We start from the raw sequence: 72,089 nt of genomic DNA on the forward strand, positions 1-72,089 counted from the left end.
TTTAGGTTTCTTTTAAAACTTAATTTTCATAAGACTGATATCCAAGATCTATAAAGAACTTCTCAAACTCAAAACACACAAAACAGGTAATCATGTCAAAAATAGGCAGAAGACATGAACAGACACTTCTCCAATGAAGACATACAAATAGCTATCAGATACGTGAAAAACTGTTCATCATCACTACCCATCGGGGAGATCCAAATTAAAACCACATTGAGATACCACCTTACACCAGTCAGAATGGCCAAAATTAGCAAGACAGGAAACAACGTGTGCTGGAGAGGATGTGGAGAAAGGGGGACCCTCTTACACTGTTGGTGGAATGCAAGTTGGTGCAGCCACTTTGGAGAACGTGTGGAGACTCCTTAAGAAATTAAAAATAGAGCTTCCCTATGACCCTGCAATTGCACTACTGGGTGTTTACCCCAAAGATACAGATGTAGTGAGAAGAAGGGCCATCTGTACCCCAATGTTCATAGCAGCAATGGCCCCGGTCGTCAAATTGTGGAAAGAACCAAGATGCCCTTCAACGGATGAGTGGATAAGGAAGATGTGGTCCATATACACTATGGAGTATTATGCCTCCATCGGAAAGCATGAATACCCAACTTTTGTAGCAACATGGATGGGACTGGAAGAGATGATGCTGAGTGAAATAAGTCAAGCAGAGAGAGTCAATTATCATATGGTTTCACTTATTTGTGGAGCATAACAAATAACATGGAGGACATGGGGAGATGGAGAGGAGAAGGGAGTTGAGGGAAATTGGAAGGGGAGATGAACCATGAGAGACTATGGACTCTGAAAAACAATCTGAGGGTGTTTTTTTTTTAATATTTTATTTATTCATTTGACAGAGAGAGACCACAAGCAGGCAGAGCAACAGACAGAGAGAGAGAGGGAAGCAGGCTCCTCGCTGAGCAGGGAGCCCGATGTGGGGCTCAATCCCAGGACCCTGGGATCATAACCCGAGCCGAAGGCGGAGGCTTAACCCACTGAGCCACCCAGGCGCCCCCAATCTGAGGGTTTTGAAGGGGTGGGGGGGGTGGGAGGTTGGGGGAGCCAGGTGGTGGGTATTATGGAGGGCATGTATTGCATGAAGCACTGGGTGTGGTGCGTAAACAATGAATTCTGTCACTCTGAAAAGAAATTAAATAAAAAAAAATGTAAAACAAAACCTTAATTTTCAAAGCAAAAAGTTTGTGTATTTCAAAAGCTACCAGAATATTATCTTGAGTAGATTATGAAGATTTTTATGAGTATTAAGGACAGCCTCTTTTTTATGTTTATTTGAAATTTTGTGCAATGAGCACATTCTTAAATTTTCTGAAAATCGTAAGTGAATACTTATAAGAGAATACTTGTTTTTGCCAATTGTTAAACTGAATTGAGGCAAGTATACCTTGATTAACCTCTGTGTAACAGTTTCTTTTAGTTGTCAGGTCAGCTATTTTTCACATTAATGACATTTTAATTCAAATGAAATTTGAATTGAATACACTACTGAAAATATATTGTACATTATGGAGAGAAAAAAGAGTCTTTCTCTGATATTCTCTTAATATTTTCTCCAGGCAAAAGGAGAACATTTTTTTTTTTTAAGATTTTATTTATTTGACAGACAGAGATCACAAGTAGGCAGAGAAGCAGGCAGAGAGAGAGGAGGAAGCAGGCTCCCTGATGAGCAGAGAACCCGATGCGGGGCTCCATCCCAGGACCCTGAGATCATGACCTGAGCCAAAGGCAGAGGCTTTAACCCACTGAGCCACTCAGGCGCCCCATAAAGGGAGAACCTTTTTAATCACTCTTCTCTCTCTTTCTCATTCTCTTCCTCCCTCACCTACCATAATCATGCTTCAGAGAGTTTCCTGAGACATTTCTTTAAATGAAATTGCAAAAATTGTATTTTAGGATTAGGTAAGAAAATGCTGATCTTTTGTTATGTACATAGGTATAACTGGCAGTATTTTAATGGTTCTATGTTTTTCCTAAAGATTTAAATATTTTATTTCCCAGGAATTATATAGAAGTTTATTTATTTATTCTAAAAGTAAAGACTTTATCTAAATAAAAAGTCATAATTCAAGTGAGCCTATGAATTACTGTAACTGAAAAATTTTAAAAATCTGTCAAGCAATGTAATATCCCCATTATTCAAGGGGAAGATTTAGTTGCTGAAGCAACTAAAATATTTTCAAATATAGTTTTTGTTTTTAAGTATCATATTTGATGTTCTGTTTTAAGACAATAGCCACACATAAACTCTCAGTGAAGCAAATTTACCTTTAGGTTTCTTTAGGAAATCTATGTAAAATGGGACAGCTATTTAATTTTTTAAATTTTTTAAAAAATTTTTTGGGAGGGCGGGACAGCTATTTTATAGACATTTGACATTCTCCATCCATTGGTAAATCCACATTAGTAAAGTATACTTGAAGAAATTGAAAACTCTTGTTTATAAACCTAAACTCTAGTCAACCATGTAAATTTAAATTATGTGTAGAATACTAAATATTAATAAGAAATATTTACCAAAAAATCATGTAAAATATAAATGTCCATTGTCCAGAAAATCAGTATTTTTTTCAGATGGTGCCAGATAACTAAAATACCTCTATGTTTTTGAGGTATACTTTCTAATGTTTGCAAGTTCATCTCATTTTTATGGAATTTGGTGACATGAGTAGACTTTTCAATGCCCCATTGAGCTACATGAAGAAGAACTCTAGTTGTTAGCTTCTAACCAAAGCCTTCTCAAACTTGATGGACCTGCATTAATTTCTGGAGTGTCCCCTTACATATGAGGATATCTTATTTGGCTGACTAGAATTTTATACCTCAGTTCAATCTGAAAATAGACATAGACTTAGCCAACTTATAACATTTGTTTAATTTAAAAAATTACTCTGGGACTCTTGTGGTTTTACAGTAAATGAAATGTTGAAAATGTAGTAACATGTAAGACAAGGTGACTTAAAGTTTAGTCATTTGCTGACAAGTTGTCAGTAAGTTTCATGTGTGCTTCCCTTCCCCAGAATTATGTGTGATTTACAATTCATAAAAATTGTTTTAAGGGGAAATAAGAACGCCTACGATGTGATCTCCATGTCTCTCTGTGATAGTTATAGGAGTACTGTACATTTTATTTACTAGGCCTGTATAGTAAGAAGGTACTTAGAAATCTCATCTCTCCTTGAAGCTGAAGGAATAATGTATGTGCATAAAACAGTATTTACTACAGTGGTAGGAGGTATATAAATATTACTGCTAGGATGGCTGATTAAGTTGTCTCAGTGCACTTTCTCGCTTCTATGTATTTGTGTTTGTTGCTATTTTTTACTTGCTTTATTTTGGCTTTTGAGTCCATCTACTTCAGAGGCTTTCCATAATATGACCACTGTGAACTCAAGGTTACCTTAGTGATATGAAAGAGTTAATGTGATTGCTTCCATGTTTAAATTGCTTCCAGAAAATAACCTCAGCTTTGGAGAGACTAGACCCAGCTTTGGAGACACCAGAACCCATCAGAAACAGGGTAAAGTTTTGAAGTCTTAAAAAGTAATGGGCAATTGGATATGACCTTGATAAAAATGAACAAGGAAGATTTTCCAATTCCAGTTCCCCTCCCAGTGTCCTATTACTCTAGTTTGAAATGATAACTATTACAGAACTCATTCACCATGAATGAAAGAATTATCCCCTATTAAAATGTAAATGCCCCGGAAAAGACAGTACAAGAATCAATCAATCATTTATACCTTAATAAGAAGTAGTCACTCAAACTCTCCCAACATCATAGTTATCTGAAATTGAACATTGATAGGATGGAGGTGAGACATAGGCACTTTAGGAATCAGGAGTAGGGAGGAAGGAAAAATAAAAGGAAAACAAAAGAGTGCTGAGAATAACGACACTATTTACAATGTTACAAATAGTTCAAATCACCAGTGAAAATTATTGGAGGTAGTGTGCTGAGCTCACAAAGAGAGGGTTATTGTAAAGCCCTCCAGTGACACACGAGTATAATGGGCATTATTCTCACTGTTCTCTTCCTTTCCTAGAAGATTACCATTCATGAAGAGTGCTGATATATCACCCCAATGTGTGTGTGTGTTTTTTTTTAAGATTTTATTTATTTGAGAGAGAGAGCATGGGGGGGACAGAGGGAGAGGGAGATGCAGGCTCCCCGCTGAGCTGGAAGCTCAATGCAGGACTCCATCCCAGGACCAGGGGATCATAATCTGAGCCGAAGGCAGCTGCTTAACAGACTGAGCCACCAAGGTGCCCCATCACCCCAATATGGATAAGGATTTGTATTGTCAGTCAGTTTGGGTGTAATTGATTTAAGAACACAAATATAAATACATGTATTCTGCAATTATCAGAATAACACAGGAGACAATAAATTAAAATGGTTTCACTTTTAAAAATTGTCCTGTATATGAGTTACATAGAAAGATTTTTTTAGGGTCACCTGGGTGCCTCAGTGGTTAAGCATCTGCCTTCAGCTCAGGTCATGATCCCAGGGTCCTGGAATTGAGTCCTCAGCAGGAAGCCTGCTTCTCCTTCTCTGACTCCTCTGCTTGTATTCTCTCTCTCACTCTCTCTCTCTGTCAAATAAATAAATAAAATCATCAAAAACAAAAAGAAGAAAGGTATTTTACATAATGTAAAATGTTTATGCTTAACAAGTATCTATTCTAAACATAACTTTTTGGAAAAAACTTTGATTTAGTTAGGCAAAATACCTTCCAATTCTTTTGCACTGATACTCTTTCTCGTGCAAATAGAATAAGATAATGTGCTTTGTACAGCAATTGATATAGTTCACTAATCTATCATTGTCATCTTCATTACCAGCTTTGGATATGAGCATGCGTGTGTGTGTGTGTATTTGCCCAGTTAAACATGAGAGTCACACATGGGCAAATAAGTGGTTTTCTGACTTCATAGATAATCCTTCAAGTTCCTTTAAGGAGAATTATCTCTCCTCTTTCATGATAATTGGTTGAAAGACAGACAAAGATGATTATATTTTATTAACTATATATATATGATACATATATCAAATAGTATACATTGTATATATTATATTATTATATCTGAATTTGTATAATATTTTACTTGAACACATATATTATTGAATTGACCCTAGCTATAATAAATTATAAAATGAGTATGTGTTTTATGAGAATAGTTTAGTTGCCAAGAAATCTTTCTTACGTTTGAGTCTTCAGTAACATGATTTAATATTATAATAATAAAGTTCATAATAAAATTCATCTAATGATTTAATTTGAGGGAATTCAATTTGTTTTCATTCACAAACAGTTTAAAAAATTTATAACTAGTATGACTATCAGGACCACAATGTATAATATTTGGCTTCTGTACCTGAACATTAAGGAGTAAGATCTTATATCTGTTATTAAGGCTATTTTCAAATATGTTCTTAGATTAAATATGGCCGTTTATTAACTCAACTATGCAATATTCTTTTTTTTTAAGATTTTATTTATTTATTTGACAGAGAGAAAACACAAGTAGAAAGTCAGGCAGAGAGTGGGGGGGAAGAAGGCTCCCCACTGAGCAGAGAGCCAGACGTAGGGCTCAATCCCAGGACCCTGAGACCATGACCCAAGTCAAAGGCAGAGGCTCAACCCACTGAGCCACCCAGGTGCCCCTCAACTATGCAATATTCTTAAAGATATTTTATGTTATGATATTCTGTCTAGTTATTTATTTCCATTTTATATTACATTTACATTTCATTTTCTTTTTGACTTTTTATTTTATTGTTTATTTACTTAGCTTATTTTTAGGGTAAAAGTATAAGAAATAGTATAAAATAAATATATTATAGAGCTTGTGGACAAATTAATTACATTTATCTGTTGGTGAAATATCACTTATTATCCTCATGTTACATTTTTCAATAAGCAAGTAAATTAAAAAAAATTATTGGTTAGCCTTACAATGCCAGACCCAATTTAAACTGAGAAAATAGAAAAAGAATATGCTAACTTTAAGTTCATATTCTTTTGTTTCTATTTAAATTTGTCATCTATTGTTTTACTTATTTATTCAAGAACACAAACAATAGCATGAATTTACACTTTTTATTAAAGACAATATTTCATTCAACTGTGAATCTGGAGGATTTCACTATAAAAAGTTCTTGCTATTGTAATTTGGAGCTTTAATCTTCAGCAAAAATTGTAATTTTATTCATTGCTAAAAAGAAAAAAATCAAAAGAAAACCTAAAGACAAATCATAACTGTCCGAATTTTACAGCATTTTTCTCTTTTCAACAGTCAGCATCAAAACTGTAAAGTAAATTGCTTTTGAATACTTCTGTACCAGATGTCAGCCATCTTGCTTATCACTGAACAAGCCACATTTGAACTAAACAGCTCACTATCGCATTGAGGGATGTGGTTGCTGATTGAACACAGGTGTAATGGTTGATATACTGTCACACAGTCTGACGTTAACCTAAGATCTCTGTTGAAATAGTTATTACTGATGGCACGAAATGTAATTGCTAATTTTCTGCCTGAGTGGTTACATATTTTCTCTAAATCTTAAGAGTTATTCATCCTTTTCCCACTGCCCATTCCTCAGAGTTTAAGGCAGACGTGTCAGTGGTCCACGGACCAGTAATTGAACCTGTCACTTGCAATCTACTGATTTCATTCTTCAGAAATGTGACTACTGCTTTATTCACTCCCCTGCTTATTTTTCTCTAGGTATCAAATGTCTTATTTGAACCTAAGCTAACCAATATTCATTGTTTACCTTTAAGAGCCTCTTTGGTCACTGAGCAAAGGAATTGTGGGTGATTCAAATCTGATTGCTTTTTAGTATTTCTGGTTTTAGATGCCTGGCTTTCAAATGAATTGGTTCTTTATAAGCCTTATTATAATAAATCAATCAACTGTATTGTAGGCATAGAAATTTGGAGGTATAGTAGAGAAATGGGTGGGAAACTGGGATAGATTTGCCAATCCTGTCTGAATGAATAGCTTCTCAGAATGACTTAGCATAACTCAGGCTGCTGATACACCTTTTCCAAAATTTTACTGGGTACTAGCGCTTAGTGCCTGCCGATCAACCAGTGCCTAGTGGTTTTGACAATAAATATGCTGTAATAAATACAGTTCCAATAAATTTCCCATTTTTATTTTGTTTCTACTAAATTCAGTTAGGTCATGGTCCACAGTAAAATAAAAGGGGGGATGATATATGTCAAATTTATGCTTAAAGAATTTTACATAAAGATTATTTGATGCCACAAAGGAGAAATGGCATGTCTTGAATTATAATCCATTTTAGCTTTTCAAAGTTGCGCATTTATTAGATACCTAAGTTAAAAACTATAATTAATTTGCATAGACTTGAGTTTTCCTTGTATTTGACTTATAAATCATTTTAACCTGGCCTCCAAATGTCCATTTTCAGGTTTTACAAACAAAGGATGCACAGTGGATGGGTAAACGTTGAAAAAGAATGGGGATCAAGGAACTGTGTCTGAGGGATGGAAGTTGGTTAAAATTGAAATGAAGAAGTCAAAATCATGAACATTTGGAAAAGGTGAGTCACAGAAAAAGCTGTAGGAATAGGGATGAAATACATTTTGGGGGGAAAATGCTATCCTGACCCAATTTTTTGACCCTGGCTAGAGCCTGGTAAGTTCCCCCCCCCCTTTTTTAAGATTTTATTTGTTTATATGACAGAGAGAGATCACAAGTAGGCAGAGAGTCAGGCAGAGAGAGGGGAGGGGGGAAGCAGGCTTCCTGCTGAGCAGAGAGCCCGATGTGGGTGGGACCAGATCCCAGGACCCTGAGATCATGACCTGAGCCGAAGGCAGAGGCTTAACCCACTGTGCCACCCAGTTGCTCCTAAGTTCCCTTTCTTGAGCAACTAAGTCCACACCCCAGCATCTTCCCTTATCAGACTCATACTCCGGAACCACTATGTCTCAACCATAATCACCCTAAAGGCCAAGTATCAAACAAGGAGGGAAAGCCCCTTCTGAATCCCCATTCAAACTAGCCATTTCACAGGGAGCTTGCCAAAACCCACGAATCCCACCCAATTTGCCATACATACACTGCTCTCTACAGCACCAGCTTGCTGTTACTCTGTCCTTAGGTGCAACCCTTTGTGTGGTTCTGCCTGGCAGCCATCTGTATTTTGGAGCTTTACCTTTCATCTATCTGAATGTCATTGTGTTGTGTCCTGTCATCAAAAGAATCTTTAAATCTTATAAACTGAGATATGGGAGATAGTAGATATTAAAGGTCAAGATGTCAAGAATCCATCAGTTAAAACAAGAGCAAAGGAAAATAGTTTCCAAAGTTTGATTTCAAGTGAAAGGTTATGGACTTAGGTGGATCATGCCATGAGGTCTTATACCTGTGCCCAGTAAAGTAACTCATGATTCTCACCACCAAAAATTTTTCTATCTCAATTTAGGAACTGCCACTATAATCTACTCATTTGCTAAAGGCAAAAAATAGGCATTGTTTCTTTTTCTTAAAACATACTTGATATACAATAAATGGGCCTATGTAAGTGTACATTTGACAGGTTTTCACATATGATTGTACCTTCAAAATCATCATCCTAACCAAGATAATAAACACATACATCACTCAGAAGTCTCCTCGCTGCCTGCCCTTCAGAATCTTTCTCTCCCGCCCCTTCCTCACCAGCTCTCTCAACTCTCATCCCTGTTTCAGGGCAATCACTGATCTGCTCCGTCACTACAAACTGCTTTGCATTTTCTAGAATTTTATGTAGATGTAATCATATAGTATAAACTCTTACATGTCAGACTCCTTTCACACAGCATTATTTAAAAATTCATCTACACTGCACACCTCAGTGGTTCATATTTTGCTTTAATAAGTCTTTGTACAGTATGTGAACATAGCACAATTTGTTTATCCATTCACCTGTTGATGAATATTTGAGATGTTTAAAGTTTTGGATTATTACAAAAAAAAAGAAGTTGCTGTGAACACTTGTGTATACATCTTTGTATGAACATATACTTTCATTCTTTCATTTTCTTGGGTAAATATCTGAGAGTGAGAAAGTTGGATCATATGGGAGCTGCATTTTTTTTTTAAACTTTTAAGAAACTGTTTTCAGTTTCAGTTTCAAACTTTTCCAGAGTGGTTCTAACATTTTATGTTCTCAACAGCAATCCTATGAAAGATCTTGTTCCTCCACATAATCACCAGCACTAGATATGGTCAGGCTTTTTAATATAAGCCAATTTATAAGTTTATAGTGATACATCATCCTGGTTTTATTTCATATTTTTCTAATGACTAATGATGTATACCATTTTTATGTACAGATTTGAGATCCATACATATGTTTTGCTAAAGTTATTAAATTAATTAACAAGTGAATTAAATTTGTCTAGTTTTGTTGAGTTGCTTGTTTTCTTATTGAATTTTGATTGTTATAAGTATTTCAATGTGAATTCCTCAAACATATCATTTACAAGTGGTTTGTCTTTCATTTTTTTAAGAATGTCTGTTGAAAAGCAGACAGATTAAATATTAATAAAATCTGAGGCAATATTCTTGATTACTCTGAGAGTTCTCCTTCCAAATTTATCTTAAAAATGTCCACTCTTTACATTGGCTGAGTACCATCCTTCTCCTAGCAGCTCTCATCTCTTTTCTTTATAATCACAATAATCTCTTAAGTCTGTACTTCTAAGTTGTATCCCCCTCTTTATCCAACATCTTTAAAAACACTGTACAGATATTGACATTTTCCTGATTAAAACTTTTCAGTAGTTTCCCATTGGGTTCATTAAACCAACTTGTCTTTTTATGTAGCCTAGAATGAATATCCTTCATGGTCTGGCCCATGTGTGATTCTCATATCTCATTTTGTAGGACGTTCTCTATTGATCATTATATTTCATCAATATCATCTTCCTTGCTATTCATCTTACAAGTAATTTTCTACATTAGAGTCTTTCCCTTATACTTTTCTTTGCCTGGATTTTTTGATTGGTCTGCTATCACTGACTATAGAATGAAAGCTTTCCAGGTAGCATGGCTTATGTTTAAATTCAATGCCTTTTTATTCCCCTCTTCCTAAACTCAGGAATGGGATAAAGTGAGCATTCATAAATAGTTGTTGAATAAATCTACAAATGAGTAAGTGCATTTTGATAATTCTATATACCATTAATCCTGACTCGATTTTAATATAATTTAATTTTCTATTATCAGTGATCACCTTAGAGGATGAGGTTATCATTACCACCAGTAATGGGTACTTCTGTAATAGATGAGACTGTGAGCAATATCACCGTTTAAACTAGCAAAGATTGATATGAATACAAAAGTCAAGACACATAAAGATCAGCAATAATGCAACTAAAATATGAATCAGATTCTGATCCAAAATTTCTTCACTTCATGATTTAGAGATCTCCTAAGACTAAACACTGACCTAAGCAAAAGATGAGTAAGCTGGTTAGTGTTCCTGGAGCAAACAGAAACATGAAAGGATCAAATAAGAAGTCAGGAATGATTGTTGAAGGAACGTCCTAACTTCTAGTTTATTCCGGAATGGTGTTCATGTAGCTAATATTTGGGGAGATTATAATCCCGAGTCTAAATTTTCTGATAGGTGCTTATCATTTCCTATCCTTGACTATCCAGTTGAGAAAAGCCAAGTATCAAGATCTGAAAGACCCTCCTCTATACCTTCTACTATGTTTTATTCATTCTTGGTTTTTAATGAGATAGGCCACTAACTGAAGACACATTAAAGAAATACCCTTTTGCTGTGTAATAGAGGTCCTCAAGATGTTTTTTCCTTATAATTTTTTCAGAATGCTAATTAAGCTACAAAGTGAATATTTCTCTAAAACTGTATCTTTGCTAACTTTGCATCACACACTCTTAGTATTTATTACGTGATTAGAGCATCCTCAGGTGTCCAAGGTGATGCTATTCCAGGACAAAGCATGGTGCTGGTAGGACCTCATGAGATCTTTTTCCCATTCTCATAAAATGTATCAATGACAGTAATGATCTGCTTACATTATTTTGGAGCCCTGATTTGAATTACTATTCTGACTAAACTATTTAAAGCAATAGTAAATATTCTAATTAGGTTAAATTTGTTTTATTAAAATGATAGGAGTTTCTAGAATATTCTGAGGCACCTTGTTTGTTCTGAGCACCCTTACATATATTTGTTTGTAGCAGTACCATATCTTATATGATTTCAAAACTCGTACGAAGGGAAAGAAGAAAAAAATCAGTATTGTTTATTATTATAAATTATTATTTTCCCGATCACAATGATGATGGGAAACATAACACTATCCTTAGATATCACTTCTTATTCTATACTTATGATTCTAAATATTAGTTGGTCTTCTTGAATATACATGTGCATATACATAAAAATGTAAATTTCTCAATGTAAATTCAAAATTCATCATTACTTGTAGTTGCTTCAGTTAATATTGTTGTCTTCCTATTTGTAATTTAACAAACACACTAACTCTGACATTACAAAATGTTTGGGTGTTTTTCTTAAATTACCATTACTTTTAATTCATATAATAATTTTTACATGTTCAAAACTCACTCAATAATATATGCTGTTTGCAGCAATTTCAAACAATGCAATTGTATATGAAGAAAAATATTTTTCCCTCCCTCATTAATTTTCCCAGCCTTAAAATTTAAACAATGCTTTAAAGAATATGATTTTTCTCTTTTTCTAATGTTTATATGAATATACCAGTTAATTTAGCTTTTTTTCTTTCTCTCTTTAATTTTTCATAAAAACTGAGATTACTCTTTTACCTTTTTTCAATACTCCATCATGAATAACTTCTTTTTTTAATTGTATGTATTTATTTGAGAGAGAGTGCGCAAGAGAAATAGCTCAAGTAGCAGGGAGGAGGGCGTAAGGAGAGGGAGAAGATGGCTCCCTGCTGAGCAGGGAACCCAAGATGGAGCTCCATCCTAGGAACCTGGGACCAGGACCTGAGCCAAGGGCAGATGGTTAATCAACTGAGCCACCCAGGTGCACCTATCATGGGTAACTTTTTAAGTCAGCATGTATAAATCTACTTTTCTTTATTTCACATAGTTTAGGAATCATGATTTTGTCATTTTTTAATGGATTTTTGGGATGTTGTTAGTATTTTACTTGTGCAAATAATGTTGCAACAAACTGACTTGTGAAAGAAATTACCTAGTTAAAATATTACAAAATGTGTTATGTTCTTCTGAATTACACTTTTGCTATTGTCCTCAGATACCTTAGACTTTCTGAAGCCTAATACAAAAATAAAAGCAACTCTAGCACTGTGAAGTCTCTTGAAATAAATTATAATTACACAGAACTAAAATAACTTCATCAGGAACATGCACCACTTTTTAAATAGTCATCCTCTTCCATGACTTCTGCTGAGAAAAAAAATGAAAGCCAGGAAATAAAAGGTTTTTTAAGCAACAGATATTAGAAATATAAAATATCACATAAATTATTTGGCAGTTCTCTTTGATTATAGAAATAAATCCTGCAGAAGTAAGTTTTCTTTATCCAGGACAGCTTTAAATATCTCTGGGAAATTAAATTCCTGTAGAATATTATTTTATAGTCAAATTGTTCATTTTATTAGTTCTCATGTATCAGTCATCTGGATGTTGCTGTAAAGGAATTTTTTAAAATACAATTAACATTTAAATCAGTAGACTTGGGTAAAACAGATTGCCCTCTATAATGTGGGTGGACTTTATCCAATCACCTGAAGCCATAAGAGAAAAACAGCTGAGGTTCTCTAAGGAAGAGGGAATTCTGTCTTATGACTGTCTTCAAACTGGATTTGTGACATCAACTCTTACATATATATTCACATTCTGTTGGTTATTTTTCTCTGGAGTATCCTAATAGAGCTACAACATTTGTGGAAATTTGCTCTAGCAGCTATAGGAAACGAATACACCAACCAACACAATTATTGTTTCAACATACAAAATTAATTCACATTAAAGATTCAGAAATGGAGAAATTTGATTTGGAATGATTTTTTTGAAGATTTTATTTATTTATTTATCAGAGAGAGCACAAACAGGGAGAGTGGAAGGCAGAGGGAGAAGCAGGCTCTCTGCTGAGCAAGAAGCCCAACGTGGGACTTGATCCGGGGACTCTGGGATCATGACCTGTGGTGAAGGCTGACATTTAACCAACTGAGCCACTCAGGAGTCCCTGGAATGATTTTTAATGAGTGTCAAATTTGTTAAATATAAATTATAAATATAACACTAAATGAGTCTGGACATATTGTTCACTCTGTATGGTACAAAAATAATAACCAAAAAATATGAGAAGGTAAAAAGTGGAAGATAGTTAAGATTACAAATGTACTTTTAAAAAACCTTTTATCATAATAAAACGTTGTCCAGTGCCTCACCAAAAGCGAAATATAGTCTCCAAAGCCTTAGCGACTAGATAACTAAAAATATACTGTAACACTATTAATTATGTATCCATTTATGTATATGCAAACAAATTATACATAAGGGAATGTCAACAAATGCACATATACCAACAAATTATACATAAGGGAATGTCAACAAATGCACATATACCCACATGTACAAAAAATGGGAAACATTCATAAAACACACACTCACATATGTGCATACATATACAAGAAAGCAGACAAAAATAGAATAAAGGGATTGTGAAGAAGATACTTGACATGAAATTTCATAAAGTTAAATATAAATATTTGTTTGAGAATAAGTGCAATGGATAATTTACCTGTTAATGTACAACTATTTTACTAATTATAATTTTAAAATATTTTATATACTTTTTCACTGTATAGAATTCTGAGTGGTTTATATATTTTACAATAACCATATGTAATTGTCATAATTTAGAAATTGGGTCTCTACCTCTGACCATGTTAAAGAAAATGATATTAAATCTGCCCTCCCATTGGGAACAGCTATAAAAAAAATTGGACAAAATACATGGGACAGTTTTATCTTTGGCATCACCCAAGGCCTCTGTCACCTGTAACAAAAATCATCTTTCCTTCAGGTTCTAATCCCATGTTCTTCAGTTCTGTCTGAGATCTCACTAGCAGTACTTTTAATGTTTATACTTCTAATGAACTTATAATCATTATGATGTGTCTGTTTTCTAAGATGGTAGAAGCTTCCTCGTTTTTGTTGAGACTGCTAGAATCATCGTTAACATCCATATTTCTATAAACAGTCTTTTCAAGGCAGCGTAGGCTTTTTCTGTGATACATCTCAAAACTCTTCTAGTCACTGCCATTACCTAAATTCAATGCCACTTCCACATTTCTAGGTATTTGTTATAGTAGTACCCTACTTCCCAGTACCAAAATCTGTATTGGTTTTGTAGGGATGCCATAACAAAATACCATAAACAGAGCAGCCTAATTAAACAGAAGTATACTTTTTAACCTAATTTTAGAGGCTAGAAGATAATCAGGGAATTGTCCGGGCCATGCTCTCCTGAGGTTTCTAGAGGAAAAAAAAAAATCTCTGATATGTCTTTCTTTTAGCTTCTGGTGTTGCCATAAGTCCTTGACATCACTTAGCTTGTAGTTGTGTAACTTTGATCTCTGTCTCTGCTGTCACATGGCATTATCTCTGTGACTTCACATTGTCTTCCTAAAGACCATCAATCATATTGGGCTAAGGGGTCACCCTACTCCAGTGTAACCTTATTTTAACTACATCTGCAATGACCCGATTTCAAGTAATAACCTTCTGATGTACTGGATATTAAGTCTCCAACATATCTTGTTTGGGAATACAGTGAAACCTGTATTCCCAAGTGTTGACACGTGTAACAACATGGATGAGCTTCAAAAAATTATATTAAATGAAAGAAACCAGAAAAAAAGTTATATATATTTTATATCATGTTAAATATCCAGAATAAATAAACCCATAAAGATAGAATGTAGATTGGAGGTTGCCACAGACTGAATATGGGGAGTGACTGCTTACTGGGAATGAATGTTTCTTTTTAGAGTGTTGAAAATATTTTGGAACTTGTATTCATCTGCTCAGGCTGCTGTAGAAAAATGCCACCTCCTGGGTGGCTTAAACAACAGAACTGTATTCAAGATCAGTTTGTCCACAGAGTTGGTTTCTGGTGAGACCTTTCTCGGTGGCTTGTATTTGGCTACCTTGTAGGAAGGTCCTTATACAGTCTTTCTTTCTGTGAGTGCGCACAGAATTGTGAACAATGCGGATAAAATGCACACCAGTCCTACTGGATTACAACTATACCCTTAAGACCTCCTTTAATCTTCAGTCCTTCCTCAAACGCTCCATTTCCAAACATAGTCATAATGAGCTCCAACATATGGATTTGGGGGAGGCAGCTTAATCCACAGCAGAACTAAATAGAGATGGTAGTTGCACACATTGTGAATACACCAAATACCACTTTGTCATCCACTTTAAAACGGTTACTATTTTTATATGAATTTCACCTCGATAAAAAAATTAAAAAGCACATTTACATCATATCCTCTTCCATTCATTATATATAACTGTATTCACAAATGACGTTCAAGTATAACAAGGGTTTTCTTATATACCTTCAACTTCATTAAAATAAATATAATGAATTTTTTCCCTTAAAGTATCTAATAACAATATGTAAATTGAATTTACTGTATCATATGAGATTTCATTTTATAGACTATAAGGAAGTTTAACCTCAAAATACTGATGTAAATGCTAAATCTAATGTTTTTTTAATTAAAAAAACTACAGTTTTAATTATTTGAAAGTAGTTAGATCCTAACTATATATGTGACAAATCACCATTACCACCTTGATTTCAACAATTATTTGTATTTAAGTATGTATCAATTGTTTCTGTTAAAGTAGGGTCAGTTACAAAATTTCACACAATCCAAGTTGCTAGTTGTCTCTTAATATTTGGTGAAGTTTAGTATCAGTATTATAAAATGAGAACAATTTTATTTATTTATTTTTAAAGATTGTATTTATTTGGCAGAGAGAGATCACAAGTAGGCAGAGAGGCAGGGAGAGAGAGAGAGAGAGAGAGAGGGAAGCAGGCTCCCTGCTGAGCAGAGAGCCCGATGCAGGACTCGATCCCAGGATCCTGAGATCATGACCTGAGCTGAAGGCAGTGGCTTAACCCACTGAGCCACCCAGGCACCCGAGAACAATTTTAAATAGCAATAATGTTGTACTCAGTTTTTAACTATTATTAAGTGAGAGTGATAAATGTAATTGATATCATGGAAGGTAAGTAACCACCTGTATCATTCAGAAGTGTTCTCTCTACCATCTCTTATTATATATATGTATATATAATGCATTGCATATATAGCTACTGGTGGTAACTATCCCATTTTATTTGAATACTTATATAATTCAAAGGTAAAATAGAGCTAATATTCTTTCTGTTTAAGTCAATATCTTTTTCTGGTGCTAACGTGATAAACTCTAAAAGTGACAATTCAAACTAAGTTGCTGAATTGATTAATAGCACTAATGAAATAAACTGTTATTGTTCCATTCCTAGAAATATTGAGGATATGGCAAATTTCAACCTCCTTTCTTTGCCTAGAACATTAATTCAAAATTATGAAAAGATCATAATCAACAGATTAACATTATAGAAAGCATCAAGTTTCTGGGTCATAGATGGACCCTAGACATTCCTGTGGGAAATTTCTGTCTTCAAAAACATATCTGGTTCATTCATAACAGTCAAAGATAAAATCAGGAGACACAGTCCCTGGATTCTAACCAGAGGCCTTTCTGTATGTGCTAAATCCCAGACGAGATGGGCAGCAGTTGTTCTGTCTTCAATGTGCCATTTCTAATACTTTCTTGAATGCCTGCAAGGCTCAATCTCACTGTGAGTGTCCCAAACCAGTTCTGACATACCAGAAACATTTAGTCTTAACTAGTGCAAAGGAATAAAGGACAGGAAAGAAGGAGGGGAAGGAAGGAGGAAAACAAGAGAGGATCAAAAAGGGAGGACAGAGGGAGAGGACAGAAAGGACAAAGACAGGGAGGATGAGAACTGTCAGACCAGTCTATTAGATTTACTCCGGGAGTTTCTGACTGGTCTTTTGTCATCTTTTAGTCTGTCTTCTCTCATACCTCAGCTGCTGAACTATGAAAAATATTTCCATAATTAGGATAGTACTTTCAGCAACAGAGAACAAATTAATCCTGTAACACTTATCTGATTTTTAAGGAAGTTTTGTTGGAGTTAAGAAGAGAGGATAATAACCAAATCAATTTCACTCACCTCACTATATTTTGATTTAAAAAGTGATTATTATCTATTCAGTTCTTTTATATGTTTACACTCATTATTTTTTCATTTTTCTTGATGATCTTAGGACATTTGTTTTAATTAACATTCTTGAGATTCTCAAAGTCCTACATGGCTGGATCATAAACAAGTATAAAGCAGAAAGCTAAGGATCCAACCTCCACACTGGAGACCTAGTGTCAGACTTAAGTAACACAGATGACTCCGGGTATCCAAGTCCATTTTCATGATTTTCCACTGAAGCCAAGAGCAAAGTACTTGTCTGAAACTGGCAGAACCTCCTCAACAAAAGAAGGCAGAGTAGTTGAGCAGCTATTCTGGGATCCTCACTGTACAGCATGTTTTATGTTGGCTTCCCTACCAAAGTCCATCCTTTTTGAATTTTCTAATAAATTATTTTGTGGTATTTTCAAAGAGAAGATCTGTAGTCACAGATCTTTACTGCTTTAAGAAACAGTGAGGGTTATCTGCTTCATTGTTTTACAAGTCAATTGCTGTGAAAAACTTTATTATCTGATATTGTTAAATTATATGACTTACAAGGATATCGCCAAACAATATCAAAAGTGAGTGAGTCTAGACAAATATTATCATCAGGATTGCTGAGAACTCTAGTGGACATGAAAGTTTATTCTTATTCTCTCACCAAAACAAGTGGTTAATATTCTACCCTGTGTGATTTTTTTGTCATGCTAGGTTTGAACTCAATATCGCCAGTCAACATTTTTTTAAGAGAAAATGAATATTTTAAGTATGTGTGGAATGTCATAAATCTCAAATATTAGCAAATATATGATTAAAAAGCACATCTCTGCATCAGATCCAACCAACTGATTATCACTTTGTGAGCTCTATTTATTAAATGCCCAACCAAATAGTGATCCCATGATTAAATACACTTTGGAAATTTTAGCATAAATAATGTAAAAATAATTTCTTTGCTCCAAGACTTCTGATTTTATAATATTTAAATGGACTTGTGAATCCTATAAGAGAATAAGATACATAGAAGAATTCAGGAGGCAAACTTTTGTGAGCCACCAAGCTTTGCTTAACATTTATTGTTTGGCTACTATTGTAAAATCATTCATATTTTCAATTTGACAGACATAGTTTAAAAAGTTTCTGAGGAGTTGCAGGCAAGTAGGAAGAACATACTGCCTAATGGGAGACTCTTAATATAATGTAACAAATGTTAAAAAAGAGATGTGTACTCTAAGAAAATAATACATTCTTTTCTGGAACCTGGCTTCCTGCCTGTAAGTATTAATCTATAAGTACCTAATGGACTAATGCTATTGAACATTTAGTTCATAAAGAGAATTCTCCATATTTTGTTTTCAAGCTCATCAAGTATTATTTTCATGAAGTTTCTTTTCAAGAGAGATAGATAACCAGATAAACCTGTTTGCTTAGCAGTTATGATTCTCATTATAAATTAATAGGTGGCTAAATTGGTTTTAAACATTAGTCCCTTGTGACATTGATAGCATATGTTAACATACTCAATTCTAATCAAATCTGTAATAATGACAAAATTAAATTTGTATAAATTGTGTAAATTATTAAGGCCTAAATGACAAATAATTGATCAAAATAAATTCCACTTTATGGGAAACTACCTGTCCAGCTAGACAACTAACAATATCAAGATAATTTAGGACTCCTTAGCATCAGACACTTTTGAAATACATTTTAAAACAAAGTACTACGAACAAGTAAAAGTAGGAATTTAGGATATTCTGAATTCATAGTAATTATTTATTGTATCAGCATATATGAAAAATTATAAATTCTTAGAAGATTTATAATAATAACACATATTGGAACTTCCAAGTAATAAGTTTGAAATGATTATGTAGTAAAAAAAAAAAACATTTTATTTTATTTAACATTTAAGCAATTGTTATTACACAAGACTAAGATATCCTCAACAGCAATAAAAAAGAAAAATATTTCACAGAAAATGCCATATTGGTTTTCCAGTTTGGTCATATGAAAATGGAAATATTTATATATTTATATAATTATATGATATATAATTTATATCCATGCCAAGCTTCTTTCAAACATTTTTCCCAGTAAAAATTTCAGAAGTACCCTCTAGTTCCATCCACGTCCAAATGGTTTTAGATAGTATGACTGAATTACTGATGATTTTAAATATTATGACTGAACATATTTTTGCATAAAGGGGTTTACTATGATTAATACAGAGAAATGAAAAATTGCATAAGTGTCTTTAGGAACGCCACCTTCCAGTGTCATCCTTAATTAATTGCAAGTATTGCAGCTTAATCCTAATGTGTCTTATCTGAGTTTATTAGATCTTATGGACTTCTAAAAAGTCATCATGTTATAAAAGATGTAACTGAAATATATTCATTTGCAAATGAATTGTTAAGTTGTCATTAGATGACAAGGTAGGTATTAGGAATTAAAGCAAAAACAAAAAAAAACTAAGAGTGAAAAATAAACAGAAAAAAAGAATAAAAATTTTTAAAAAATAGAGATGCTTCTTCAATGAAGACAGAAATTCGTATAAATAGTCTGTGGCCCGGAAAGATTCCCACCACTATTCTAGATCAGATTAAAAAATAAAAATGGTGACAGGCTAGTTCTAAGGGAAGCAGTGACACCTGATTAAGGGCCTCATGAACTATGTTCAATGATTGAGCAGATTGGGAGCTCTGGAAGGCTTTTAAGCGGGGAAGAACTAATAAAATCACTGCGATCAGCACAGTGAATGAAATAGAAGGGGGTAACTTGAGCCCCATTGATCATGTATTCAGTTACTTCACTAATCCAATTCTGAAGCTCAACAATTTTGTGAATTAAAGTATTATACTGCACTGGTGTTCAGACTACTACCTATAAGGAAAATTTGGTCTGGCAATTTTTTTTTTTCCCTTTTTATTATTTTTTTTTTTCAGCGTAACAGTATTCATTCTTTTTGCACAACACCCAGTGCTCCATGCAAAACGTGCCCTCCCCATCACCCACCACCTGTTCCCCCAACCTCCCACCCCTGACCCTTCAAAACCCTCAGGTTGTTTTTCAGAGTCCATAGTCTCTTATGGTTCGCCTCCCCTCCCCAATGTCCATAGCCCGCTCCCCCTCTCCCAATCCCACCTCCCCCCAGCAACCCCCAGTTTGTTTTGTGAGATTAAGAGTCATCTATGGTTTGTCTCCCTCCCAATCCCATCTTGCAATTGTTTTTTTAATTTAATTTAATTTTTTTTTCAGTGTTCCAAAATTCACTGAATTTTGGCAATTGTTTTGAAAATAAATTTTCATAGGAGCACAGCACAGCCATCTGTTTCTGTATCATCTATGGCTGCTTTCACCAACAAGAGCAGAGCTGAATAAGTGAGACAGAGATCAGATGGCTCACAAACACAAAATGTTTATTTACTACCTGGTTCTTTACACAAGGTGTTTGTTGACTCTTACTATATTTAATATATGCCATTTAATAACTGCCATATATGTAATTGATGAAATTATATAGGGAGAATATGTGAGATCTGAAGAACACTTAGAATTGGTCTCAAAATTGTTACCAGTTGGGGCGCCTGGGTGGCTTAGTGGGTTAAAATCTCTGCCTTGGGCTCAGGTCATGATCTCAGGGTCCTGGGATCGAGCCCCACATTGTGCATCCAGATCTGCTCTGCAGTGAGCCTGCTTATAAATAAATAAATAAAAGCTTTAAAAAAAAAGTGTTACCAATTTAGTGGCAAAGGAAAAAGGACACCAGAGATAGAATGAAAAAGGGGTCAGATATCCAGTAAGAAAAATAGGAGCACATGGTGTTATAGAAGGCAAAGATCTTTAGTGACATATGGAGGAAGAGTGGTCAAAACTGCCAAACACTGCCAAAATTCAAATAGGTGTACTGAGATCTAGTAAAAAGTGCCTGGTGTCTTGGAGAAGAGTAGTTTCTATGGATTAAGAAAGTAACAAGAGACTAGTGTATGAAAAATTTAAAAAAAGGTTGGGAAACAAAAAGAGAAAGTCTGGGAAAGTATCTTTAGTTGAGGATTATGTAAGATAAAAGAAAGTTTTTGTAGAATTTTTTTTTAAAGATTTTATATATTTATTTGACAGAGACAGAGATCACAAGTAGGCAGAGAGGCAGGCAGAGAGGAAGGGAAGCAGGCTCCCTGCTGAGCAGAGAGCCTGATGCGGGGCTCAATCCCAGGACCCTGGGATCATGACCTGAGCCGAAGGCAGAGACTTTAACCCACTGAGCCACCCAGGCACCTTAGAATTTTTTTTTAATTAATTTATTTATTTTCAGCGTAACAGTATTCATTGTTTTTGCGCCACACCCAGTGCTCCATGCAATACGTGCCCTCCCTATTACCCACCACCTGGTTCCCCAACCTCCCACACCCCGCCCCTTCAAAACCCTCAGGTTGTTTTTCAGAGTCCATAGTCTCTCATGGTTCATCTCCCCTTCCAATTTCCCTCAACTCCCTTCTCCTCTCCATCTCCTCATGTCCTCCATGTTCTTTGTTATGCTCCACAAATAAGTGAAACCATATGATACTTGACTCTCTCTGCTTGACTTATTTCGCTCAGCATAATCTCTTCCAGTCCCATCCATGTTGCTACAAAAGTTGGGTATTCATCCTTTCTGATGGAGGCATAATACTCCATCGTGTATATGGACCACATCTTCCTTATCCATTCGTCTGTTGAAGGGCATCTTGGTTCTTTCCACAGTTTGGCGACCGTGGCCATTTTGCTGCTATGAACATTGGGGTACAGATGGCTCTTCTTTTCACTACCTTAGAATTTTTTTTATGTGCCAGAAACTAATGACAAAAAGTCTATGAAAGAGAAGAGGGAGAAGAATTTAAGTCTTAATAGTTTGACAATGCCTTTCCAATATGTAAAAGAATAGTATCTACAGCAAAGTCAATCAAAACAAAACAAAACACTACTTCTATTATAACAACAAGGAAAGAAAACTATTGGATGGAAATGTAGGTTATGTTTTCATATTTGTGTAAGGCTCCTCTGACACTTTTTTCCTCAGTATTAGAAAGAGTGTTAAGAAGGAAACTCATCATTAAGATTAAGGAATGAGGCAGTAGAATTGAAATATACTGACAGACCTTGAACAAGGACAAACCATGAAAATAAAGACAAATTAATTAGCACCACTGAATCAAGTGAAGTCAGAGACCCTGGATTTGTAAAGACATTGAGATACATCCTTCTATGATTCTTTCATTAGTTTTCTGCAACTTGGTTATAGGCGTGGGTATGTCACAGAGTTGGATTAATCTATTATCGTGCAGCCAGGACTAGAATAAATTCTCCAATGTCACATGGTCTGGTTTAGAAATAGATACAATTGGGCGAAACCTCAGAATTTCAAGTTCAAAGTGGAAGAAAAAAAGAAGAAATAAGGCATATGTCTTCAGATCTTTCCATCAACCCAAGTAAAGTGTTCTGATGGGTTCCATCAACCCATTGACTAGACAAACACAACTGATTTGCATGTCAGAGTAGTGAGTGTCAGTCACTCCCCAAATCATTGTTTTTTAATGATTTTACCATAAGCAGGCCAGAACCTAACATTTGCCGATGCTTAAACAAGAGTACTAATGGAGGCATACATATATACATATATATATATGTATATATGTACATATATATGTATATATGTATATATATCTGAATATGTATATATCTGAATATATATGTTATATTATATAATATATATTATATATATTAACTATCTGAATATATATATTATTATATATAATATATACTTATATTATATATATAATATATATTATATAAACACATATAATGTTTATATATATTATATTATAATATATATAATATATATTATAATTATATATAATATAATATATTATATAATTATTATATAATTATATAATATATAATTATTATAATTATATAATAATATTATATATAATATATTATATATTATATATTATATATAATATATTATATATTATATATTATATATTATATATTATATATTATATATTATATATTATATATTATATTATATATATTATATATAATATAATTATATATAATTATATAATAATTATATATTTTATATATATATATATATATATATATATATATATATATATATAGATGTCTAAGCTCAGACCTCAGAGCTGGCATACCATCATTCCACCATAGTCTCCTGGCAAGTGACAGGGCCAGCCCAGGTTCCACGGAAGGGCTAATAGGCTCCACTCTTGATGACGGGTGATGCCAAGTCACATGGCAGGGGACGTGGATTCAGGGATGGGTGGAGAATCGGGCCATTTTTACAATCAGTCTACTGCCTGATAAGGATTAGAAAATAAAATGTAACCCAATTAAGTGTGCACAATCTTTGACTACATTTTTATTGATAACACAAATTATGTAATGTAAAGATAAAATTACTTTCATATATTTTCATGTTGTTCTTTTTCTAAATTATTCAAAATTATTTTGCTAAAAGGTAAAACATAAGTTTTATTAACAAATATATTTTATATATTTATTATTTATATATTTTAATATTTTATTAACAAATATAAAAAATTTAATTTTTGAAAATCAAATTATATTTTATTAAATATTTTATTAAAATATAATGGCTTACAATATATGATGTTTTATTCTAGTTGACAATATAAAGAATCAGTAACATACTTCATGTATGTTTGACTAGATCTACACATAAGCAAATTTTAGGAAAATTGTGAATTGCTTAATATTGCAAAATATTTAATAAATCAACTGTTATGTGCAATTCTGAATTGTGAATTGCGAATTGCTTAATATTGCAAAATATTTAATAAATCAACTGTTATGTGCAAATGTTGCAAATACTGTTCAATTCATAAGAAACTGGAAACAAAAGAAGCAAGCAAATGGATATTTAATTCTACTGGAAAATAATATCTTACTATGCAAGAGCATCTCTCTTAATCAGGCTATCTGCTACTTCCTGATGGTGCACGGGAGAAGAATGAGGCACAAACAAGTTAGCTGTAAGAGAAAGGGAGCAGCGGTTGACAGTAAAAGAGACTATCACCCTGAACAACCCCTCAGTCTCATATTTTTTGGAAAGTAGGTAACAACCAACAAAGAAGCCGGAGTCGGTTACACATTGACCATGAGTCTTGTGATAAGAAGAAAGGCAAAATGTGTCTGGTCACGTAGTACATGACCTATAGTGAGCAAGCCCAAACAAAAGGATTGTCTGACTAACTGCAGGTGTTTTCCAGAGAAGGGGAATTAATGAAAAAATGAAGCAGGCGGCGTTCTGTCCTGAGTGGCCGTTCCCAGCTGCTTGGCTTTAAAGACATATATCGTCCTCTCCCCCAGAGGCCTGTTGCCAGTACATGTTTTTCTTAAGGCAACATCTAAGCTTGCTTGGTAACTAGTATAATTTCGCATGGGTTATATTTTAAGCAGTACGTTGTTCTGAGGGATGGTTATAGCTATCTGAAAGTAGGATTGACAACATAATTGACATATCTTTATCTCAACTAAGCAGTTCTGCTTCACAAATCATCCCTATACTCAAGAGCAGAACCCTGAAAGAGCCTCCAACATTAGCAGCATCTAGCCACAGCTAGACACTGTTTCCTTTTTTCTGAAGATATAACAAAGGAGATGGGAGAAGTGTTTCCCTGGGTCCTGATGGTGAAAGAAGGCATGATGTCTCCTCTTCGGTGGCTAAGACTGGATCCAAGATCCAGAGTGGCCGAGACACAGTATGTTCTTTAATAAGTTATATATTCGTGTGTCTGTGTCCGTGTGCATGCACATGTTTATAAGCCAAAGAAAGAGGAGGCAGGTCATTGATCACTATAGTTAGACCATGAAAATAACCTTGTTTGTGGGGAATGAGCAACTTGGGTTTATGATAGACTCGGGTTTGGCGGGCCTGGCATAGGCCATGATGTGCAAGTCCTGCCACAGGCCTGGTTGTTTTTGGTCACATACACAAGGTCCATCGCCTTTCACCCACACGGGTAAGAGAGGCTGAAAGAAGAGCTGGCAGGCATTTTTGGGAGGTGTTGCAGCACCATCATGCTCTGCCTATAGCCAGTGAGAAAACCCACGAAGAAACTGAAAATAATGAAAAAAATACAGAGAGAGAAACTAAATGTGGACTTAAACCTTCATGTTGGGAGAAGGAGAATCCCCAGCAAAAGCCATCTCTTTGTCCAGGTATTAAAAAGCAGCTTTCCTGATCGTTTTTATACAAAATTGCACTTCCAGGCACAACCAAGCTAGGACTTTATCCTTTAAGGGGCACAAGGAGAAAAAGATGAAGAGAATGCATGTTAAAGGGCAAAGAAGAGGAATTTGAGCATGATGGAAAGTGATGGAAAGAACCAAAGAGGGAGCAGATGGTGGAGTGAGTGGAGGTAGACAAGAGGCTTCAATAAGGTAAGTGGGGAAGTGCATTTGGGGTTCCTGTGGGAGAGCTGATGGACTAATGAACATGCAGAGTGAGAAATCTTGAGTACGTCTGAGGGAAGGCATGTTACTTGTTGTTTCTGTCAGCCCCTTTCTATCTTTGGTTCTTTCTTGACCCAAGTTAAGGTGGAGAGAGAAATGGATCATGAGGCTCAGGATATAAAGCAGTAACTTAGAAGGGAGTGGAAATGAAACTAGAGCAGGGGATTGAGGCTGGAGGGGTTTACCTCTTGGGCAGTGGCCAAGGGTAACAAACGTTATGAGCTATGCCGAGATTAACTCACGGGAAGTCTTTGGTAGTTTATTCTCAGTACACTTTGCATCTCAAAGACCATCAGGCCTCCAAATGCAGAGGACACAGAGCAAGGAAATCTATACTGGTGGCTTCATGTTACACTGGAATCACTGATTCATTTATTAAAATTGCTGTTTGTAGGGCACCTGGGTGGCTCAGTGGGTTAAGCCTCTGCCTTCGGCTCAGGTCATGATCTCAGGGTCCTGGGATTGAGCCCCGCATCAGGCTCTCTGCTCAGCAGGAAGCCTGCTTCCTCTCTGCCTAACTGATCTCTCTCTCTGTCAAATAAATAAATAAAATCTTTAAAAAAAAAATTGCTGTTTGTAGGGACGCCTGAGTGGCTCAGTGCGTTAAAGCCTCCGCCTTCGGCTCAGGTCATGATTCCAGGGTCCTGGGATCAAGCCCTGCATTGGGTTCTCTGCTCAGCAGGGAGCCTGCTTCCTCCCTTCTCTCTCTCTGCCTGTCTCTCTGCCTACTTGTGATCTGTCTGTCAAATAAATAAATAAAATCTTTTAAAAAAAATGCTGTTTGTAGGCCACATTCACAGCTACTGAAGCAGAACCATTATTGTTGAAACCAGGAAATGGAATTTTAAAAAAAATTAAAAATGGACACTATACCCCTGATAGCAAAGTGCCCTCTTTTACATCAGATTTGAAAAATTCTCCTCTAGATTCTCTGTGTTTTAGGCCAAGATGTTCAGACTAGTCTTTAGACACAGACTAGAGCAAATTACCAGAGGATGCTGACTTATTAATGCTTAGCTTCCTAGACACATGCACAGTCCAACAACGCTCAGATATAACTAGGATTTATTTTGTTGTGTGTGCTTCTGATGCTTTGAGGCAAAATGAAGCATTAAAAAGAAACAAAGATTACATAAAATATTTTTTTTCTCATTAAGGCTATTAGATCATTGCCATGACTTCTGAAGCTATGTCATTTTGAACCACATTATTTTTATACAAACCTATTTATAAGCATTAGATATATAGAATCTTCAAGAAAATGATATGCCCATGCTATTAATTTCAGCCTGATTTGCTCTCCCAAATGATGATTTTAATGAAAATGAGCCAGAGGGTCAATTTGCCTAGAGTTTGCCTTAGTCAGTGGTCATAAGATCAGTAGTTATTTGTGTAACTGGTTATCAGCAACAAAATAAAATTCAGTGAATATATTTAGAACACCAAAAGAAAAGAGAAGCAAAACATTCGAACAGGAGAATGGTTTATTAAAATTCTAATCATTTATTTTAGATTCAAATATAGAGTCTATGCTTTTCCCAATTTTGACTTAAGTGGGTAACTGCAATTTATATTTATTTTAAGACCATTTTTTCCTATGAAATTCCAATATTAATTGTATTATATATTTGTTGATATATCTAGATAATATTAACTCTTGTATTATTCATCATACTGTTGCCAAAACAAGAAATGATAGTTTATTGACAGATGAATGGATAAAAAAGAGGTGGTACACACACACACACACACACACACACACACACACACACTGAAATATTACTCAGCCAACTAAAAGAATGAAATTCTGTCATTCGCAGCAATGTGGATGGAACCAGAAGATATTATGCTATGTGAAATAAGTCAGCCAGAGAAAGACAAATACTATGTGATTTCACTCATAGGTGGAATTTAAGAAACAAAATAAATGAACACAGAAGGGAAGGAAAAGAAACTCTTAACTATAGGGCACAAACAGGGTTGCTGGAGAGGAGGTGGGGGAATGGGGTAATTAGGTGATGGCCATTAAGAAGGGTACTTGATGTAATGAGCACTGAGTATTACATGCAACTGATGAAACACTAAATTCTAACCCTGAAACTAATACAATATATGTTACCTAATTGAATTTAAATTTTAAAAATCTTAAAAAATAAAATAAAATCGTGTGATAAAACAAACAGACAGACAGACAAAAAGAAACAGTAAGGTTAAATTGACAGCTCAAGACCAAGATAAAAATATTAGTAAAACTCACCTTTTCATATCCTGTTCTAGGATCCTATATCATACCTGACTCTCTAGATTCTCTATGTATCAACAGATAATTTATCTAATAATTTGAAATCATTCCATTTTGCACTTGAGAGGCAGAAGTACCCACAAATGTTTTCATCACTATTCTAAACAACACAAACACTGAGGTATAAACAATCAAGTAATGTCATAAGACATACAATTTTTAAAAACTTGATATTATGACATGAAATGAATATTAAGAAATATATGTTTTAGAAATAATTTTGTGTTTGTATTTTAGACTATCCCTGTAATTCAGTAGAGAAATCCGGAAAAAAACTGTGAGTGGAAACATTTTTTTAAACGAACATAGACCTTCTGCATGAGAGTTCAAATTTTACCTAATATGTGACAGAAAAATCAGATGTTGTAATCACATCACCATGTTGATTACATCAAGTTTTAAGAAGTAAGTTAGGAAGTTATTATATATGACATCTAAGTTAAAGTTTTTAAAGTTATTATTTGTAGAACAAATGTATATTAGAGTAGGATAATATGATTCTTTAAAAAAATAATTGGTATCATAATTCGTTTTTTATTTCAGTGGTTGGTTGTATTTTTCAGACTCATTAGGAGAAATTGAGTTTCTTAGTCCAAGATAGATAGACAAAATTGATCTTCAACAAACACTGGGGATATTCTGGAAGTATTTCCAGGGGTATTGTTAATAGTCACTACTCTAAATGCCCTGAGTATCTCTTCCCTGCCCAGTTTTTCTAAGACCCCTAGGACCTCCCCATTATCCATCAGACAGAGGGGTCCTAGAGGGCTCTGATACTGTGGACTTGTAAGATAATATACAATATTGTGTTCCTCATCCCTCTGGTCCATCTCCCTGTCCTATCATTATAAAAAATCCCCCACCATGAGTTTGGGGACTAAACGGAAACTGATATCGTGTGTTGAAAAGGGGCAAAGTGAATCTCTGGTTGAGAAATAAAAGTTTATCTTCTCTAAGACTAAGATGAAAAGTTTTGAATTTGGGAAATTTGAGCCTTATTCTCATGGTACAACTGGGTGTTTTGTTTAAGAAGACTAGATATATGGCAAAATGAAACATTTCATTCCAAGTTTAGAATGAGAGAGTGGAACTACCCTTATTCAAAAGGGAACACAGAATTTTGGTTAAAGAATCTCAGTGATTAACAAGAAAAACCAAATACCAGAGTGACCTTCCCTAGTTTTTTCCAGTTTTTGCTAGTCTTCAGGGTGCAACTATTAGCTGATACTGAACATATTTCCACTGCGTGAATAAGAAATTGGGTAGATTTAATTTGATTTGGAACAGATCCATTTTCTATATCAAGTGCTATTGAACAAATTTATACTTACTGTATTTTTTTTCAGGAATTTATTTATCTTTTTGTCAGAGAGAGAGAGAAAGAGAGAACACAGGCGGGGGAGCAGCTGGCAGAGGGAAAAGCAGGCTCTCCACTGAGCAAGGAGTCCAATGCAAGACTCGATCTCAGGACCTTGGGATCATGACCTAAGCCAAAGGCAAACACTTGAATGACTGAACCACCCAGGCATCCCTATTTTGTTCTTTTATGGTAAAATTTTGTTGTTTGTTTATTTTTGTTTTCTTTTTAAAATTTTATTTTAATTCTAGTTAGTTAACATGTAGTGTAATATTGGTTTCAGGAGTAGAATTTAGTGATTCATCACTTACATATAACACCCAGTGCCAACACGAGTGCCCTCCTTCATACCCATTATGCATTTAGCTCATCCCCCAACCACCACCCCTCCATCAATCCTCCATTTGTTCTCTATAGTTAAGACTCTCTTATGGTTTGCTTCTCTTTCTCTTTTTCTCCCCTTCCCCTTTGTTCATCTGTTTTTTTTCCTCAAATTCCACCTATGAATGAAATCATATCATAATTTCTCTGATTGACCTATTTCACTTAGCATCATAAACTCTAGCTCCATCCATGTTGCTGCAAATTGCAAGATTTCATTCTTTCTGATGGCTGAGTAATATTCCAGTGTGTGTGTGTGTGCACGTGTGTGCATGCACACGTGTATACATGCCTCTGTGTGCACACACATGCATGCATATACCACCTCTTCTTCATCTATTCATTAGTTGGTGGACATTTGGACTCTTTCCATAATTTGGCTATTATTGATAATGCTGCTATAAACATTGGGGTGCACATGCCCCTTTGAGTCAGTGTTTTGTATCCTTTGGGTAAATACCTAGTAGTGCAATTGCTGGGTTGTAGGTAGTTCTATCTTTAACTTTTTGAGGAACCTCCATACTGTTTTCTATTGTAGCTGTACCAGTTTGCCTTCCCACAAACAGTATAAGAGATTTCCCCTTTCTCCACATCCTCACCACATGTGTTGTTAGTTTTAGTCATTCTAACAGGTGTGGGGTGATTTCTCATTGTGTTTTGATGAACTATTTTGTTCTGATTTAAAAAGCAGCAAATGTTTTTTACTAAAAATGTGGAAAACCCCGAAATTAAGACCAAAACGACAATAGAAAAATAGAGTGGTGTGTTACTTTCTTGCAAGTAGTCAAGTGTTATTATTAACACCTAGTCCTAATTCCCAGTTGTGCTCCAATAAGACATGTGATTAGTTATTCAGCATACTCTCATATCTGCCATTTAATTTTTCTGAGTCTTTATTTTGATTATTGGTATGATCTTTACATGTCTCTTTTCTTTGATATTTTAGTTATGAGTAGAACAAGGATACTGACTTATAAGCAATCAGTTGGCTTTTCAATGTAAAGTGCTTTTAAATATATATTTTTGTATTAATTGATACATTATAATTTCTGATACCTTGTCTTATGATTTCTCTTCATACTTCCATTGTTTCTCTCTGTGTCTCTTCCTTTCATAGGTTTGTTTTCATCTTTTTTAGGGATTAGGAAGTATGAATCCTGTGGATTTTTTGGGGGGGGGGTGAAATAATGCCCTTAATATGTCTTTAGTTTTCAATGGCAAGAGTAAAAGTGTGCCAAACTACATGTATGCAAAGGCACTATTATATTTTAATTCCTACCAATCTTATCTAGTAAGTTTCTCAGTTTTATTTATATCATTAACCAAGGTAAATAATTTATTATCACTAAAATTATTTTAGTATATTCCTTTTGTAATTATATTTACAAAACACATTTTTGGACTTTATTATAATTAATAGACTTCAATATTCATTGCTATTTCACTGTTTTTATAACTGTTACATCATTACTTTCATTAACTTTTTATACTAAACTATGTAAATACTTGTTTAAGTAAATTTACTAAATGTCAAAATAAAACTGCCTATAAATTAAAATTACAGTGTTTTCACTAGAAAAGAAATGTTATATTTTTGAGAGCTTACTGTCACGCACTGTTTTATTTACTTTATTAACATCCATTACCATGCACAGTTGCAAGTTTGTTCATGTGATGAGCACTTTCAACATCAGCAATTTACATGTATACATTACAGTATTATTATCTATAATCACTAAGCTGCACATTATAGTCATATGACTTATTCATTTTATAATGGGAAGTTTATATCTTTTGACCCCTTTCATCCATTTCATCCAATCCCTACTCTGCCTCTGGCAACCACGAATCTTTTATGTGTATCTATGAGTTTGTTTTGTTTTTCAGTTTCCACATGTAGGTGAGATCATACGGGATTTCTTTCTTTGTCTGACTTACGCTATGACTTAGCATAATGTTCTCAAGGTCCAACCCTGTTGTCACAGGTGATAAGACTTTATTCCTCTCTATGGCTAAATAATATTCCATTACACACACACACACACACACACACACACACACACACACATTCTTTTTCTATCCTTCCATCACTGGACGCAGGTTATTTCCATATCTTGGCAATTATGAATAATGCTGCAGTGAACATGGGGGATTATTTTCAAAATAGTATTTTTGTTTGCTTTGGATAAATACCCAGAAGAGCAATTGTTGGATCATATGGTAATCCTATTTTTAATTTTTTGAGTAAACTTTATATATATTGTTTTCTATAGTGGTTATACCAATTTACATTCCCATCAATGCATAAGTGTTCCTCTTCTCCATATCTGCTACACTTTTTCCTTCTTATCTTTTTAATAATAGCCATTCTAACAGGTGGTTAGATTTGTGGTTTTGATTTGTGTTTCCTTGGTAATTAGTGATACTCAGCATCTTTTCTTAATGTCTGTTGACCATTTGTATGTCTTCTTTGGAAAAATGTCAGACCTTCTGCCTGTGTTTAATCAGATTGTTTTGAGTTCTTTATGTATTTTTAATGCATATTAAACCCTTATCAGATATATGATTTGCAAATATTTTCTTCCATTCAGTACATTGCCTTCTCATTTTGTTAATGGTTTAAGCATTTTAGTTTGATGTAGTCCCACCTGTTTAATTTTGCTTTTGCTGCCTTTACATTTAGTGTCAGATTCAAAAAACCATCACCAAGACTGATATCAAGGAGATTACCACCTAAGGTGGTTTTTTTGCTTTGTTTTGTTATTTGAATTCATTTTTGTGTATAGTGTAAGACAGTGGTCCAGTTTCCTTATTTTGCATGTAGCTGTTCAGTTTTTGCAAAATATTTTATTAAAGAGACTATCGTTTCCCTCTTCTTGGGCCCTTTGTGATAAATAATTTGACCCTATATGAATGGGTTTATTTTTGAGCTGTCTATTCTGTTCTGTTGATCTGTGTTTCTGTTTTAATGCCAATACCATACTGTTTTTGAGCAATATCATTCTCGTGGTTAAATATTTTATTCAAAAGTTCGCATTTTAAAGAATTTTGTATCCAAACTGAACTACTGTTTTCTCCCTTATTTCTTTTTCCACATTGGAAGTTATTGAACCAAAAAATGTATACCTAGTTCAATATTCTTGATACACCATGTCTGATTGCTTTCTGGAAGGTTATAGTGCTTTAGAATCCCAGAATATGCATGTAAGAGTGTGTGTTTTATAATGCCTTCATTCACTTAATAAATATTTATTAGGTAGATTTATTGTACATAGCACTATATTTTTTCAATTCTGTGAATTTAAATAATGGTGGACCTCTAGAATTAAAAAATGTCCAATTTAAAATTTATGCTGTCCTTATACAATATACACACTTATATAGTAATTTGATTTATTATGAAAATTAGTCTATGGCATTATGTTTATATTATCAGTAACTAAGATTCACTAGGGGAAATGGAACAATTATTACCTAAAATTCAGGAGACCCATCTCTAGACTTCTCAGTCAGTAGCTGTGACCCTAACTTCTTACTTAGCATACAGATGCTGCAGTTACTTAATCCTCGAGGGCTACATTTATTTCTCATTTAAAATATGAAAATTTAGATTTAGTAATCTCCAAATTATCTGAACTTTATGACAGTTTCGTCCACATGAATCATTTGCAGTCAGAGCCAGCAGACCTACTGAAGAAGGAAGAGGGGAGATAGCAGGAATCCCTGTATCTTCCTCCTTTTAGTGTATTTGATCATATAAGGGTACATTCTCTAGTTTCAAGATGGAACCAAGTCAATGTCTGCCACCCCTGCAGTTGTTTGCAGACACAAAAAATCACAAAGTGTAGATAAAGTATGATTTTATTCCTGCCCTCTGAAGTAGGAAAGAAGAAAAAAGAGAAAAGCAGGGATTCTGGGAGAGGACAAAATAAAGGCTATGTTACCAATTCGATCAAGCAGGATATTTTCTTCAGTGATTCAGAGAAATTGACTCCAAGTCTAGAAGAGAAAATGGGCCTCTGACTTTTTGTTAGGTATTGGTCCACTTCTGCAGTGTACTACTGCTATTCGTTCATACAAAGATAATTTTACAGGCTAAATTTAAAAAATAATTAAACAAGCTTTTTTCTTTTTAACTTAGGCTGAGGTCTTGAAGATGGTTAATTTGTTGCAAATATCTACAGTCTTGCTGTTCCCCATATACTTTGGCTGGGTTGATGTTTTCAAGTATTAAAAAGATGAGGCAGAAAAAGTGAAGTGACTTGGACAATGTTGCAGAAATAATGTCAGAGCTCTATTCAAACCTATGCCTTCCTAAAGAAAGAAACTATATTCTCAACAGTGTGTTAAATTGGGTTCAGTGATAGGTATCCTTTGTGAGAGCAGTTACTTTTATCATTTTCATGATCTTGATGAGTATTAGAGATGCCAGAAATGCCTACGGTTGTAATTGAAGATCTGCTATAGTCTCTAACTCCTAGACCCCTTCCCTACCTATCTCCATGCCTGTGTCTCTTACGTTACACTAGGGTTTTCATTGATTGAACTGCAAAAAAAGGCATTCTTTTTGTCCTTTAACTTATTCCCTGGAGTTTCTATTTTTATTTCCTTTTATCCTGAATATGGCAAATGTATTGCCTGCTCAATAGGGGCTTATCACCCTTCAACACTAGTGATCCAGAAAATAAGTACTTATGTAAGAGATAGTCATATATTTGTTTCCTTGTTTTTTCTTGAGAAATGAATTTATCTTCTATTTATTATTATTATTACGTTATGTTAGTCACCATACAATACATCATTAGTTTTTGAAATTTTATGTGTTTTCAGTCTTGTTAGTTTTTCTATTTTAACTGAATTCTGTAACACTTACTGAGCAACAATTTTGTTTTTCTTTTAGATACTTTGCATGTTATACATCATTAAAACGTGACAATTTGTTAACTTTTAATACTATTTTCTGGCTCACATATATGTTATTCTTCATAATTTAATTAAATGACAGGGGAAATCACTTCCACCATTGACTCAAATTGTTTAAGTTTGAATTTTTACTCTAGCTCCATATCAGGAAACTTACATTATCTGTTAACCACATTTAAGGCCCTAGTTATGTCATCTATAAAATGATGATAATAATGCCTCCTTAAGTGGCATAAAATAATTATTATAATGTCAGAAATTATTTTTTGGTTATTTCTGACTTACAATTTTTAGTAAATGTTGACTTTTTATTAGTAAATGACTACCAAAATAAAGACATTTCAAAATTAATTAACTGAATGTTTATCTATACTGTCAGATGTGAGGTAATTTCATAAAGTATTATTTAGTCCTGGGAAAATAAAGGATCTCCTTTGCCTTGTGTATATGCCACGATGGCAGTGAGATATCTTTATAAGTGACTTTTCACCAGCAGCAGTTTCGGTGAAGCTTTTCTTGACTCTAATTTGCTCTGAAAGATTCATGTGGCTTTTTAAAGTTCCTGTGAGCAACTTTGCAACTGAAATTGAAAACTCGACTGACCATATGTCATTTCAGATTTAGTTCCAGAGGACGATAAGATAATCAGGATGAATAAGGGCTTGGCTACTGAAATGACAATAAACAAATGTGAAAATGTAACAAATGTAAAGAGCTCCATTAAAGTGCATGATTAGCTTTGTAGCAAGATTTAACCTCTCCTGAAATGAACACTAATTTCATTAGTTCAATTGGTTAACTTGAAGATACTTTCAGCAATAAAATTTCAGTTTCCCAACAGACCTAAACATTTGTTGCAAAAAAGAGAACTCTGGCTCAAGGCAAGATTGTACCTCTAACCTCACCAGCGTTTTTTGTGTAGGATGCCATTGGTCTCCAACTATACATTGAAAATTTTTACTGCATCTAGCACATTCTGTCTTGTATTGTCATAGTTTTTTTTTTCTGTATGTTTTATTTCTCCAACTGCTGAACATACCATTTTAACTATATTAATTGCTATGTTCTAAATATTTTATATTCTCCTGATATGCATAAAAATGTGTAAATAGGAAAATGAACTAATGAATGATACTACTTTAGGAGGAAAAAGAATAAGACTCAAAATAAATGTCATCATTATATGATAGGATAACTATTGGTTCAAATTCATATGTAAAACATTGGTCTACTCAATCCATTTATATTTGATCATCTTATAATAGACTTATTTGACATATGTGTCCCAAGAGGTTTTTTTCCATTTTTTGGAATCAATCAATTAATTTTTATTTGTTTCCCTCTGTGTTTTCCACTTTGTTTTAGTGGTTAACTTAGAGATTATATATGCATTCTCACGTTATGACAGTAATACAAATTTTGAGTAATGAAAATGTCATGGAAGAATTTATTTTGCCTCTCTCCAACAATGCTAGAAATTTAAAACATCTTCCCTCTATGGGCTCTATTAATTCTTTTTGTTTCATTTCTATAACACATTTTAATTTTCATATAATTGAGACCACAAAGAACATTACTATTAGCATTTTACAAAGTCAGTATTTGTTTAAATTTTTCAATATATTCAAACCTTACAATGTCCTTCAAATCTGTCTTGCACTTCCATATTTTTATCTGCTGAAAAATGTGCCTGATATTTTCTTTCAACACTTTAAAGATACCAATCCATTGTTTTCTTTGGGCTTCTACCATAGTGTTTCTACAATGAAGATTTTTTTCTGTTTTCAAGATTTTCCTATGTCTTTGCTTTTTTTTTTTTTTTTAAGATTTTATTTATTTATTTGACAGAGATCACAAGTAGGCAGAGAGGCAGGCAGAGAGAGTGAGAGGGAAGCAGGCTCCCTGCCGAGCAGAGAGCCCGATGTGGGACTCGATCCCAGGACCCTGAGATCATGACCTGAGCCCAAGGCAGCGGCCTAAACCACTGAGCCACCCAGGCGCCCTGTCTTTGGTTTTTGACAATTATTCCAAAGTGACCAATGCTTGATGTTACAAAATGAATACATGGATATAAGATAGATTCAGAGTGAAAGTTGAAAAAAAAAACAAAGTGGAAACAGTCAATGGATTTGAATGTAACAGAATACAAAAAGTTTGGTGATATTCTTTCATATCCCATATGATGACTATCTTTATAAAACTACTGCTTGTCAGTTTTTTCATCAAAGAAAAATATCCCCAGCTATCCGAAAGGATTATCCTCTCCAATTCTCCTCCATTTTCTTACTATAAAATCTTTCAAGCCTGAATTTTCTTTATACACTTCTAACAAAACAATATAACAGATTGACATGGGAAGCAGATGTGAAAATCTAGTTATCTTCTAGTAAATGAAATATGAAAAGTATTTACAAACACATGAAGCAATTACTGAAAGCATTAATCATATTTTGTTTTGGAAAAGATAGTTAGGTTTTGTAAATATATATTATGTTACATTAACAAAATGGATATATTCATGGTATTTTAGAAATGAACTAAATGCATATTTTGAAAATTTGTCTTATTTTCTAAATCATTAAACATTCACAGAGTGACCTCTGGGTGGCTCAGTTGGTTAAGCATCTGCCTTTGGCTTAGGTCATGATCCCAGGGTCCTGGAATTGAGTCCTGCATCTGGCTCCTTGCTCAGCGGGAAGCCTGCTTTCCCCTCTCTCTCTGCCTGCCTCTCTGCCTACTTGTGACCTCTTTCTGCGTGTCAAAGATATAAATAAAATCTTTTTTTAAAAAATTCACAAAGAAAGCATTTTGAGGACTTAAATATTTTAAGAATATAAAATCGTCCTGTAAAAAACACTCTTTTAGATGTGCCTACATGTAGTCTTTGTATTTATCTCAGTTAGGACCCATTACTTCTTGAATGTTGGGATCCATTGAGCTTCTTGCTATTGCTCATTTATTTTGGAAACACCTCAGACATTACTCGGATATTATTCTGCATAGTTCCCTTTCATCTTTTTCTGTGATTCCTGTTAAACATATGTTAGCCCTTTAATTCTGTTCTGCATGTCTCCTGTTTTCTACATATTCTATGCTTTTCTGTCTGTTTCAGCTTGTATTTTTTTCTGTTAACTTGATTTCCATTTTAGGAATCCTATTATTGGAGTCTGTTCTATTTTCATATCCATCTATTGAGCTCTTAATCCTACATAATACATTGTTTACTTCTATAATTTCCATTTGAATTTCTTTATATTCAGACATTACTCATTTTAGACAGTATTGCTAAAACTCTTGCATATTAGAACTGTGTCTTTGCTTGGCACAGCTCTCTAGTCAAGGGAACCAAGCCGAGCAAGAACACGGTATCAACACGCACCTGTTTCAGTTAGTACCGTGTCATGTAAAGTGAGGGCTTTGAGTATTCCAGTTATATATAATACTTCTTTACACTTCTTTACTTTCTTAAACATATTATGTTATTTAGAAGTCCTTCTCGGGGCACCTGGGTGGCTCAGTGGGTTAAAGCCTCTGCCTTCGGCTCAGGTCATGATCCGAGGGTCCTGGAATCAAGCCCCACATCGGGCTCTCTGCTCAGCGGGGTGCCTGCTTCCTCCTTCTCTCTGCCTGCCTCTCTGCCTACTCGTGATCTCTGTCTGTCAAATTAAAAAAATTTTAAAAGAAAGAAGTCCTTCTCTGTTAACTCTGTTAGTTACAACAGTAATACTCAGAATGCTAGTATATGATTAGTAAGAAGTTCTGTAATGTAAATTTCCTACATCACTGCTTAATTCAGTTGATATTGTAAACATCAAACCAAAATTACCTGTATTTATATTATGCTAGATGTTTAAAGAAAGAAAAATGCAGAATTATTAGCTATAACTTCTTCTGGGATAATTTTTTAAAATAGAATCATTTTTAAAATGTTAAATAGGATAATTTAAAAAATAGAATAATTTTTTAATTTTTTATTTATTTATTTTTTATTTGTTTATTTACAGCATAACAGTGTTCATTGTTTTGGCATCACACCCAGTGCTCCATGCAGTACGTGCCCTCCCTATCACCCACCACCTGGTTCCTCAACCTCCCACCCGCCCCCCCCCCCCTTCAAAACCCTCTGGTTGTTTTTCAGAGTCCATAGTCTCTCATGGTTCATCTCCCCTTCCAGTTTCCCTCAACTCCCTCTCCTCTCCATCTCCACATGTCCTCCATGTTATTTGTTATGCTCCACAAATAAGTGAGACCATATGATATTGACTATCTCTGCTTGACTTGTTTCACTCAGCATAATTTCTTCCAGTCCCGTCCATGTTGCTACAAAAGTTGGGTATTCATCCTTTCTGATGGAGGCATAATACTCCATTGTGTATATGGACCACATCTTCCTTATCCATTCATCCGCTGAAGGGCATCTTGGTTCTTTCCACAGTTTGGCGACCGTAGCCATTGCTGCAATAAACATTGGGGTACAGATGGCCCTTCTTTTCACTACATCTGTATCTTTGGGGTAAATACCCAGCAGTGCAATTGCAGGGTCATAGGGAAGCTCTATTCTTAATTTCTTGAGGAATCTCCACACTGTTCTCCAAAGTGGCTGCACTAACTTGCATTCCCACCAACAGTGTAAGAGGGTTCCCCTTTCTCCACATCCTCTCCAACACACGTTGTTTCCTGTCTTGCTAATTTTGGCCATTCTAACTGGTGTCAGGTGGTATCTCAATGTGGTTTTAATTTGAATCTCCCTGATGGCTAGTGATGATGAACATTTTTTCATGTGTCTGATAGCCATTTGTATGTCTTCGTTGGAGTGTCTGTTCATATCTTCTGCCCATTTTTTGATATGATTATCTGTTTTGTGTGTGTTGAGTTTGAGAAGTTCTTTATAGATCCTGGATATCAACCTTTTGTCTGTACTGTCATTTGCAAATATCTTCTCTCATTCCATGGGTTGCCTTTTTGTTTTGTTGACTGTTTCCTTTGCTATGCAGAAGCTTTTGATCTTGATGAAGTCCCAAAAGTTCATTTTTGCTTTTGTTTCCTTGGCCTTTGGAGACATATCTTGAAAGAAGTTGCTGTGGCTGATATCGAAGAGGTTACTGCCTATGTTCTCCTCTAGGATTCTGATAGATTCCTGTCTCACGTTGAGGTCTTTTATCCATTTCGAGTTTATATTTGTGTACGGTGTAAGAGAATGGTCGAGTTTCATTCTTCTACATATAGCTGTCCAGTTTTCCCAGCACCATTTATTGAAGAGACTGTCTTTTTCCCATTGAATATTTTTTCCTGTTTTGTCGAAGATTATTTGACCATAGAGTTGAGGGTCCATATCTGGGCTCTCCACTCTGTTCCACTGGTCTATGTGTCTGTTTTTATGCCAGTACCACGCTGTCTTGGTGATCACAGCTTTGTAGTAAAGCTTGAAATCGGGTAACATGATGCCGCCAGTTTTGTTTTTGTTATTCAACATTTCCTTAGCAATTCGGGGTCTCTTCTGATTCCATACAAATTTTAGGATTATTTGCTCCAGCTCTTTGAAAAATACCGGTGGAATTTTGATCGGAATGGCATTAAAAGTATAGATTGCTCTAGGCAGTATAGACATTTTAACAATGTTTATTCTTCCAATCCAAGAGCATGGAACGGTCTTCCATCTTTTTATGTCTTCAATTTCTTTCATGAGTGTTCTGTAGTTCCTCGAGTACAGGTCCTTTACCTCTTTGGTTAGGTTTATTCCCAGGTATCTTATGGTTCTTGGTGCTATAGTAAATGGAATCGATTCTCTAATTTCCCTTTCTGTATTTTCATTGTTAGTGTATAAGAAAGCCACTGATTTCTGTACATTGACTTTGTATCCTGCCACATTACTGAATTGCTGTATGAGTTCTAGTAGTTTGGGGGCGGAGTCTTTGGGGTTTTCCATATAAAGAATCATGTCATCTGCGAAGAGAGAGAGTTTGACTTCTTCCTTGCCAATTTGGATACCTTTTATTTCTCTTTGTTGTCTGATTGCCGTTGCTAGAATTTCTAATACTATGTTGAACAAGAGTGGTGAGAGTGGGCATACTTGTCGTGTTCCTGATCTCAACGGGAAGGCTGCAAGCTTTTTCCCATTGAGGATGATATTTGCTGTGGATCTTTCATAGATAAATTTTATGAAGTTCAGGAATGTTCCCTCCATCCCTATACTTTGAAGCGTTTTATTCAGGAACGGATGCTGGATTTTGTCAAATGCTTTTTCTGCATCAATTGAGAGGACCATGTGGTTCTTCTCTCTTCTCTTATTGATGTGTTCTATCACATTGATTGGTGAATGTTGAACCAACCTTGCAACCCAGGGATGAATCCCACCTGGTCATGGTGGATAATCTTTTGAATGTACTGCTGGATCCTGTTTGCTAGGATCTTGTTGAGAATCTTTGCATCCATATTCATCAGTGATATTGGTCTGAAATTCTCCTTTTTGGTAGGGTCTTTGCCTGGTTTGGGGATCAGAGTAATGCTGGCTTCATAAAAAGGTTCTGGACGTTTTCATTCCATGTCTATCTTTTGAAATAGCTTCAGGAGAATGGGCATTATTTCTTTTTTGAATGTTTGGTAGGATTCTCCAGGGAATCCGTCAGGTCCTGGGCTCTTGTTTTTTGGGAGGTTTTTGATCACTGCTTCAATCTTGTTACTAGATATCAGTCTATACAGGTTGTCAATTTCTTCCTGGTTCAATTTTGGGAGTTTGTAGTTTTCCAGGAATGCATCCATTTCATCTAGGTTGCTTAGCTTATTGGCATATAACTGTTGGTAATAATTTCTGATGATTGTTTCTATTTCCTTGGTGTTAGTTGTGATCTCTCCCTTTTCATTCATTATTTTATAACCACTCTCACCAATTTTTCCTTCTGTCAGTGTTTCTGTTAATTTGTGTTTGTCCTGATAATATATAAATCTTATACTTGGGGTTCTTTCTGATGAGGTTCTTCCCTTTTTTTTGCTTATATATATGTATTTTTTTCTCTTGTCATATACTTTTATCAGTCTTTTTGTTTGTCTGTTTTTGTTTGTATACTTCACAAATCTTACCTTGTGGCCCATTTGGGCTGAGCCTTCTCTTTTATCTTCCCTTTTTTTCCTATCTCTCTCTCTTTTTTTTTCCTTTTTTCTTTTCTCTCTTTTTTTTCTTTCTTCTTCTCTATTTCTTTTTCTTTTCTTTCTTCTTTCATTTGGGTGGGGAATCCTGATTGCACAGAAGCATTCCAGGGTGCACATTGACTGCACCACAATCGATAAGTCCAGCTGCATCTGTTCAGTCATCTCTTACCAAAATGACTAGGAGGAGGAATACCCAACAGAAGAAAAATACAGAGGATGGGCCTTCTGCAACAGAGCTAATGGCTATCGATATAGACAGTATGTCAGAAAAGGAATTCAGACTAACAATTATCCAGGCAATAGCTAGGTTGGAGAAAGCCATGGATGACCAAACAGAATTGATTAGGGCAGAACTGAAAGTCACCAGGGATGATGTTCACAATGTTAGGGCAGAACTGAAAGCCACCAGGGATGATGTTCAAAATGCTCTCAATGAGTTCCAATCTAATCTAAATTCTCTAAAAGCTAGGGTAACTGAGACAGAAGATAGAATTAGTGATCTGGAGGACAAACAGAGAGAAAGGATTAGGAGGAAGCCTGGAACAAACAGCTCAGAAACCACGAAAACAGATTCAGGGAAATAAACGATGCCATGAAACGTTCCAACATCAGAATTATTGGAATCCCTGAAGGGGAGGAAAAAGAAAGAAGTCTAGAAGATATAGTGGAAGAAGATGTCTATGAAAATTTTCCCAATCTCACGAATGGAAACAACGTTCATGTACTAGAGGCAGAGAGATTTTCTCCCAAGATTTTAGATTCTCGAAAGTCCTCACGACACCTTATAGTTAGAATGAGGAATTATGTTTCAAGAGAGACCCTCTTAAAAGCAGCTAGGACAAAGAAGCTCCTTACATACAGAGGAAAGCCCATTAGAATAACGTCAGACCTTTCCACAGAGACCTGGAAAGCCAGGAAGGGCTGGCAAAATATATTCAGAGTACTAAATGAGAAGAACATGCAACGAAGAATACTCTATCCAGCAAGACTGACATTTAAAATGGATGGAGAGATAAAGAGTTTCCAAGACCGGCAAGGCTTAAAAGACTATGCAACCACCAAGCCGACACTGCAGGAAATATTAAGGGGGGTCCTATAAAAGAGAAAAAAACCTAAGAATATCATTGAACAGAAATATAGAAACAATCTACAGACAGAAAGACTTCAAAGGCAACACGATGTCAAAAAAAACCTATCTCTCAATAATCACTCTCAATGTGAATGGCCTAAATGCACCCATAAAATGACACAGGGTTGCAGATTGGATAAAACGACAGGACCCATCCATATGTTGTCTACAAGAGACCCATTTTGAACCTAAAGATACACCCAGACTGAAAGTGAAGGGATGGAGAAGCATCTTTCATGCCAATGGGCCTCAAAAGAAGGCCGGGGTAGTGATTCTCATATCAGATAAATTAGATTTTAAACTAAAGACTGTAGTCAGAGATACAGAAGGACACTACATAATTCTTTTTTTTTCCCATTTTATTTATTTTTTCAGCGTAACAGTATTCATTGTTTTTGCACAACACCCAGTGCTCCATGCAATACGTGCCCTCCCTATTACCCACCACCTGTTCCCCAACCTCCCACCCCTGACACTTCAAAACCCTCAGGTTGTTTTTCAGAGTCCATAGTCTCTTATGGTTCGCCTCCCCTTCCAAATTCTTAAAGGGACTATCCGCCAAGATGATCTAACAATTGTGAATATCTATGCCCCCAATATGGGAGCACCCAATTACATAAGAAAACTATTAGTCAAGATAAAGAATCATATTGATATGAATACAATAATAGTTGGAGATCTTAATACGCCTCTCTCAGAAATAGACAGATCATCAAAGCAGAAAATTAATAAAGAAATAAGAGCACTGAATGAAAGTTTGGACCAGATGGACCTCATAGACATATACAGAACATTCCACCCTAAAACAATAGAATACTCATTCTTCTCAAGTGCACATGGAACCTTCTCCAGAATAGACCACATACTGGGTCACAAAGCAGGACTCAACCGATACCAAAAGACTGACATTATTCCCTGCATATTCTCAGATCACAATGCTTTGAAACTGGAACTCAATCACAAGGAAAAGTTCAGAAGGAACTCAAACACCTGCAAGCTAAAGACCACCTTGCTTAAGAATGCTTGGATCAACCAGGAGATCAAAGATGAACTTAAACAATTCATGGAAACCAATGAGAATGAAGACACTTCAGTCCAAAACCTATGGGATACAGCAAAGGCGGTTCTAAGGGGGAAATACATAGACATCCAAACCTCCCTCAAAAACATTGAAAAATCCAGAATACACCAGTTGTCTCTACACCTTAAAGAACTGGAGAATCAACAACAAATCAAACCAACTCCACATGCAAGAAGGGAAATAATCAAGATTAGAGCAGAGATCAATGAGGTAGAAACGAGAGATACAGTAGAACATATCAATGAAACTAGAAGCTGGTTTTTTGAAAGAATCAATAAGATCGATAAACCATTGGCCATACTAATCCAAAAGAAAAGAGAGAAAGCCCAAATTAATAAAAAAATAGAATAATTTTTAAAATGTTAAAATGTAAATGAATTTAACTTTATGTTTAATTCAATATATTTTTAAAAATAATAGAATATAATTTGCTTCAGCAAACATAAATAATGATAAATAATCTGAAAAGGAAAGATGTATTAAAAATTTTTTAAAATAAGTATAATAAAAGTTTGAGAAATGAATAAATATATGATGAGGGTAAAGGGAAAAGTATGGATATGGGTTCTAACTGGTTTATTTCAAACATCTTATGTAGTAGACATTAGAGTGGGTCTTGGATTTGGATTCCACATCACTCCTTCTTCATTTTTCATGTCTGCTTTTCCTCTTTCTATCTTGGACTTCTTCATATGATTCCCCAGAGCCTTGTTCTGAGTGAAGGTGGAAAGAAAATAGGAACACTCAGACCATACAATGTTGGAATGACTAACAGATCATTCTCAAGCCAGTGTTACTTCTTCCAGTCAACTAATTCATTCTAATCTCTTAGAGGATATAGAATTCAGCTAAAAAGCCATCTATTTTTTCCTGAAAATAATATAATGCTGTCTTTTCTGAAAATGGCATTAGTTGACATTCTCATCTTAGCAAATTTATGCCCTAAGATTGATTTGTCAATCTAACTACTTTAGATGCAACACGCTTAAAGTATATAGACATAGACTGATGCTCAGGTTTGTATTTCTCAAACTAGTATTTTTATCATAAGAACAAAATAGAAGAAGAGAGAATAATATACAATAATGAACAGAAGAAGAGAAAATTTTGTATTACTTTATTCTATTTCCTGACATTTTTAATTTGAGTCCATTATAACTTCATAGGAAGTTTCCAGTAACTGTATTCCCTGGCTTAAAAACAGTACCCAAAGAAACTCTTTTTAAAAAATTCTTACCATTAAAGAGCAATTTTGTATGATTGGTATCAACATGTTTTTTTCCACATCTACAAAGCAACTACTGTCAACCTTTCAACATTTACTGAAAATAACCCTTCATCAGAGCTCCTAGATTCATACACAATACTATTTCACCATTAAGTTTGAAGACTTGATTCATGTGCCTGTGCAACTCTGAAATTTCCTACTATTTTCCAACCTTTTAGTGATTTAGGAGAAAGTGAAGAAAGTAGAGTAGCAACTAAAAAGTCACACTCAAAATGAACACTTTTCTTTCTTTTTCTTTTAAGAGGTGAGGAGAATGCCACATGAAAAAAAAAAGTGAGAAGCATTTCTCCTTTTCTTCATAAAGATAGCAGAGAACCCATAGATTCTGCCAATAAAAACATTTTATAAGATTTCTAGGAAAAAAGATATTGCTGGGATGATTTTAAAATGATCTTTAGAAAATGAAACTGTGCAAGTATGCATAGATTTTCCTTCCCAGTGATGTCTAAAATATTGCTCGTTGGGATATATAAAAATGTATTTGAAGATGGCCTCATCTTTACTTTATGGTATGTACTTTGCAATTGCCCAACAAAGCTTGAACTCAGGCTTGATGAACCCTATTAAAATATAGCAGTAGGGTTGCAAACATGTTAAATTGTGTAGAAAATAATTGAAAAAATCACATTTAAGAAATAATACTGGGAATAGAAGAGAAAATATATATTTAACACACAAGTCTCAAAATTTAAGTGTTTAAAAATAAAAAGTCTTTATATATAAAAATTCTACACAAGAAAAAGAAAAGTTTTTCCAAGTCTTTTATCATTATTCACTAGACTCTCTTAATAAAGTAAACTAAGATACTCTAAGCTTAGTTTCTAGAAATGGGGATTAATGTAGTACATTTTTTTCTAGGGTTTTTTAAAATTAGATCTACTTAGGGGCACCTAGGTGGCCCAGTCATTAAGCATGTGCCTTTGGCTCAGGTCTTGATCCCAGGGTTCTGGGATGGAGCCCCTGTCAGGCTCCCTGCTGGGCGGGAAGCCTGCTTCTCCCTCTCCCACTCCCATGTTTGTGTTCCCTCTCTCACTGTCTCTGTCAAATAAGTAAAATCTTTAAAAAAAAAATGGATCTACTTAGTGATAAAATCATAAGAGAAATCACAGATTTGAATTTGGCAAGTTAAAATCATATACTTTCTTAGTAATTAATTTCTTAGATTGCAAAGAGAAGAGTATAAAATTATCAAGTAGTACTCTGTTACATTATGTTTTAAGTGATAAAGTACCCATGATAACTTCAGAGAAGGCCCATGTTTTGCCCTGATCCCTTTACTGCCTCTATTCTAAATCTAAAGAAAATGATTTCGTCCTCATGGTCTAATGAGATCTTTATTGTCCTATTTTTACAGCTCTGATGCAATTAACTGGCATTATGGTATACGAAGAGTTATACTGATTTGAAGAATACTTTTTTAAAAGATATAACTCAAGGAACATTATGCAGACATTAGTAAGTTAAATGTAAAGTATGTTCTTAGAACCTAGTAGTCCTTCCTTAAGTCAACCTTGCCTCCTTCCTGAGAAGTGAGGTTTCTTTAACCAAGGTCTATTTTTTATTGGTCTTTCTTGTTCTGGATGATGCACAGCATTTATTTGATTCCCTTGGAAGAATCCATTATGTTTGCAATTAAGCACAACATCATGTAAATATTTACCACATCAAGTACCTCACTTTCTCTAAATCTTGAGTGATTTTCTCATAAAAATGTTTATAAAATTTCCTCAGGATGCATCATATTTTTAGTAGCTAGTAATTTTCTCTTGTAATTTCTCAATTTAATTTTTGGTTTAGTTTAAAATTGTTTGAAATATCTTCTCCCTCCTAAAGTGTTTTAGACAAAGGTTTCCCCTTGTTCAATAGGTTTCTCACAATATTCCTTCACTTCATCATATAGGATTGTGTACAAGATCTCTGAATATATAGAGAATAACTTTTCAACAGGAGAACATGGAAAATATAATTTCCATTTTGTTGAAAGATGTGGTTTCATCACATTGTATTACAATAAAAAATACACAGTATAATCATTTAATTCTTAAAATGTATATATTTCAGATTGGTAAACTGATTCAGATCCTTTTTCATATTCAGAAATTATTTACAGGAAAGACACTTATGTTATGAATGCTTTACATTTCATGACCAAAACTTCGTCATATACATTTAAGACACACACCCAGAGCTTTATACTCCAGAAAATAGAACACTTGATGCTAATTAACTATGTAAAGAGGATTAAAGTGCTAAGAAATAACCTTTGCCTTAATCAGTGGTAAATTTATTTAAAATGTTAAGAAAATGGAAGGAAGATGATAAAATCATTTTTGCTGAAAGGGATATTAAGAAAAACGTTTTGATTCTCTAAATTCGATGGGCAATATGCTTGCCGGTGGTCATTTAATTATTGGAGAGGAAGCTGTGAAAATGGCCCCCAGCAGGAGTGCAGATTTATTGTTATCATTATGCATATAGAATGGAAAACTTAGCCAAGCTTTTTAAGATATATTCCTGCATTGAAAAAAGAAAAAAAAAATCCCAGTAAGCTGTATGATTGTGGTTTAGATTGTTCTGGTCTGTGGTCAAAAGCTACTAGACCCTTCAAAGGTCAGGGGTGGGAGGTTGGGGCAACCTGAGGGTTTTGAAGGGTCAGGGGTGGGAGGTTGGGGGAACAGGTGGTGGGTAATGGGGAGGGCACGTTTTGCATGGAGCACTGGGTATTGTGCAAAAAGAATGAATACTGTTACACTGAAAAAATAAATAAAATGAAGAAAAAAAAAGAAAAAAAAGAAAAAAAAAAAGCTACTAGAAACATTAGTTATTGCAAGCATTGGAAACATGTTTTGTCCAGTGGAGAAGGAGGCAAACTGCTGTAGATACTGCCACGTGAAAGGAAATTTTTTGAGTATTTTATGAGTGATAAAAATCACATTGGATAACTCCCCATATTTATTTTTGAGAAGTCCAAAAGATTCATCGGTAAACACTCTTCCACAGAAGCCTTACATTACCTCAGGGCATGTCACCCTGACATACTGTTTCTGTGGAAACTAGCGGCATAGACTGAGCTACTACAGAAACACCAAGTATTCTAATATAACCTTAGTCTACCTGGGCTTATGAGATAGTTTCATTCAGCTTTTATTAGTATTATGACAACCATCCCAGTCTATGTTCAGAAGCTTGTCTGTCCAGTTGCCCATAAATTTTATCTGGGAAAATTGCTGATAGTATTCAAAACTACCAAAGGATATTGTTATGGAGAAGATTGTGGGAACTAAAAGTGATGACTTTCTACCATGCCTATTAAACGTCAGTATCTTCTTCCAGTGGAATGCAGTGTGCTCTACAATACATTGTACCTCATTTACCCATATTTATGTATTTTTCAAAATTATTCTTATTGTTCTTAAGATACTCTCACCCCCAAACCCCCGACAATTATTAAGTTTTCCATACTCTCTCCATAATCCATGATTTGACCGTGAGTTTGACCAACACCAAAATCCTTACACCTGATAATATCTCATAGTCTAAGCATCACAACAATAATTCTGCATCATCAAAAAGAAATAGTGGTTTTGTCTTAATGGCTAAGAAACAGTTTAGAATATATTCTTTAAGATAGGTTCAATAACTGAGTTTGAGTTTTGAAAAATTATTGAATATTAACGGACCAGTTTCTTCACATATAAAAACAGAAAAATTTTTATTGTGGGTAAATATCTTTAACTGGTGTTGAACTGGATGAAATCAAAGGAAAATTTTCTGGTAAGCAAGATGGTAAATATCTTATTTTTAAAGAAAATTTTCATGGCCATGGACAATAATAGCATCACTTTCCAACGATATTGCTCTGCTTAATTTTTTAACAATAAAAACAAAATGGTGCTCTGAGTTTTGACATATTTTGAAATCATTTAAGAAATTTTTCCAAGATTTAATACCTAGTCCTTAGATTGTCAAGATGTAATAAATGCAAATTTGAAGTTTTTACAGTTTGAAAATCATGCAGAATTATCAAGCCATTTCTAGAATAAGAAAAAATGCATTTCAGTATGATAAAGGCAATACTATGATTTAGGTCTAAACTTGGGTTATACGGATAAGAAACATAATTACATCAGTAATATTACTGCCTAAATTGTAAAACAAAAGGAAACACTGCAATGTTGTAATACTCTAGCAGCATTATATAAAATTCTGATACTAATTTGTGGTATTTTAGTAGACATTCTAATATTCTGTTATTGAATTGCTTTAATAGCATCACAGTCTGTGTCCTATTACTGAGTTCCATGAACAGCATGAGACAATTGGGTTTTGGTAATGCAGTTGTAGAACAAAGTGGTTTATCATATAAATTGGTATCCATAGGAGTAAATAATTCTGATGAGATTTACCTCATTTATTTTAAGAAATAAAAAAATATCACTAGATTTCACAAAGCGTAATTAAAATCCTAATTGAAAATGCCGTGTGCTACATGTGTACTGTCTCTCATCTCACTTTTTCAAAGTTCTGCCAGCATTTTAAATACATCTTGCAAGGACACTCTAATAGCAAGATAATGCCTTTGTGATCTTTGTACCTAGCATTGTAGCTCAAATGTTTGGAAATTTGCTTCTTTGTATTATAAAAATAATTAATCATAACTGAATATTATTAGTTTATTATGAAAATTGATAAAGGTGTCAGCAAAAAAATTGACAGATATTAAAGTAAATAATTAAGCTTTTCTACGTGGTTTTGTAGGTAGAATTAACGCTACCTATTAACTCTTTCTTTCTGGCACTATTCACCTTGTTAATCTTACAATATAGATTCTGGTTTCTGATTGTTTGAATTAATGCAACTTCACATGAACTAGAGATTCACTTAAATAGTCAATCGTTTATTATCATTTTTGTTTTTATACCTTTCTGTCAGAAAAAAATAAAGAAGATAAATCTAAGATATACTGTTTTCAGTCAGAGAAACTGAAACCAGTCAAAATTGATAAAGTGTGTAAAATTACTCCTACTTAATAAAAAAATAATACTGCTAGTCCCTTTTTATGACTATATTCAATAATGTGACTTTAGATTCTACTTATTATAATAGAGCATTGCAGTTTTATATTAGAATTATAAATCAAAGGGAAATGTTTTGCCTATAGCACAAAAAGAAAAACAGATTTGTTTGGCTTGTAAAAGACTCTTCTCAATTTGCTATCCACCAAATATGTGATGTTTTATTAGAAATGCCATCAAGATAGAGGGAGAAGAAAGTTATCAGTCCAATACCTAAGGAGATGTTTTATCTTTATTTAAAACTGTTACATTAACCAGAACATTATACATAATAAAAATGTGTATTCATTTTTCAGTTTTACAATAAAGAATAGAAAAAAAGACTGCACAGAATATAAAGTATGGAAATACTCACAAAGAGGAACTGTGGCCTTATTACTATTTTCCACACCATATTTTTGTTTGTTTTATTTTGCTTTCATAACAAGATATGAAATGGTCATACATTTGTATTCTCTATGTTGATGCTAATACACATCTTTTTCCCCTAAAAATTTCCTCACAGAAAATAATATGTTTTTTATCAGACCAGTTGTGGACTTGTAGTTTTTAGAAAACCTTGATGAATTTTAATGTGTGTATGTATGTGTGTGTGTATATATATATATAAATATATATGTAATTTATAAGTGAACCTTTCATATGAATCTAACATAAACCATATTACCAGTTGCTAGTATTTTAACATTCTGATATATTACTAAAATACTGATAATACAAATAGTAAATCTTAATGTGTTATCTTCAAAATGTTTCATTTTTGCATGTGAATTCATTCTCAGGGGGCTTATTTAAAAGCAAATGTTAAAGCTCACTGCGAAGATGGCTGTTATCTTCAGCTGCTCCTCATTCCTCCTTGCACCCACTGAAAGCTGGGATGGAAGAAATGAGCTGAATCTGATACAGTCCAGCTGAAGCTGACTTTTCCTTTGCCAAGTCTTTTGGAAAACAACAGCAGAAAAAAATTTTTTTCTTTAAACTTAGGGGCTTAAGACAGCTTTGAAAAGCTAATAAATGATTATGTAAAAAAAAAAAAAAAAAAAAAGATTTTAGGATAAAAAAAAAAAGCATAAAATAAAAAAAAAAAAGAAAAAAAAAAAAAGGGTTATTTTGGATAAACATGAAAGAAAATGTACCCAAATGACTCATCATAGTTGATATTTGAATACTTTGAAAAATAAAATATTCAAGACATTTTCATTCAAATCTTTTGTCAAGTATCTCACTTTAAGATCAGATGAAAGAGGGTCGTCTGGGTGGCTCAGTTGGTTAAGTGTCTGCCTTCAGCTCAGGTCATGATCCCAGGATCAAGTCCCACACTGGACTGCCTGCTCAATGGGAGCCTGCTTCTCCCTCTCCCCCTGCTCATGCTCTCTCTCTCAAATAAATAAATGATTAAATCTTTTTAAAAAATCAGATGAAATATACTTCCAAGCCTCTTGATTAATTTTTACTTTTTTAAGAGAATAATCTTACCACTTTTACCTTTATGTAACATTCAAAATAAAGCACGTTAAATATAGGGGACACTATTTTTTTACCTTAGGAGTCAAAATATTTCTTTAAAATGTGGTGATCAATCCTGTTCAAAATAAGAGAATTGGAGCTTTTTATGTGTGGGTGGTGCCCTGGAGGTGGTTGGGTGCTTCAAGAGTGAAGCTGAACATCATCTTCCCAACTACTGGCTGCTAGAAACTCACTGAAGTGTATGGTGAAGGCAAACTTTGTAACTTTTATGACAAGTATGCAGCCAGAGAAGTTACTGCTGATAATCCAGGTGAAGACTGGGCGGGTTATGTGGTTGGAATCCGTGGTGGGAATGACAGACAAGGCTTTTCCATGAAGCAGGGTGTCTTGATTCATGGTTGTCTACCTGCTGCTGGGCAAGGGTGATTCCTGTTACATATCAAGGGCTGGAGAAGAAAACCCAAGTGCGTTTGGGTTTGCACTGTGGATGCCAACCTGATGGTTCTGACCTTAGTCAGTGTACAAAAAGGAGAGAACGATATTCCTAAACCTACCTACTGATACTGTGATTCTTCTCTCCTGGGGCCCAAAAGAGCTAGCAGAATTAATAAGTTTTTAAATCTCTCTAAAGAAGATGATGATCATCACCATGTTGTGAAAAAGCCCATAAATACAGGTAAACCTAGGACCAAAGTGCCCACAATTCAGTGCCTTGTTATTCCATGTGTTTTGCAACAAATGCATGTTACTCTGAAGAAACAGCGTATTACGAAAAAGTAAGAGGCAGCAGAATATGCTGAACTTTTGACCAAGAGAAAGAAGGAGGCCAAAGAAAAATGCCAGGAACAGATTGCTAAGAGATAGAAGTTGCCCTCTCCGGGAATTTCTACCTTTAAGTCTGAATCCTCTCAAAAATGAGACTTTCTAAGAATAACAAATAAGGTTTCAAAAAATAAAATAAGGTAAAATAAGATAAATGGAAATTAAAGCAATTATATATGTGGAAAGCAGAATAATGTTCCTTACTGCAAAGATGTCCCCAGAACCTGTGAATATATTTAGTTTTATGATAAAGGGGAATGGAGATCGAAGACAAAATTGAAGTTGCTACTCAGCTGACCTTAAAATAGGCAGATTACCCAGGATAATCCAGATGAATCTAATTTAAATTCCAGAGTACCTATAAGTAGGAGAGGGAGGCAAAAGCACGAGTTAAAAGAAGGTGTGACTAGGAAGTGCATACTGAGGTAGAACACTGCTATTACTAGGGATCAAGGAAGGTTCTGTGAATGTGGGCATCATCTAGAAGCTACAAAAGGTAAGGAAACATGTTATGCCCTGAAGACCCCAAAAGGAGAACTGCACTGCTGACCCCCTGACTTTCCTTTGGTTCAGTGAGACCCCGGTTGGATTTCTGAACTACAAAACTGTAAGTGTGATACATTTTGTTTGTTTGAAGCTACTAAATGTGTGGAGATTTGTCAAAATATCATAGGTAACTAGTGAAACACATATTTTTTGTATCTTGGAGAAAATGACTAAAACCTTACAAATCTATATAAATATTTATTGCATAATGTAAATCGACAAATACCTTAGTTGAATCAATGTGATAACACTGTTGACAAGTGAAAAAATGCTCTTGATCTCTATAATTCCATTTCTGGGAGTTTATCCTAAACTTATTTTACACATACGGAAAATGATATAAGCACAAAAATGCTGATTTGAGAAAATTTTTTAAACTAAAATATTTGAAATAACAATATAAATCAAGAGATAAAAGCTTTATGCTCATTGGCATTTGTGTTAGTGTATTGCTTTTATAGACTATAACAGCTATCACTTCAAAGAAAGATACATTGGTGCATGGAGACATGAAGGTTAATTACTGTCAAAAGTACAAATTTTTGAAGAATTTTGTATTGTACTATGTGTACAAATAACTTATTGGAAATGAATTTAAAATTAATGTCTTACACTCAGGGCTAATAGATGGTAATTTTTTTAAAGGCTGTAGAGCTGTGGGTGAGAATCAGAAACTTAAGTATAGTTGTTTTTCCAGCTAAGGGCCACTTTTTGTTGAGGATAAAGTTGGGTTTTGCTGACCTACTCTTATATTGTCCTTAAATCATGAAAGAAAATTTTAACAACAGTTTTCTTTGTCGTAAGATTATGAGAAACTGGGTAAACATACTGCAGAACAGCAGATGAGTATCTTGTTTGGAACAGACAGAAGTCATTGGCACTTTGATTGCCCTTCTAATGGGCCAGGCTTCAGGTGTATCAGCATAAAAAATAATGAAAACAAAGGAACGGCTTGTACTGAAGTGGAATTGTAATTTTTCACTTGGAGAGTTCCAAAGGAGATGACTGTGTGAGTAGATCTCTTTGAATTGTGCTGTGGGTATGGTTAAAAAAAAAAAAAAAAAATCATCCCTTTACGCCCACTTCTTTTAAAAGTAGAAGGGAGAAATGGAAACTCTCCCAATGAAACAGTTACATGGTTCACGGGGTTCCATTTGACTATTCTGGCATTTCACCCAGTGACAAAGTTGTAATAAAAAACCCCAGATAATGTCTCTAGTCAGCAATTGGAAGAATATTTATCAGGTTGAAAACTTGAAGCAGCTGGTTTAATCTCAGTTCCAAATTCCCCACAAAAATATTGTGGTGGATGGCTTTATCAACCTCCTAGGAAATGCTTGTGCTTTGCATGTTGCAGAACAACCCTAAGGGTCCTGGACCTAGAGCTATACAGGCTAGACAGGTACCTGTGGGCCAGACAAACTGATAATACACAGAAGCTGGGCACTTGGTGGGGTAGAGCTTGGAGGAGCAGCTTTATTTTCTCTAAAATGAAAATGAGTCTAATGTTGAGAGACCTAAGAAACAAACAAAAAAATCATAATAGGGACTAGGATGCATGAAGGTGAATTATACTAACAAATGTACCCAATAGGTTAATAGAATGAAGATACTGACCTGTGATAAGATTCCATGAATTTTGGGGACATCTGTGTAGCTCAGCTGGTTAAGCATATGACTTGATTTGGGCTCAGGTCATGATCCCAGGGTCATGGGATTGAGCCCCATATTGGGCTCTGCCCTCAGTGGGGAGTCTGTTTGAGATTCTGTGTCTTTCTCTCTAATAAATATTTAAAAAGATGCCATGATTTATGAAAAGTTACCAGTTTAAATTTAGTACTTTGTCTTAATTTTTTCAAAAAGGTACAATGTAGATTGAAGTACTTCAAAATGTTTAGAAAATGCATAAACATCTCTTTACACTCCAATTAGTAAGGATTGAGATTCATGAATATAAATCTACTATGTTAAAGTACTCTTAGAGCTTTTGAAATTCTTGGCTTATGATTACAAATGCTGTGATTAAATACTCTGAAAAAAGATGACAAACAATCTATATAAAATTTTATGTATTATATATGAACTTATCTCTAAGCCTGATTCTGGTAAAACTTAGCTCTTAAAAATTAAAGGAGAAGTTTGTTAAAGCACTCAAATTTTTCACATAAAGAGCTAGATTTACAAAAGCTGACCCCCTTCCTGGTCTATGCAGCCTCTATGCTTTCAGAGAAAGCAATTTTAAGCGTGTCACAAGGTCAACTGAACTATGAAGTAGTAAATCCACATTTTTTCCAGTTTAGTTTCATTGCAGAATTATATACTTTCATTGCAGAAAAGGAGAGGAAAAGGAGGAAAAGCATCTGCTCAGCTTTAGGCCCGATAAAGGGAAACAATTTCCATCAACCTACGTAAATGACTATTTTCTTCCATTAGACCTAACAAACTCTTGAAGCCAGAAAGAGGCCTAAATGTCAATTTGTACAATCTTGTCTTTGCATTGTGGGTTGGATACTATCCTTCCTCCTCAGTGGTTTACTCAAAAACAACCAACTACAGACCAAACTGGAACTTGAACCCATGTTTATTCCCTAACAGACTAAGCACCTCATACTTGCCTCTTAAATCAATTTGCCTAAGGAACTGTCACTGTTCTATTAGATGTTTCTGATTTTCTACCAATTTCAGAACCTCAGTTATGAAGAACTGGCTTCTGACCTAGGTCCTCACTCAAGCACTTTTCTTTGGGGAAATTTTACTTACTGTAAAGTTATGTGTTGACTTACTGGGATGGTATTCTATTAGAACTTAATCATGTTAAGGCAGTATGAGGCAGAAACTTCACATGAGTACAGCTATTGAAATTGCTATCCTTACATACTAGTACTGAAATAACTAAGTTTTATCATAGTTTACCCTAAAACATGAGGCCTCTGAGAATTTAACTTTAGGGGCCAAGAAATAGTGGTTAGAAATCATTTTAAAGGGAAATAACAAATCTGTAGGTAGGGTGGTTGTTTAGGATGGTACTGTGATAGATGAGGGATGAATGGATGAACAGATGGAAAATAAATGAATGTAAAGATGACAGATGAGTTGTTGGCACATATCTCACCTTTTCATCTCAAATCATGAATAAAAATCTCAGGAAGTTTTATCATGGACTAAATATTCTTATGTAATAAAGGATAAAATCCAGAGATTAACTCTATAAATCACAACCCTCTAGAATCTTTTAACTGACATTAACATTTTGATCAAGACAGACAACATTAATAATTGGAATGCCTTATGAAACCTTCTGAAACAGACCTCAGTTTACCAGTTGAAGGTCTCTATCTGTTCTTGAGATAATGGAAAAATCCCCTTGTAACAAAGCACGTACTCTTTCTCTGATGATAATAAAGGCAAGGCAAAATGCAGAATCAGGAGAAAGAAGAGAATGATAACATGAGGAATTACGGGAATTTGATTTTATCAAATATAAGCAAATTTATGTAGACATGATTTTAAGGGTGTTCAAAGAAAACCGTCATACCTTTAGTTCTAGCTTATAGTGTTTAGTGTTTTGTTTTTGCGATTCTTTTACTAATTCCTCCTTTCAACTTGGAAACACAGTCCGATGCTACTCTAGTAGTTTGCTGGTTTGGCAAGTACAAAGGTAATCTAGAATCAGTCGAGTTAAGAAAAAATAAATTTGGGGCGCTTCGGTGGCTCAGTGGGTTAAGCCTCTGCCTTCAGCTCATGTCACGATCTTAGGGTCCTGGGATCAAGCCCCGCATCCGGCTCTCTGCTCGGCAGGGAGTCTGCTTCTCCTCTCTTTCTCTCTCTCTGCCTGCCTCTCTGCCTACTTGTGATCTCTGTCTGTCAAATAAATAAATAACATCTTTAAAAAAAATAAATTGAGGTAAAACATTGTGCTTGATGGGAAGGTGGAAGTCGATGAGTTTGAGGGCAGAAATTCAGAATGTAGTCTACTAGGTATTATCTGCCCATCCAAAGCATTGCTATAGCCTTTAAAATGACCCAGAAGAAAGTCTCAGCTTTTCCAGAAGAATAGACCAGTGTGATAAAGGCCTAAATGTTGCAATGTAAATGTAACAACTGCAGTGTAAACGCACAGTATCCCATTCATTACAACATAGATGCTTGTATGAGACTGACGCACTACCTACTGTGCTAACGAGGCACCTAACATAGATGCTTGTAAAGTCTCAACTTAGTATGTTTAATGTTGCCCACATCTAATAACACTGGTTATCTTGTACATCAATCTGCCTTCTCCACTACTTTCTACTTGGAGAAAATGTCTATTTTATTTTTAAGGTAATCCCTTCTTCCTTTTTTTTATCATTTCTATTTTTCTGTCCTAAGTATACATCCCTCAGGACTATAAGCTAGTTTGTGTGTTTGTAAATTTTGAATAAGTGGAATTGCACAACATGTATTACTTTGTGTCTAGCTTCTTTCACTCAAAATTATTATATTTACATTTTTGAAATCTGTTGCTTTAACATGGGGTTTCAAAACTTCCCTTAGTGCACGGCATTCCATTATTAGAATATACACAATATTACTGTTGACCATTTGGGTTATTTCAAGGTTATGGTTAATACAAATGTTAGGATAGCAATAGTTTAGCTGGTTGCTCTATTCCTTGCCAGCACTGAGTATCATCAGACTTTGGAATTTTAGTGTTCTTAACAGATGTGAACTGTTTCATTTTTAAATGAATGAGGATTTCCATAATTACTAAGGGGAATATGTTTATTTGGACACTGTACTATAATAACTGACTATTAATGAATCAGGCATTATGGGTACCAGTGTTGTCCGGTCATGATTTCAGGGCCCTGGGATCAAGCCCTGTGTCTGCCTCTGCTACTCAGCAGGGAGTCTGCTCTCTCTCTGCCCCTCCCCTTTTCTCTCTCAGATAAATCAATAAACCTCTATAAAAAATAAGATGTTAAGATGTTAAATTTTGCTAAAATCATTTTCTGTACCTATTGACATGATTCTGTGGATTTTTTCTTTCTTTCTTTTTTTAAATTTATTTGACAGACAGAGATCACAAGTAGGCAGAGAAGCAGGCAGAGAGAGAGAGAGAGGAGGAAGCAGGCTCTCTGCTGAGCAGAGAGCCCATGCGGGGCTCGATCCCAGGACTCTGGGATCATGACCCGAGCCGAAGGCAGAGGCTTTAACTGACTGAGCCACCCAGGTGATGTATAAAATACATGTGCTGCATTAAGTTCATATATCCAGGATAAAAACCAGATGGTCATGATCTACCTATTTATATATTTTTAAATTCAACTTAGTATTTTTTAGGAATTTTTATGTATGCTCATGGAAGATATTGGTCTACAGTTCAGGTGTAATGGTTTTTGCTCGTCTTCATATCAGGATAATTTTGGTTTGAGAGAAGTGTTAGAAAAAGTTGGCTTCCTTGTATTTCCTGAAAGAGTTTGTTTTGAACTTCCTTCTCTAAAAGTTTTGTAGAATTTCCCCGTGAAACCATATAGACCTGGGATATTCTTTATGGGAAGTTTGGTTTTTGTTTTTTATTTTTTTTAAAAGATTTTATTTTTTGACAGACAGATCACAAGTAGGCAGAGGCAGCAGAGAGAGATGGGAAAGCAGGCTCCCTGCTGAGCAGAGTGTCCGAAGCGGGGCTCGATCCCAGGACCCTGAGAGCATGACCCGAGCTGAAGGCAGAGGCTTTAACCCACTGAGCCACCCAAGCGCCCTCTTTATGGGAAGTTTTAAACTATGAGTCTATCTGTGTAAGATATTTATGACTATTCAAACTACCTATTCTTAAGAATTTTGGTGGTTTGTCTTTATGTAATTTATCTATTTTATTTAACTATGGAATGCATTTCTACAAAATTCTTTATAATAATCCTTTTTTTATACTTCAAATATCCTTAAGATTTGTAGTGATAACTCCTTCTATCTTCTTGATAGTATCTGCTTATTATTTCTCTAATTTTCCTTTTTTGATAATTCTGGCAAAAGACTTATCAAATGTATTGATCTTTTCAAATAGTGAGCTTTAGGTTTTCTGTTGTGATTCTCTTTTCTATTTGTCTTAAAAATGATTGTCTTTTTTCTGCTAGCATAGGGCTTGGACTGCTCTTAGTAGTAAATGTAGGTCATACATTTGAAATTGTTCTTTTAAAAAATATACGGGTATTTAGAAGCTGTATCTGCATCCCACTGTTTTGAACATATATTTTCTTTTCATTTTGTTCAAAGTATTTTGTAATTTGCCTTGTAATATTTGGACTCATAGAGGATTCAGAAATTGTTTAATTTCAAATATTTTGATATGGGTTACTTTCTTTAATTTGTTAATGTTATCAATGGAAATGTTTTACATTTTAATTATTTTAAATTTATTGTGACTGCGTTTTATTGCTTCATTCTAGGTGTGTAGACATTTACACATTGAGTTTTATTGGGTTTTATTGGTGAATTGACCCCTTTATTACTTGAAATTATCCTCTTCATATTTGGTTAAATTTTATACTCTCAAATCTATTTTGTTTTATCTTAATGTACTAGTCCACATTTATCTTTATTGGTGATTGCATGGTATATATATATATATATATATGTGTGTGTGTGTGTGTGTACTTTTCCATCTTCTGTTACTTAACCTGAGTTTGTTATATTTAAAGTGATTTTCTTGAAGACTCCATTTTCTGGGATTTCTAGAAACCTAGATCCCCCTCTCCGACCCCTCACTTTACTGTAAAATCAGGTTACTAGCCCAGCTCTGTTGAAGTCCTGTCTGCTTGGCCTGAAATTATTTCTAGGCAAAAGGCTTCATTAATTAGGGTTCTACTCATTTATTCTCCTTTGTTCACGGATCACTATCTTATGCTTCCTATTGATCAGTGCCTAAAAAGCACGTTTTCTTGATTTGTCTGGTCTTTTGGCTGCTTAAGGTAGGCTAAATACATTTTCTGTTACTTCTTCAGGAAATGAGGGAGATTATAATTTGTTACATACTGACCTCGAGATATTTTAAAGATTCAGATTTTCAGTGAGATTCAAACAACCGAGAGATCTTACCTTGAATCAAGTATTACTGCTTGTTTCAAGGACATAAGTAATTGCAATATACAGAAGAAGAGGGACAGGAACGCAACGCAACTAAATTGCTCATTTTGGGCTGCAGCGAGAACAGCTTAAACCTTGTCCAGGATAAAATATGCAATTCCATAATTTTCATAGTAGAGTCATTTTGTACATAAAAATCTCCATTTTATTCTCCTAGTTTACATGAGGGGTTTACAAATTATGGCCCATTGCCCAAATTTCCTTTTTTTAAAGAGATCACATGTAGCCTAAAAAGCCTAGTATATTTATCATCTGATCCCTTTAAAGAAAGAAGTTTGAGTCCTGGCTTATGTGATAATCTATAGATTCCATAAGCAATATGAATAAGCTACATGTATATTGCCCAAACATTGTCATACTAGAAAATAACATTTGCTTGTTTGCTAAGAGGTCTGTCAGTACTCTTACAAGGAGATTTGAGTAGGCGCCCTATTTCCTGGGAGGTCAATCTCTATGCCATAAGCAGATGCAATGGATAGATTTCAAACTTGCTGAGTAACTACCTCCTTCTTGTAAATATGACTATACTAATTTAGTAATATGAATAATTTATTTATGGATTATATTCACATAAGCATATAAATCATGAATATGTCTAATCCTGATGTTTTGTTTCCATTTCTCATCTTCCTGTACTGGTTAGGACCTCCAATAGAGTATTGAATAGAAGTGCAGTGAAAGAAATATTTTATTTCCTGAAATACTTGCCAAAAGTTAATTAATGTTTAATCAAAGAAACAAATTTCTCTTTTTGTCTCAAATATAGAAAACTGCACTGAAAATCTTATATTTACAATTATCACCTTTGGTTTAATCTGTTATTCTGCATTTAAAATACTGGGAAGGAAAATTAGGACATTGTTTTCAGCCTTTATCTTCTTTTAAAAGACATGTATTAAGGGATACAAATTTCTTTTTAATTATAACTGCATTCTTCAATTATGTGTAATATTATGGTTGCTATTGAAGGCAATATACTTAAATCATGATAACTTTTTTGAAAATTCATTAAGATTCTATATAAATAATCATGTTCTCTGCAAATAAAAATGGTCTTTATAATTTATTTTTACCTTTTCTGATCTTTATCTTTTTCCTCCCTCCCTCCGTACTTATTGTTGACTTCATTCTCTAGAATCTACAGACAATGCTACATAGAACTCATTGGAGTTGAATCCTTTGTTTCATTCCCAATTTCCAATGGCAGGAAAATATAGTTAGTATTTCAATATTTAGACTGGCTCTAGTCCCTTATTAGTATTGGTAATTTCTGCTACATTGATTTTTCTTAATCTTCACTTTCAATCATTTATCAATCTTAATTATCTTTTTAAAGAAACTACTTTTGTTTCATTGATTTTTTTAAACTACTCATCTACTTTTTTTTATTCTACTTAATTTGGATTTCTATCTCCTTATGGTGGAAGTTCAGATTTTTTAAAAGTGGTATTTAAACTTTTATAATGAAGTTTAATACTATGAATATCCCCTCAAAGCACTGCTTTAGTTATACTGAACACATTTTGATATACTATATTTTCTTCTTAATTCATTTTAATACATTATTTCCTTGTGATTTCTTCTTTGACCTGTAGGTATTAATTGATGAACTTAAAACTTTCTGATGTTTGGGAATTTAGTTGTGATCAGAAAATTTACTCTTTGTGATTCAAATTGCTTTAAAGTTACTGAAACTTTTTAGGGGCGCCTGGGTGGCTCAGTGGGTTAAGCCTCTGCCTTTGGCTCAGGTCATGGTCTCAGGGTCCTTGGATTGAGCCCCGCATCGGGCTCTCTGCCCAGCAGGGAGCCTGCTTCTCCCTCTCTCTCTCTGCCTGCCTCTCTGTCTACTTGTGATCTCTGTCAAATAAATAAATAAAATATTTTTTTTTAAAGTTACTGAAACTTTTTAAAGAAGACTTTAATAAAATCCACACTGGTAACTGTATCAGTATATCTTTCTTTAGCAATTAAAAGTCAACCTGTTATATAATGGTGTTGAGGAAAGCATTCTATATGTCTGCCCTATACTCTTAGGGTCTGTTAATATTGATCAAGGTTTCTGTGTATTTGAATTTTTGTTTTCTTTTTTTGGTCTGCTAGATAGATTCAAGAGAAATTTTTGAAATCTTGAACTATATTGGATTTTTCTCTTTCACCTATAGTTCTATTAGATTTCATACATATAACATTGTACATAATTCTGATTGTTAGATATTGATAATTTTGTCACTTTATCATAAAATATTTCTCTTTCCATTTAATATTTTGATCAGTAATGGCATGGAATGTGTTTTCCCCCCACATTCTTATACTTTGTACATTTCCATGACTTTATTGTTTATGAGGGTTGGATATACGCAGTGTACATTGGATATCACTTTATAATCATATTTAAGTAGCATGTCTTCAATTGAAATGTTTATACCATTTAGTTCTCATGCAATTTATAAAAGAGGTATGTTTAAGTATATTGCGGGTTATTTTTTTTTTTAAAGATTTTTATTTATTTATTTGACAGAGATCACAAGTAGGCAGAAGACAGCAGAGAGAAAGGGGGAAGCAAGCTCTCTGCCGATGCTGGGTTGGATCCCAAGACCCCGAGACCATAACCTGAGCCAAAGGCAGAGGCTTAACCCACTGAGCCACCCAGGCGCCCCAATTGCGGGTTATTTTCTATTTGTTCCATTTGGTGTCTGGTTTTGGTTACTTTTTTATTCATTCTATTAATTTAGAGTTCTTAAAAATCTCTTTATCTCTACTATTGAGTTATGAAATGTACCTTCATGTGTATGTGCATAAGTGAGGTGGCTGTAGGGTTTTCATGTAAATCTTGAAATTATAACAATCTACCTCAAAATACTATACCACATCATATATATGTTAGTAACTTACAATGAAATAATTCATTAATTCATGTATTCATATTTTTGAACAATTGCCATATTTTCCCTTCACTTCTGAATACTTAAGAATCACGCAATTTAATCTGTGTGTCCATGTGTGAAGGTGCCTCTGTGTGTGTGTGTGTGTGTGTGTCTGCCTGTGCATATGTCTCTGCATATTTCTGTGTCTGTGTGCATGTGTCTCTGTGTGGACCCATGAATCTGTGCACGTGTGTCTCTGAGTGTGCATGCGTCTGTGTGTGTTTCTATCTCTGCGCATGTGCATGTATCTGTGTTTCTGTCTCTGTGAACGTGTCTCTCTGTCTCCTGTGCCAGTGTTGGCTCCTCTCTGCCCGTGTCCGTGCCTCTCTGCCCGTGCATGTCTCTGTCTCTGTGCATATCCCTGTTTGTGTCTGACTCCCTGTCTCTGTGCATCATCTCTCCGTCTCTCACCCTAATTTAACTAACAGTATAAATTACTTTCTATGAGAAACTGCCTTTACCATTTTCTGGAATTCATCTTGTTGCCAGTGATTCTCTCAACCTTTTTTTGTGCTTGGAAAAGACTTGATTTCTCTTTAATTTTTGTATTTTCACTTCTGTCAAGAATTCTGGGTTGACAGGGGTTTTTTTCTTTTAACACTTTAAAACTGCTTTTTAATTGTCTCCTGGATTACATACTTTTTGATGAGAAGTCTGTTGTAATGATACATAGTCCTTTATATGCATTTTTTTGCCTACTCTTAAAAAGATAATTTTAATATTGTTTCTCAGCAATTCATTTATTATGTGCATTAGTGGATTTTTCTTATAATTTTGGTTAGGATTTGATTCTGCCTAGAAATTTTTTCTAAGATGTATGTATTAGTAGTTCTTATAACCTATTTCTTCAGATGACATTCTCATATTTATATTCTTATAAATTGCCCCCTTCTCCTCAATCCAACATCCTTGTCCTCTGTGCATGAGACTTTCATTACATATATATTATACTGCTTATAGCTTCATTTCTTAATTTTCCTTCATACCATTGATGCTCTTTTCATTTATTTTTCAATGTTTTCTTTATTTGGGATTTCTATTGCTCTTAGATTTTTTAAAGATCACTAATCATCTCTTCTTTTCTGTCAGCTATAATTCCATCTATTGGAGATATGGGGGGTTTTTTTGGCTATATTGTATTTTTAATCTTTATAATCTGAGTTTGGATCTTGTTACTTTCTTATTTATATGAAGGCTTAGATTTTTTATACACAAGGAGCACATCTAAAATTGCTTTCACTTTCTTCTGATTCCATTATCTATTTCATTCCTTACTCTATTTTTTTCTTTTGATTTTTTTGTTTACTCTTTATAAGTGTAGTAATTACTAGATTTTAAATAATGAATGCTATAATTTGTTTTATATCTTTAAGGAATGGTTGACTTTTTCTTGCAGGTAGTTAGGTTGTATAATAAGCAGCTTGATCATTTCAGCTTGTTTTAATGCTCTTTTTGTGTGGTTCTATGGTTGCCTTTATTCTAGTGTTAAGTGAGTTCTAATTCTAAGGCAGAACACTTCATTTTTGGCTCATTATATTGTTGATTGTTTCATCACTTAGGCTGGTAAAAACTAACAATTCCCAATCCTTTTTAACACAGGTAGTTGTTAGTCTTAACAATTAATGAGGTACTGATGACTTCTTTTTCTAAACTTTGTCTTATCTACCCTTGGTTTGTTTCATCCTATGCTTGCAGATTGGTATTCAGCCAAAGACTCAGTGGGACCTCCATGCAGATTTCTACAGTTCTTCCTTTGTGTGGCTCTAGCAACTTGGCTACTTTGCCCTATGAGTTCTAGCTGTTTTGTTTTCCTTGGACTCCATTCTCTGTGTTTTCTTCCAGAAAGAGGTCTGTAACCTCTTAGGATTCTACTGAGAACAGTTTTCTGTCCAAAAATCTATATAATGCTAGGGCTTACCAAATTTGTTTCCCTTTTCTCAGGTATCAGCTTTTTGTTGCCTGTTATCTAAGTACATAATGATTTTGTTAGTCCGGTATTTTGTCCATATTTCTATTTGTTTATGGTGGGAGGATAACAGTGGGCCATTTCATTCCTTCATGGCTGGAAATGTAAATCTCATACATTGGGGAAAACTGCATTATATATTTCCGGCACTGTTTCAGTCTCCCCGGGCTGCCATAACAAAATACCACAGAGTAGATGGCTTGAAAAAATTGTGGGTATTGCCGGGGAAGACGGTGGAGTAGGAGGATCTTAAACTCCCCTCCTCCCATGAATACAGTAACCGATAGCACTCATATCCATGTCAACAAACCAGAAAATGACTGTAAGATGAGTACAACAGACTCTCCACAACTAAATGTACAGAAGAGGCCATATGGAAAATGGTAAGGAGGGTGGAGATGCAGTTAGTGACCAAGTTGACCTGTGAGAACTGTCTGTGGGAGGGGGAGGGCTCCTGCAGGCACAGAGAAGGGAGAGAAGTAAACCCCACACCAGATATGGGGGACCAGAGAGCGGTAGGCCAAGAGGACCCTGAGTCCCTACCCTAAGAGAGCTGTCACAACAAACAGCTTCACTGACATAGAGCATAGAAGAAACAGTTTGAAAAATATGTGGCGTATACAGGAGGAAGATCTGTTTCTTAATCTCAGAGTGTGTGCTGAAAGGGCAGGGATCTTTGGGAGACTTCTCTAAGAACAAAAGAACTGTGGCACCATTTAGCCACACACATCAGTTTTACTGTGGCCCCAGTAGTGCGCTAGGGGCAGACATCCTGGCTGACTACAGGCCCTGCCCACGAACAAAAGCCTCCAGGGATCAATACAGGGAGAGAGCCCTGGAGTTCTTTGTGATCTCAGCTCTGACTAATGGTTGTAATGACCCAACTCTAGCCCAAGGTAACCCCAGGCTGTCCCATTAACAACACAGGGGCCAAACCCTGCTCACAAAAGGCAAAGAGAGTCCCTGTGAATGACTGGAGTGAAAGTAAAAATGGCTCAGCCACAAAAGTAGGGCATACACAACACATGTAGGAGATACCTCTGAAGTGCCAAGTGAACAGGGACATTGAGGGATTTCTTTTTCATAGGGCCCCTACTTGTAAGAGCAGGAGATGTCTCTAACTTCCCTAACATGTAGAAATAGGCACAAAGAGTTAGACAAAATGAGAGAAGTCCCAAATGAAAAAAACCAGACAAAATCACAGCAAGAGATCCAAACAAAACAGGTAAATAATATCCCTGAGAAAGTGTTTAAAGTAATGCTCATAAAGATACTCACTGGACATGAGGGTCTCACTGAGATGCTCTACTCTTTTCTCAAGAAAAAGATAGAAAACACAAAAAAAAACAGATCAGAGAAGAAGAAAATAACTGAAATTTAAAATACACAAGCAGGAATAAATAGTTGACTAGAGGAAGCAGAATAATGGAATCATGCTGCACAGGAAAAAGAGGGGGGGGAAATGATGAATAATATAAATTTATTTTCTCTCAGTTCTGGGCTGGAAGTCTAAGATTAAGGTGACAGTGGTCTTAATTTTGGTGAGGACTGTGCACTCTCACTCTGTCCTCACGTGCCTATTTCTCTCTGTATTTACTTCTGATCTCTCTTCTTAGGAGGGAACCTCTCTTCTGACTTCAGTTAACCTTAATTACGTATATAAAAGGCCCATCTCTAAATATGGTCATATTGGGCATTTAAACTTCAACATAGGACTTTGGGGGAGGGGATACAATTCAGGGCATAACAAACCTAGCAGAATACTATAATTACATTTTTATGTAGTTAAATACTAGCTTAATTTATATATTACACCAGATCTTGAAAGTTCTCAGGAATTTTCTCCTACTTCAGTGTATGGTCCTGATTTCTTCTGATTGTGCACAAGAAGTTTATCCTACAGTTTTTATGTGTGATTTACCAACTTCATGAGAATCAGGAGAGGCTAAAGTCCCTAGGGCACAAATGGCCCCAGATGATGAGCTCAGTAACCAAAATATCTATCTCCTCCCTATATCTTTGCATGGTAGTTCTTCACTATATTGTTAGCTTTCTGATTCCTTAAAATGCATGTCTCCTAGCTTCTCTGATTGTCCTCAGTGGAACAATTGGTCTGAATGACCTGGTGAACCTTCAGAAAAACACTTTAAAAAGATCTCCTTACTAAGGCTTTTCTTTCTTGGTTGGGAGATGAAAGAAGTCAAACTGAAATTGACTCTAACCTTAATACCTATAAAAGGAGGCAGAAATGCATACTACTCCCAAGTTTTACCCTTAATTATGTATTTCTAATTATCTGGGTCACTCTACATTAAAGAAGGAAAGATGCTCAAAATATTCAAGGGCTTTAGTGTCTGTGAGGTAACATTAAAAAAATGCACAATATCATAGACCTTTTAGTTTATCAATTTGAAGACCTAGAGATGGTTAAATAAATCTTGCCTTCTGTTTTCCCCTGGTTTTATATTGTAGCCCTGAATTTATCTTTTTTCCCCCCTCATGCTTACATCATTTCTATTCCATATACTGTTGCTATATAGAAAATTATGGTGCTGTAAAATTTTTTATTACCCTCATGGATTTTTTAAGCTCTGTATTTACATAAGGTACACAGGATCGCTTTTTTTTTTTTTTTTTTACAATGTTTGGAGCTTTACTGGAAAGAATCAATAGCCAGCTTATTCTACTCCTCTCAAGCTACTGAAAACCTACTTGCATGAAAACTGGGCTCTCATTTGTCCCAGAGAAGTTGATGCAAATATATATTGAGAAATTATAGCCAGTTCAAGCCCATGAAAAGTCCTGGCCTTTGAATTAGGCAATGATGTTCAGAAGGTTAATCCAGTGATTTGCCAACCCAAACTCTTTTCTTTAAATGGTTCTTAACTCAAGTTTTCAAGTTTTATATCACAGATTCATTATTTTCTTTAAAGGGAGAGAAATATACTACCCAAAATCCCAATTACATAGTATTGTGAAAAAGTAGTATCCTTGATGGACTACTGGTTCTGCCATTCATTATTACCAGGAAGACATTAAACCACCTATTTTCAAAGCTTTGAAAATTGAATGTTAAAAACTTTTTAAAAACTCTCAAGCAACTCAATTGCTTATGCAAATAAGTGCTTTGTGATTATAGAGCCTTTGATAGTTTACTGGTAGTTTATATTACTTTTAAGTTATAGTTTATTTGAATGCATTAATATGTGTTGGTGTGATTTATTTTTTGTCTTTTTTTTTTAAATAGGTGTATTCGTTAGTCAATCTAAATTTTTCTCTGAGAAAAATATAGCCATACTCATTGACAAATATTTGTGTTCTTCTGCATTTTGAAACACAGAATGATTTTCTGATAAGTATGCTCCTGCTCATGGATACTTTATTAGAGCTAAATCTTGCACAAGTGATTACTTGCTAGATTTTTATACTTTTATAGGCATATTTCTTAGATGTAAAATTACTATTAAAATATCTATACTCGGGGCACCTGGGTGGCTCAGTGGGTTAAAGCCTCTGCTTTTGGCTTGGGTCATGATCTCAGGGTCCTGGGATCGAGCCCCGCATGGGGCTTTCTGCTCAGTGGGGAGCCTGCTTCCTCCTCTCTCTCTGCCTGCCTCTCTGCCTACTTGTGATCTCTCTCTGTCAAATAAATAAATAAAATCTTTAAAAAATAAAATAAAATATTTTCAACATTTTGAGGAACCTCCATGTTGTTTTCCAGAGTGGTTGCACCAGCTTGCATTCCCACCAACAGTGGAGGAGGGTTCCCCTTTCTCCACATCCTCTCCAGCAACTACCCTATGACCCAGCAATTGCACTACTGGGTATTTACCCTAAAGATACAAACATAGTGATCCGAAGGGGCACGTGTACCCGAATGTTTATAGCAGCAATGTCTACAATAGCCAGACTATGGAAAGAACCTAGATGTCCATCAACAGATGAATGGATCAAGAAGATGTGGTATATATACACAATGGAATACTATGCAGCCATCAAAAGAAATGAAATCTTGCCATTTGCAATGACGTGGATGGAACTAGAGCGTATCATGCTTAGTGAAATAAGTCAATCGGAGAAAGACAACTATCATATGATCTCCCTGATATGAGGACATGGAGAAGCAACATGGGGGGGTAGGGGATAGGAGAAGAATAAATGAAACAAGATGGGATTGGGAGGGAGACAAACCATAAATGACTCTTAATCTCACAAAACAAACTGGGGGTTCCTGGGGGGAGGTGGGATTGGGAGAGGGGGAGCGGGCTATGGACATTGGGGAGGGGAGGCGAACCATAAGAGACTATGGACTCTGAAAAACAACCTGAGGGTTTTGAAGGGTCAGGGGTGGGAGGTTGGGACAACCTGAGGGTTTTGAAGGGTCAAGGGTGGGAGGTTGGGGGAACAGGTGGTGGGTAATGGGGAGGGCACGTTTTGCATGGAGCACTGGGTGTTGTGCAAAAAGAATGAATACTGTTACGCTGAAAAAAAATAAATAAAATGAAAAATAAAATAAAATAAAATATCCATACTCTAAATCTAGATACTTTTCAGAGAATATACCTTTAAATATTTTATTTTATACTTGTAAAAATGTCAAGATACTGAAATCAAGATAACCCTACAAGATATTGGAGGAACCATATAATTTCCATTTGGAGGTGATTCACAGTGCAATTGAGAAAAATCATATCCTTGATGAAGATTGTTCTAATATGACTGAATAGAGAAAGAAGAAATTTGATAAAGAATATCTATAGTTTTTTTTTTAAAGATTTTATTTATTTACTAGAGAGACAGAGATCACAAGTAGGCAGAGAAGCAGGCAGAGAGAGAGGAGGAAGCAGGCTCCCTGCTGAGCAGAGAGCCCGATGTGGGGCTGGATCCCAGGACCCTGAGATCATGACCTGAGCCTAAGGCAGAGGCTTTAACCCACTGAGCCACCCAGGCACCCCAAAGAATATCTATAGTTTTGATTACCTGTAATGAAAGAGTATTTTAGTTTACATCTTTTAACATCTGGTATGAGTTTGCTATTGTTAAAAATTTCAATCATTTTTTTTCAGTTTCTAATGTTACATTTACCTTATAAACTTCTATTAATTCAGTAATTGGATGTAATTGGAGACAGGTAGTAAATCAGAGTAATTATAGACTTTACTGTTGAACTTGACTTACTTACACCCATTTTATATGTTTCTAGAAAGCTATATTGGGACTAAGTCTTTTTTGAAGGTTTCTAAAACTGTAGTAAAAATACCTAGAAAATAGCCGGCCCACAATTTAGGCACATCTTTCCTACTATGCAGTTCGTCTCCTCTTTCACAAAAGACCTCTTTTGGATCATTCGTAGATTGAACCATTAAGCTCAAAGTGGCCTAGGAAAGACCAACTTTCTTAGCTCTCAGCTATCCTCTTAACAGTTGGTTTCAGGTAGTTAGAAGGATGTATTAAACAAATCGAAACCAAAAAAAGAATCCTAGGTTGGGTATTAAATTGAAGGGAGAAAGCAATATGGATGTCTTGCTAGGGACTTTATGGGTTTTTACATGTCTATCCTGCTTCAGTGGAGATGTCAACTGTTGACTGTGAGGTCGCAGCATAGTTCCAAAAGTTTTATTCAGTTTTATGCATTCATCCTTGTGAGTACTTAAAATCCTTAGGAACCTGAAGTCAGGGACACCTGGGTGGCTCAATTGTTAAGCATCAGCCTTCAGCTCAGGTTTTGGTCCCAGGGGCCTGGGATCAGAGCCCCATATCGGACTCCCAGCTGGACAGAAAACCTGCTTCTGACTCTCCCACTCCCCTTGCTTGTATTCCCTCTCTTGCCATGTCTTTCTCTCTCTGTCAAATAAATAAATAAATAAATAAATAAATAAATAAAAGGAATCTAAAGTCAGTGCATGGGAGGTATTACTAGAGTCAAGACTTGGGCATTCATGGCTCCCTAAATAAGTTAATGTTTAACATTTCATTTATCTGTATGTGTATTTCTAGGTTTTGTGGTTCTTATTTTCTACTTCTAAGAATTGCAAGGTGAAGTGAACACTGAATAGATTTTTTCAATTTCAAATTTTTTCACAGACCAGATAAACTAAAATTTATATCTATATTAGTATTATTATAAATCCAGGGGGGAAAGAGGATCCTGAAACAAAGTATTAGAGGAAAGAGCAAATATATAGAATTAGCCATCCTGAGAATCCAAAATTCCCTAACAGGCTGAATGGAAAGGCTTGGAAAGAACCTATCTAAATGGTTACCAATTGATGGCTGAGTAATAAATACTCCATGTATATGTATACCACATGTTCTTGATCCATTCATATGTTGGTGGACATCTGGGTTCTTCCCATACTTTAAATACAAAAACACCACTTAACTCAAGGATTTAAGACCAAGGGTTTATGATAGTATCTGGTTTTTTATTTTCATCTTTATTCTCTGAATACTTTTACACTGAAAATATATTTAAGTATTCCTCTTGAGTTTAAAAAATGTAAAATATGACATGAGTGTCTAGGAAAATAACAGAAATAATAACTATGAAAAGGATAGTGATCAGGGCATATTGCATACTTAGAGCTACTTTTGTGTTTAATTTTCTTTACATTTAGAATGTATTCATGTTGACAGCACCTAATTTTT

General features: G+C 34.8%; 1 pseudogene; it reads left to right on the forward strand.

Moving 5' to 3' along the window:
• The first annotated feature begins 25,099 nt into the window (after window positions 1-25,099).
• On the forward strand, window positions 25,100-52,922 carry LOC123939223 (annotated as a pseudogene).
• The last annotated feature ends 19,167 nt before the right edge of the window (window positions 52,923-72,089 follow it).

This window comes from Meles meles, chromosome 3, assembly GCF_922984935.1.
Source record: "Meles meles chromosome 3, mMelMel3.1 paternal haplotype, whole genome shotgun sequence".
Taxonomy (NCBI): Eukaryota; Metazoa; Chordata; class Mammalia; order Carnivora; family Mustelidae; genus Meles; species Meles meles.